At 39.1% G+C, this 72,089-nt stretch overlaps 5 protein-coding genes, 1 long non-coding RNA gene and 1 pseudogene across 7 annotated transcripts; all 7 read right to left on the bottom strand.

Moving 5' to 3' along the window:
* Window positions 1-493: 493 nt before the first annotated feature.
* LOC120553275 lies at window positions 494-1,806 on the bottom strand (annotated as a pseudogene).
* A 7,175-nt stretch (window positions 1,807-8,981) lies between these two features.
* On the bottom strand, window positions 8,982-10,321 carry LOC120553269 (olfactory receptor 52E8-like). The gene has a single exon (XM_039791517.1). It carries the CDS (start codon window positions 10,294-10,296, stop codon window positions 9,331-9,333), a length of 966 nt encoding a protein of 321 aa, XP_039647451.1. The 5' UTR covers window positions 10,297-10,321; the 3' UTR covers window positions 8,982-9,330.
* A 12,709-nt stretch (window positions 10,322-23,030) lies between these two features.
* On the bottom strand, window positions 23,031-23,996 carry LOC120553280 (olfactory receptor 52E8-like). Its single transcript, XM_039791536.1, has one exon. It carries the CDS (start codon window positions 23,994-23,996, stop codon window positions 23,031-23,033), a length of 966 nt encoding a protein of 321 aa, XP_039647470.1.
* A 3,492-nt stretch (window positions 23,997-27,488) lies between these two features.
* Window positions 27,489-28,966, bottom strand: LOC120553286. 2 transcript variants are annotated; one of them, XR_005638152.1, is made up of 4 exons: window positions 28,894-28,966; window positions 28,740-28,801; window positions 28,600-28,669; window positions 27,489-28,522 (listed from the first exon to the last, which is right to left on the bottom strand). It is a non-coding gene; the product is annotated as an uncharacterized LOC120553286 (long non-coding RNA). The 2 variants fall into 2 exon arrangements; XR_005638151.1 differs by having other exon boundaries at window positions 28,600-28,801.
* Window positions 28,967-44,015: 15,049 nt separating this feature from the next.
* Window positions 44,016-45,028, bottom strand: LOC120548843 (olfactory receptor 2AT4-like). The gene has a single exon (XM_039785362.1). The coding sequence runs from the start codon at window positions 44,979-44,981 to the stop codon at window positions 44,016-44,018; it is 966 nt and encodes a 321-aa protein (XP_039641296.1). The 5' UTR covers window positions 44,982-45,028.
* An 8,967-nt stretch (window positions 45,029-53,995) lies between these two features.
* Window positions 53,996-55,117, bottom strand: LOC120548975 (olfactory receptor 2AT4-like). Its single transcript, XM_039785481.1, has one exon. The coding sequence runs from the start codon at window positions 54,956-54,958 to the stop codon at window positions 53,996-53,998; it is 963 nt and encodes a 320-aa protein (XP_039641415.1). The 5' UTR covers window positions 54,959-55,117.
* A 13,837-nt stretch (window positions 55,118-68,954) lies between these two features.
* On the bottom strand, window positions 68,955-69,920 carry LOC120552043 (olfactory receptor 52K1-like). Its single transcript, XM_039789691.1, has one exon. It carries the CDS (start codon window positions 69,918-69,920, stop codon window positions 68,955-68,957), a length of 966 nt encoding a protein of 321 aa, XP_039645625.1.
* Window positions 69,921-72,089: the final 2,169 nt, after the last annotated feature.

Raw genomic sequence — 72,089 nt, 5'->3', positions numbered from 1 at the left:
TTTTTGTTTTTGTGCGCCGGCTTTCAAAAACAAAATCCGCATTTCAGTCCCATCCACAGCAAACCTGAAACGGCACATTGAACTGATTGGATATGAAGATGAAATCTGACGCTAGTTTCAGTGTTAAAACTGATAAAATAATTGCTGCCTGTGGCAATAATTTTGAAAAAAACAATATGTGAAAAAAAAATAGCGCCGTAATGTTTACATGCAGCCGCCATCTTGGATAACAGTCATGAGCAGTCGAAGAACAAGCGTTCAACCAGTAACCAGTAGCATAGCTCAAACACGCGTTGCGTTGATTCGACTGCTCGCGACTGTTATCTGTATGTGGGCAGATAATTAACTCGCTATTCTTACCTATCTTTATAATCTATCTTTGTAATAAACTGTCTGTACAGTATTTTATAATATTTAGAAAAATTGAAAAACATTTTATTTATGAGTATCTTAGAAAGAAACAATACAAATGAAAATATAAAAGTAGAAAACAATAAACAATAAATAAAACATTAAGAACATCAGGCTGGTAATAAAAAAGCCTTCCAGTACAAGTGAGTTTTAAGACGGGGTATGAAGTGATTCTGATCTGGCTCCTTGCCAAGAAGAAAAGCCTCAGTAAACTTCTAACATAGCATTTTTGTTGGAACAATCAGGAGACCCCTGCTTGAGGATCTCAGGCTGCGTTGGGCTCATAGAGGATTTCAATCTGTATAATTACTGTAGGAGCATGCAGTACTTTAATAGTGAAAAGCAAAGTATCAAAATTGATTCTAAAGCTCACAGGGAAGTGACATATTTGAAGCAGCAAAAGTAACTAATCACTTGATTGATGATGTATTTTATCCAGTTGTTGTACTGCTATTAATTTTCCTAGTAACTAATTTCTTTTTCAAGTGTTCTTTGATATCCTTGGTTTTGAAACAGTATATTAATGGGTTAATAGCAGCAGGTAAAATACTGTACAGCATTACAACAACTATGCGAACTGGGACACTGAATGTAAATCCCACAAAATTTGCCAGGTACACGAAGCATCTTGGCATGTAATAGAGAAATGTGATGAGAATCTGTGGCGAGCAGGTAGACAGAGCCAACATGCGACTGCTATTAGAACTGGTCATTCTCATAACTGCAACAATGATGACAAAATAAGAGAAGATGATAAAAGCCAGAGGCAACATCAAACTGAACATGGCCATACCAAATGCAACTACCTGAACTTGTTGCATTCTCACATCCAAGCACTGTTATTGCTATATGGTCACAAAAGCAATGTGTAATTATGTTTGAATTACAGTAAGGCAATCTCAGAGCATCTACAACTATACCCACCATCCATGACATTGGCAAAATCCATGATATTCCACAAAGCACAGAAACAGTGTTGTTTGTGAAAAGAGCTGTGTAACGCAGTGGAGCACAAATTGCAATAAAGCGATCAAGGGCCATCACCATCAGGATGAAAGAATGAGACGCCCCCAAAAAATGAACAAAGTACATTTGTACAAAGCATCCATAAAATGAAATAGTACTGTCATCAAACCAATATTTTGATATAATCTTTGGCAGAGTAACAGTCCCAAACATTAAGTCAGTTAGTGCCAAGTGGCAAAATATCAGATATGTGGGTTTGTGAAGAGACCTCTCACATCTAACAAACACTAAAATAAAAATATTTCCTACAGCTATAGCCAAGAAGAGAACCAAAAGCAGGGCTGACGCAGGTCCATAATACTCCTGTGAAAGTCCAGGAAATCCCAGGATGAAGAAATTTGTAATCCTTGTTACATTAGTGTAGAACATAATCACTTGAATTAACAGTAACAACCTATCAAAAGAAAACACATACATTAAAATAGTTTTTAGATGTGACAAGGAAAATCTGAAATAACATTGGCGCATTAACAATAGACCTAAATACTTTAAATCTAACAATTATACAAACAAAAGTGTTAGTCATTACAGTGTAATTTCAAGTTTTCTGTGGAGGATCTAAAGTGTAAATCTTACCTTGTAAAGGTTACAATAGATCTGCTTCCGTGGAAGTACTGCCACATCTCACTGTAGTGCCACCTAATATGTGATTAGCATCTTGTTTGAAACAAATATCAATGTTTACTTTCATAAACAAGTAGATCCCAAATGGTCATGTTCTCTAATGAGTTCCACCCATCTGTGTTAACATGACACACAAAGAGTAGAGTAAATATTATTCAGTTTCCAATTAGTGGCTTTCAGCCATGAAAAATATGCAGCTGCAATACAGTATATTGTGGAGCAGGTTGCATGACGATATATTTTAGACAATTCAGTTCTTTCAAAACCTTTACTCAGTTGTATGGGTTACAAATCTAAACTAGTATTGCTTACAAGTAAGGCTTTGTAAGCAGTCATAAAAACACTGATGATAAAAGTAAAAGCTTGTTTAAACATTTGATTTGTTAACGTTTTGGAAAGAATAAAATGGCCCTTAGTTTGCATTGAGTCTGGATTGCACCACTGGGAAATTATAGACTCACCAGTTTGTAATTATAATCACCAAATTACCAAATTCATCCATGAATTTTATCAATGTTGCATTCAAATGATGCATTAAAAAATCAAAAGAAAAAAGAGGATGGCGTTTGCCAATTAATAGTTTTTGCCTTTTCAAAATAGTCTATTATAGTGAGTGCTGGTGAAAAACTAGTTCATACATTTGTTACTTCAAGTTCTGGACTATTGTAATTCCTTACTATGTTGCTCAAATAATTCCCTTAAGACTCTCCAGCTGATCCAGAATGCTGCAGCACTTGTGCTGACAAGAACAAGAAAAGAGAATATATATTTCTCCATTGTTACTCTGCATGCATTGGCTTCCTGTAAAATCCAGGATTGAATTTAAAATCCTTTTGCTGACCTACAAAGCTCTTAATGGTAAAGCACCATTATATCTTAAAGAGCTCATATTACCTTTGTCCCACTAGAGCACTGCACTCCCAGAATGCAGTCTCTAAAAGTAGAATGGGAGCCAGAGCCAGGTGGCAGACACTGTCACCACATTTAAGAGTCAATTTAAAACTCTCCTCTTTGATAAAGCTTATAGTTAGGGAGTGAGGAGTTGCAGTGTTTGCCTGGACCGGCAGGGGAGGGTGTATAGCTTCAGACAAGGCACCCTTTCTCTTCTCTGCTTCTCTTCATAGTCGTCAGATTCATCTATCAACCCTTATAGAGCTGGCAGAGGTTTGCCTTTGACTAGCTCTTAATTATGCTGTTATAGTTTTAGACTGCTGGGGTCTTCCTTTGACACACTGAGCTCCTCTCTCCTCTCTCTTTCCATCTGTGTGCATCCATGTCCCAGAAATGCTTGTTACTAACTTAGCTCTGGGGAGCTTATTCCCCGGAGCCCTTATGTTTTCTCGCCCCCCAGCTTTCCTTGGATTAGGGTGGCAACTAAATCATTGTTGCAGCTGTAGCCGTGGTCCTGCTCGGTGCCCTGCTACACCCTGCTACACCCTGCTAAGCCCTGCTATGCCCTGCAGGGCCCTGCTACACCCTGCTATGCCATAAACATTTAATTGAATTAGCATGAGGAGTCACAGTAACATAAAGTAGAGAAGACAAATGTAAGAAAAAAAAGTGTGGAGTTAGTGGTTCAACGATTATAGTTCCTTAAACTTGAATACGTTACAGGGAATAACAGGTAGAACTTAAGCGAATTATGTAATGCCTGTGTTATATATTTCTCTGGTGAGTAGTAATGCTAACATTAGTTACCTATTAGCCATGCACTGCTAACATACATAGCAACATAATGTGAGATAAGTCAAAACGTTTTTTGTACTGAGAAGTTCCTCTAGTGGTCCCCTAATATTGTATCTGAAGTTTCTTTCCCAAAATTCAGCCTTGGTGCAGAATTACAGCCACTAGAGCCAGTCCCACAATGAGCTTTCCTTAGGATGTGCCATTTCTGTGTCTGTAGCTATTGAGGAGGAGAGAGGGGGGGCAAGGTGGAGGGTGGGGGTGTGGCCTTGACCAACTGCCACTTTGCCAAGGGGGTAAGCTTCGCTTCTGAACGCGAACCTCCAATGGCGTCATTTTGTTGCTACAAAGGTATCACCTCTTGTTAGCATTCCACTGACTTTACGTCACTTGACTGCGAATAACTTTACATCTGAAGCATTTAAAGACTCTATTTGTCCATTGTTTAATTCTAAAGAAACACGACAATGTATAAAAGGCTCCATTACCTTGTACCTCACGTTATGGCTCCGTAGCAGACGTTTTTGTAAAAATACGTAACGATTGTGTCATAACTAAGTGACTTACTGTCGCACAGTAGAGGAATTACCGTACAATACAGGAGAAGCTTGCGCGAGGCAGTTTCGACTTACATTAGCTGATTTTAGGTTTAATTACGAATGTTAACTAGCATGTTAGTTAGCAATAATTAGCCTGTGCTTATGTTATCTCTTTACATATACCTACACTCTCCGTCTCTGTAAGATTGGAAATGATTGAGATTTCTCTTGGCACAACACTAAACAACAAGACTTTCGGCAGACACGTTGCTCACGTCACATTTACGTTGTCTCTGTCAGTTGGAGGCTGCGCAGTAAAGGAAGAGATCACCGGAAAAGTGCTTCTAATATCCTTCACTGGTCTCCGTCCAGAGCAACGGGGTCTATTGGTCCATTAATATATATGTCAATGCACTTTGCTCGTTTGAAAGCCATGATGTCTCTCTCTCATGGGTGGGCCAAATTCTCTGGGCGGGCAAAGCAGAGAAAGGGGAGGTAACCTTGCGCCTTATGACCTCATAAGGAGAAGATTCCAGATCGGCCCATCTGAGCTTTCATTTTCTCAAAGGCAGAGCAGGATACCCAGGGCTCGGTTTACACCTATCACCATTTCTAGCCACTGGGGGACCATAGGCAGGCTGGGGGAACTCACATTAATGTTAAAAAACCTCATAAAGTGACATTTTCATGCCATGGGACCTTTAAAGTTGTGACCATTATTTTATTATAATTATTCATGTGACAGTCATCGTTACTGTTATATTGCTGTATGAAAACTGCTGTTCATATTGTTGTTAGAAGTTTGGTGAATATATTATGGCAGTTGAAATAATTAGAAAAGGCTGATTAAGTCGCAAATGTGTTTTAAATGAATTTTGTTACTAAAGACAATACATAAAATGCTGTACGTGTGTTTCTATAGTGGACCAATGCACCTTAAATTATTTTAGTTGATTCATTTGTTTGTATTCTTTAACAGTAAAGGATCATTTTTGTTCCTCTTCCATGTGCATTGTATATGGCATTCTTAGCACACAATTTGTGTTGTCCAGTAAACAGACTATAATTTAGGATTGTCCAGTTTTAAGAACATATCGTAATTGTACAATCCTCCCAAATTATAGACTTAGTTCACTGAACCAGTAACTATATAGTGTAGACAATCCATGTAACAGGGGGAGGACACCTCAATGGATTTTGACCTTATATTTTGCTGGGGGGGGAATAACTAATGAATATTCTGTTATGTTCATGTTTATAGTGTGCATGGAATTTATCACTTAATTATCTTTTTTTTTATACACTTTATTTTCATTTTCTTTTCTTGCAGAGATAGAGGGCAGTACAAAAGAGATCAGTACAGCAAAAATTACAATGCAAACAGCATTAACAATGACCCTTCATCTCCCCCATAAACAGCAAACTACAACATAATAGTAATAGTGGTGGTATTATTAAGTATTACATTAATTTGTAAAAAAAGAAAGAGGAAAAACAAAAAAAAACAAGAGAAATAAGTTAACAAAATAAGTATATAAATTAATAAATCATAAGAATGATTTTAGTTGTCAGTTCCAGAGATGGACATGCTATGTACACAAGTTATGTTCAAGGGCTAAAGTATTAACCTTGAAAAGGCAGTTTACCTGGCTGAGTAGGGTCTCAAATGTGAGTAAGCTTCAAGTATGGGCATCGTCTCTGAGAGATCCATCGTGAAAAAAGGTTACAAAATCTCCCCAGCATCGGTCAAAAAGAAATGGCTTCTTGAGGTTAAACATGATCTTTTCTGAAGGCATGTATGATGACAGCTCTTTGAGCCACATGGATAACCCAGGCAGTGTTGTGCCTGAACGCGTTCATTGAACGATAGTTCACGAACTCGTTCATATTTTGGGGCGAACGTGAACTGAACGTAGCCTACTGTATTACTGCCTGATGAACGTTACTGTGAACTCATTCATTCTGGCAGAGGTGGAAAATGTTATGTGTGAGTGGAAGGTAGAGGACCCAAATGCAGGTAGAACAGGCAAGCAGGCAGGAGAAGGTTCAGACTGAGGATTTATTAACAAAAGGCTGGGAACAAACCAATCAAAAGGGATCCAAAGGGCAAACAGCAAACACAAGGAGTCCAAAACTGAGGCAAAAGGCAAAAAGCAAAGTCACAAATCCAAAAGATCTCCAGAGACAAGGACAACAAAAAAAACCACAAGGAAGATTCCAAAAACATACCGACAGGATAGATACTGGGTAAAAACAGACTGACGGGGCAAAGACAAAATGATCTAACAAGAGACAAAGGGAACACAGAGGCTAAATACATGAGGTAACGAGTAAACCAGGAACAGGTGGGACAACAGGTGAAACACATCAGGGCGGGGCAGGACAATCAACCAAGGCGGGAAAACACAGGAAGTCAATGGACAAGACAAGACAGAAAACCAGACATCAAAATAAAACAGGAACCAGAAATAATCACCAACGAACAGGAATACACAATACAAACAAGAATACACAGTTAAAACAGGATAAACAGAAACACACAATGAACAGGGGAATAAGGAACAGAAATATACAAAATAAAGATACAAAACAGCAACAGAAATGTCCACAACCACAACAGAAAAAGTACTAAGGTATTGTACTCAAGTAAAAGTACCAATACTTTGATGAAATATTACTCAAGCACAAGTAAAAATACCTATCTGAAAAATTACTCAAGTTAAAGTAATAAGTAGTTCATTTAAAATGTACTTTAAGTAAAAGTTACTTAGTTACATTAAAAAAAAAACTGTAAAATGGGTCAGGGGGATCTCTCCCATGTAGTGAAAATAGGACAAGGGGTCATAAAGCCAAAACTATTTTGTTTTTAATTAAAGAAACATCTATACAAATGTATAAACATCTATACAAATGTATATATATGTAATAACAACATAACACATGTCACACATGACATTTTAGACCCTTAGAAATGTATAACGTGCAATTTTAGTTCAGACTATCCCATAAAACGTTTTTAAACAATCAACTGAAAGTGATAGTACCATACATAGTTAGTTCTGAGGGCCATCCCTTTCTTCACAAACATAAACAACAGTTATAATGCAAATCAAGGCCAAATCACGTGTTTTGACTCCATAAATGGGTTAGTCCCTAATGTTCACAGCCCAGACTAGCAGCTAGCTTCTACACACCTAAGTAGCCCGTATGAATTAATTTAGCCAGTCTCCAACATAGGCTACGTTGTCCTACGGAAGGGGTGGGCAATTCATTTTCCCAAGGGGCCACATGAGAATCAGGTACTGTTGTGGAGGGCCGAACCAATAGGCTAAACTCAATTCTGCTCAATATTAATTTATTATTAATTTTCAGGTGGCACGTTCTCTGGGCATATTAGCGCAGCAGAGTCCACCAAACACTATTTAATAAACTCCCCTTCAGAAAATGGCTTACTGTTTTTGTGGGCTATCACAAAGCTGGTCTTGACTGCTGCATCCCTGGATGCCTTGTTGCTTTTGCAGCGTAACTAGCAAAACTTCAGATGTCGGTGCCCGCTCTGCAACAGTCATTTTTGAGCGATAACAGCTGATTTACGTCCATGCTAACGTCTCCCGCTCAGTTCGCCGCTCGCCGACACATCCCTGTGTCCGACCGGGTCCGACCAATACATCCATGGGTCCGACACGTTGCAGTTCTTCATCTACTTCTTTTTAATTGCGACTTGCAACCAGAGATGAAGAAGCTGCAAGAAGAAGCTGGTCTGGTGTAGTCATTCCGGGCGCAATTTCTTTTCTTCCTTTCTTTTTTTTTTTTTTTACTCAGTAACGGATGGGATTTGACATGTAGCGAAATACAATCCTTCACTCAAAACGTAATCAAGTACATTTTAAAATACCGATTTTAAAAACTACTTGAAAAATACACAACAAAACTACCCAATACAGTAACGTGAGTAAATATATTTTGTTACTTTCCACCTCTGCATTCTGGTGCCTGTGAACGGCACGCTCTCTCAGTTTAACGTCGTTCAATAGAGTGCCAGATTTCTATAGAGCCTTCCAGGTGAAAACCTGGCTAAAACACACCGTAAACAGGCCTTCATATGTAGCGGAAAAAACAGCATAGAGGCAACGAAGCAGCAAGGAGGCGTCGTATGATCATTTAACCGAGTTTTATGACGAGGATGGGAAAAATCTTACATTTCTGTGCAAACTTTGCCCGCCGGCTTTCAAAAACAAAATCCGCATTTCAGTCCCATCCACAGCAAACCTGAAACGGCACATTGAACTGATTGGATATGAAGATGAAATCTGACGCATAGTTTCAGTGTTAAAACTGATAAAATAATTGCTGCCTGTGGCAATAATTTTGAAAAATAACATATGGAAAAAAAGAACTAACAGCGTTAATGTTTACATGCAGCCGCCATCTTGGATAACAGTCATGAGCAGTCGAAAGACGAACGTTCAACCAGTAACCAGTAGCATAGCTCAAACACAGCGTTCGTGATTCGACTGCTCATGACTGTTATCCAAGATGGTGGCTGCATGTAAACATTAACACTACTGTCTTTATAATCTATCTTTGTAATAAACTGTCTGTACAGTATTTTATAATATTTAGAAAAATTGAAAAACATTTTATTTATGAGTATCTTAGAAAGAAACAATACAAATGAAAATATAAAAGTAGAAAACAATAAACAATAAATAAAACATTAAGAACATCAGGCTGGTAATAAAAAAGCCTTCCAGTACAAGTGAGTTTTAAGACGGGGTATGAAGTGATTCTGATCTGGCTCCTTGCCAAGAAGAAAAGCCTCAGTAAACTTCTAACATAGCATTTTTGTTGGAACAATCAGGAGACCCCTGCTTGAGGATCTCAGGCTGCGTTGGGCTCATAGAGGATTTCAATCTGTATAATTACTGTAGGAGCATGCAGTACTTTAATAGTGAAAAGCAAAGTATCAAAATTGATTCTAAAGCTCACAGGGAAGTGACATATTTGAAGCAGCAAAAGTAACTAATCACTTGATTGATGATGTATTTTATCCAGTTGTTGTACTGCTATTAATTTTCCTAGTAACTAATTTCTTTTTCAAGTGTTCTTTGATATCCTTGGTTTTGAAACAGTATATTAATGGGTTAATAGCAGCAGGTAAAATACTGTACAGCATTACAACAACTATGCGAACTGGGACACTGAATGTAAATCCCACAAAATTTGCCAGGTACACGAAGCATCTTGGCATGTAATAGAGAAATGTGATGAGAATCTGTGGCGAGCAGGTAGACAGAGCCAACATGCGACTGCTATTAGAACTGGTCATTCTCATAACTGCAACAATGATGACAAAATAAGAGAAGATGATAAAAGCCAGAGGCAACATCAAACTGAACATGGCCATACCAAATGCAACTACCTGAACTTCTCGTACATTCTCACATCCAAGCACTGTTATTGCTATATGGTCACAAAAGCAATGTGTAATTATGTTTGAATTACAGTAAGGCAATCTCAGAGCATCTACAACTATACCCACCATCCATGACATTGGCAAAATCCATGATATTCCACAAAGCACAGAAACAGTGTTGTTTGTGAAAAGAGCTGTGTAACGCAGTGGAGCACAAATTGCAATAAAGCGATCAAGGGCCATCACCATCAGGATGAAAGAATGAGACGCCCCCAAAAAATGAACAAAGTACATTTGTACAAAGCATCCATAAAATGAAATGATGCTGTCATCAAACCAATATTTTGATATAATCTTTGGCAGAGTAACAGTCCCAAACATTAAGTCAGTTAGTGCCAAGTGGCAAAATATCAGATATGTGGGTTTGTGAAGAGACCTCTCACATCTAACAAACACTAAAATAAAAATATTTCCTACAGCTATAGCCAAGAAGAGAACCAAAAGCAGGGCTGACGCAGCTCCATAATACTCCTGTGAAAGTCCAGGAAATCCCAGGATGAAGAAATTTGTAATCCTTGTTACATTAGTGTAGAACATAATCACTTGAATTAACAGTAACAACCTATCAAAAGAAAACACATACATTAAAATAGTTTTTAGATGTGACAAGGAAAATCTGAAATAACATTGGCGCATTAACAATAGACCTAAATACTTTAAATCTAACAATTATACAAACAAAAGTGTTAGTCATTACAGTGTAATTTCAAGTTTTCTGTGGAGGATCTAAAGTGTAAATCTTACCTTGTAAAGGTTACAATAGATCTGCCTCCGTGGAAGTACTGCCACATCTCACTGTAGTGCCACCTAATATGTGATTAGCATCTTGTTTGAAACAAATATCAATGTTTACTTTCATAAACAAGTAGATCCCAAATGGTCATGTTCTCTAATGAGTTCCACCCATCTGTGTTAACATGACACACAAAGAGTAGAGTAAATATTATTCAGTTTCCAATCAGTGGCTTTCAGCCATGAAAAATATGCAGCTGCAATACAGTATATTGTGGAGCAGGTTGCATGACGATATATTTTAGACAATTCAGTTCTTTCAAAACCTTTACTCAGTTGTATGGGTTACAAATCTAAACTAGTATTGCTTACAAGTAAGGCTTTGTAAGCAGTCATAAAAACACTGATGATAAAAGTAAAAGCTTGTTTAAACATTTGATTTGTTAACGTTTTGGAAAGAATAAAATGGCCCTTAGTTTGCATTGAGTCTGGAGTGCACCACTGGGAAATTATAGACTCACCAGTTTGTAATTATAATCACCAAATTACCAAATTCATCCATGAATTTTATCAATGTTGCATTCAAATGATGCATTAAAAAATCAAAAGAAAAAAGAGGATGGCGTTTGCCAATTAATAGTTTTTGCCTTTTCAAAATAGTCTATTATAGTGAGTGCTGGTGAAAAACTAGTTCATACATTTGTTACTTCAAGTTCTGGACTATTGTAATTCCTTACTATGTTGCTCAAATAATTCCCTTAAGACTCTCCAGCTGATCCAGAATGCTGCAGCACTTGTGCTGACAAGAACTAAGAAAAGAGATCATATTTCTCCAGTATTAGCTTCTCTGCATTGGCTTCCTGTAAAATCCAGGATTGAATTTAAAATCCTTTTGCTGACCTACAAAGCTCTTAATGGTAAAGCACCATTATATCTTAAAGAGCTCATATTACCTTTGTCCCACTAGAGCACTGCACTCCCAGAATGCAGTCTCTAAAAGTAGAATGGGAGCCAGAGCCAGGTGGCAGACACTGTCACCACATTTAAGAGTCAATTTAAAACTCTCCTCTTTGATAAAGCTTATAGTTAGGGAGTGAGGAGTTGCAGTGTTTGCCTGGACCGGCAGGGGAGGGTGTATAGCTTCAGACAAGGCACCCTTTCTCTTCTCTGCTTCTCTTCATAGTCGTCAGATTCATCTATCAACCCTTATAGAGCTGGCAGAGGTTTGCCTTTGACTAGCTCTTAATTATGCTGTTATAGTTTTAGACTGCTGGGGTCTTCCTTTGACACACTGAGCTCCTCTCTCCTCTCTCTTTCCATCTGTGTGCATCCATGTCCCAGAAATGCTTGTTACTAACTTAGCTCTGGGGAGCTTATTCCCCGGAGCCCTTATGTTTTCTCGCCCCCCAGCTTTCCTTGGATTAGGGTGGCAACTAAATCATTGTTGCAGCTGTAGCCGTGGTCCTGCTCGGTGCCCTGCTACACCCTGCTACACCCTGCTATGCCATAAACATTTAATTGAATTAGCATGAGGAGTCACAGTAACATAAAGTAGAGAAGACAAATGTAAGAAAAAAAAGTGTGGAGTTAGTGGTTCAACGATTATAGTTCCTTAAACTTGAATACGTTACAGGGAATAACAGGTAGAACTTAAGCGAATTATGTAATGCCTGTGTTATATATTTCTCTGGTGAGTAGTAATGCTAACATTAGTTACCTATTAGCCATGCACTGCTAACATACATAGCAACATAATGTGAGATAAGTCAAAACGTTTTTTGTACTGAGAAGTTCCTCTAGTGGTCCCCTAATATTGTATCTGAAGTTTCTTTCCCAAAATTCAGCCTTGGTGCAGAATTACAGCCACTAGAGCCAGTCCCACAATGAGCTTTCCTTAGGATGTGCCATTTCTGTGTCTGTAGCTATTGAGGAGGAGAGAGGGGGGGCAAGGTGGAGGGTGGGGGTGTGGCCTTGACCAACTGCCACTTTGCCAAGGGGGTAAGCTTCGCTTCTGAACGCGAACCTCCAATGGCGTCATTTTGTTGCTACAAAGGTATCACCTCTTGTTAGCATTCCACTGACTTTACGTCACTTGACTGCGAATAACTTTACATCTGAAGCATTTAAAGACTCTATTTGTCCATTGTTTAATTCTAAAGAAACACGACAATGTATAAAAGGCTCCATTACCTTGTACCTCACGTTATGGCTCCGTAGCAGACGTTTTTTGTAAAAATACGCTAACGATTGTGTCATAACTAAGTGACTTACTGTCGCACAGTAGAGGAATTACCGTACAGTACAGGAGAAGCTCGCAGGCAGTTTCGACTTACATTAGCTGTTTAGGTTTAATTACGAATGTTAACTAGCATGTTAGTTAGCAATAATTAGCCTGTGCTTATGTTATCTCTTTACATATACCTACACTCTCCGTCTCTGTAAGATTGGAAATGATTGAGATTTCTCTTGGCACAGCTACAAGAAGACTTACAACTTTCAGACACGTTGCTCACGTCACATTTACGTTGTCTCTGTCAGTTGGAGGCTGCGCAGTAAAGGAAGAGATCACCGGAAAAGTGCTTCTAATATCCTTCACTGGTCTCCGTCCAGAGCAACGGGGTCTATTGGTCCATTAATATATATGTCAATGCACTTTGCTCGTTTGAAAGCCATGATGTCTCTCTCTCATGGGTGGGCCAAATTCTCTGGGCGGGCAAAGCAGAGAAAGGGGAGGTAACCTTGCGCCTTATGACCTCATAAGGAGAAGATTCCAGATCGGCCCATTTGAGCTTTCATTTTCTCAAAGGCAGAGCAGGATACCCAGGGCTCGGTTTACACCTATCACCATTTCTAGCCACTGGGGGACCATAGGCAGGCTGGGGGAACTCACATTAATGTTAAAAAACCTCATAAAGTGACATTTTCATGCCATGGGACCTTTAAAGTTGTGATCATTATTTTATTATAATTATTCATGTGACAGTCATCGTTACTGTTATATTGCTGTATGAAAACTGCTGTTCATATTGTTGTTAGAAGTTTGATGAATATATTACGGCAGTTGAAATAATTAGAAAAGGCTGATGAAGTCCCAAATGTGTTTTAAATGAATCCTGTTACTAAAGACAATACATAAAATGCTGTACGTGTGTTTCTATAGTGGACCAATGCACCTTAAATTATTTTAGTTGATTCATTTGTTTGTATTCTTTAACAGTAAAGGATCATTTTTGTTCCTCTTCCATGTGCATTGTATATGGCATTCTTAGCACACAATTTGTGTTGTCCAGTAAACGGACTATAATTTAGGATTGTCCAGTTTTAAGAACATATCGTAATTGTACAATCCTCCCAAATTATAGACTTAGTTCACTGAACCAGTAACTATATAGTGTAGACAATCCATGTAACGGGGGAGGACACCTCAATGGATTTTGACCTTATATTTTGCTGGGGGGGGAAATAACTGATGAATATACTGTTATGTTCATGTTTATAGTGTGCATGGAATTTATCACTTAATTATCTTTTTTTTATACACTTTATTTTCATTTTCTTTTCTTGCAGAGATAGAGGGCAGTACAAAAGAGATCAGTACAGCAAAAATTACAATGCAAACAGCATTAACAATGACCCTTCATCATCTCCCCCCTAAACAGCAAACTACAACATAATAGTAATAGTGTAGTATTAAGTATTACATTAATTTGAAAAAAAAGAAAGAGGAAAAACAAAAAAAACAAATAAGTTAAAATAAGTATATATTATGAGCCATCTATTCCTCTAGCTCTGAGTAGTGATGACTTCATGAGCTTCTTCAATGATAAAATTATAACAATTAGAGATAAAATTAATCACCTTTTGCCCTCAACTTCTAACAGTTCATCTTTAAATACAGGACCGCTAGAACGAACGACTAATCCGGACATATACTTAGACTGCTTTTATCCTATAGACCTTCAACAATTAATGTTAAAGATATCCTCAGCTAAGCCATCTACCTGTCTCTTGGACCCCATCCCAACGAGGCTACTCAAAGAAGCGTTACCCGTGGTAAACACTTCACTACTAGATATGATCAATATGTCCTTATTAACAGGTTATGTACCGCAGTCATTTAAAATAGCTGTGATAAAACCTCTTCTGAAAAAACCGACCCTGGATCCTGAGGTCTTAGCAAACTATAGACCTATATCTAACCTTCCCTTTCTATCCAAGATCCTTGAGAAGGTGGTTGCTTTTTCCATCTTCGTAACATTGCCAAAATCAGGAATATCCTGTCTCAGAATGATGCTGAAAAACTAGTCCATGCATTCGTTACTTCTAGACTAGATTACTGCAATTCCTTATTATCAGGTTGCCCAAATAAGTCCCTTAAGGCTCTCCAGCTGATCCAGAATGCTGCAGCACGTGTTCTGACGAGAACTAAGAGAAGAGATCATATTTCTCCTGTATTAGCTTCTCTGCATTGGCTTCCTGTGAAGTCTAGGATCGAATTTAAAATCCTCCTCCTGACTTACAAAGCTCTAAATGGTCAAGCACCATCATACCTAGAAGAGCTCTTAGTACCTTATTGTCCCACTAGGGCACTGCGCTCCCGGAATGCGGGGCTACTCGTGGTTCCTAGAGTCTCTGGAAGTAGACTGGGGGCCAGGGCCTTCAGCTATCAGGCTCCGCTTCTGTGGAACCAGCTTCCAGTCTGGGTTCGAGGGGCAGACACCGTCGCCACATTCAAGAGTAAACTGAAAACCCTCCTCTTTGACAAAGCTTATAGTTAGGGAGTGAGGAGTTGCAGCGTCCACCTAACCCGGCCCACCTGCTTCTCGTAGTTAGTTATGCTGTTACAATTCTAGACTGCAGGGGATGCTGTTTCCTTCCTATGACACACTGAGCTGCTCTCTCTTCTCTACTTGTTACTTCTGTATGCATCCTGTCCCAGAATTGCTTGTTACTAATCTAGCTCTGGGGAGTTTACTCCCCGGAGTCCTTATGTTTCTTCTTCGCAGAGCTATGCTCTGTGATTCTCTGCAACTCCCGGCCGCATCCTGCTGCATCCTGCTGCATCCTGCTGCATCCGCTGCATCCTGCTGCATCCGCCGCATCCACCCATGCTCTGCAGCGCCACGTTACATCCCGCAACGCCCTGCTGTGATGTTCCTATGCACAGAGTAGTCTGGATCCGGTATAGGGGACTGCACTACTCAGTATGACACGATGTGCCCTGCTATGACATGAACTTCCACGATAACCTTCGACGTCACTGTGACCTTTAATGTGACTATTATCGCCACTGTTCATCACACCCTCAACCGCCCCGCAGACACCGCCTACCAAGAGTCTGGGTCTGCCGAGGTTTCTTCCTAAAAGGGAGTTTTTCCTTGCCACTGTCGCGATAGCCACTGCTAATGCTTGCTCTTGATGGAATTACTGTAATTGTTGGGGTTTTGGAAATTACAGAGTGTGGTCTAGACCTACTCTATCTGTAAAGTGTCTCGAGATAACTTTTGTTATGATTTGATACTATAAATAAAATTGAATTGAATTGAATTAATGAATCATAAGAATGATATTAGTTGTCAGTTCCAGAGATGGACATGCTATTTACACACGTTATGTTCAAGGGCTAAAGTATTAACCTTGAAAAGGCAGTTTACCTGGCTGAGTAGGGTCTCAAATGTGAGTAAGCTTCAAGTATGGGCATCGTCTCTGAGAGGTCTATCGTGAAAAAAGGTTACAAAATCTCCACAGCATCGGTCAAAAAGAAATGGCTTCTTGAGGTTAAACATGATCTTTTCTGAAGGCATGTATGATGACAGCTCTTTGAGCCACATGGATAACCCAGGCAGTGTTGTGCCTGAACGCGTTCATTGAACGATAGTTCACGAACTCGTTCATATTTTGGGGCGAACGTGAACTGAACGTAGCCTACTGTTTTACTGCCTGATGAACGTTACTGTGAACTCGTTCATTCTGGCAGAGGTGGAAAATGTTATGTGTGAGTGGAAGGTAGAGGACCCAAATGCAGGTAGAAAAGGCAAGCAGGCAGGAGAAGGTTCAGACTGAGGATTTATTAACAAAAGGCTGGGAACAAACCAATCAAAAGGGATCCAAAGGGCAAACAGCAAACACAAGGAGTCCAAAACTGAGGCAAAAGGCAAAAGGCAAAGTCACAAATCCAAAAGATCTCCAGAGACAAGGACAACAAAAAAAACCACAAGGAAGATTCCAAAAACATACCAACAGGATAGATACTGGGTACAAACAGACTGACGGGGCAAAGACAAAATGATCTAACAAGAGACAAAGGGAACACAGAGGCTAAACACATGAGGTAACGAGTAAACCAGGAACAGGTGGGACAACAGGTGAAACACATCAGGGCGGGGCAGGACAATCAACCAAGGCGGGAAAACACAGGAAGTCAATGGACAAGACAAGACAGAAAACCAGACATCAAAATAAAACAGGAACCAGAAATAATCACCAACGAACAGGAATACACAATACAAACAAGAATACACAGTTAAAACAGGATAAACAGAAACACAAAATGAACAGGGGAATAAGGAACAGAAATATACACAACAGAGAACAGAAATACAAAATAAAGATACAAAACAGCAACAGAAATGTCCACAACCACAACAGAAAAAGTACTAAAATATTGTACTCAAGTAAAAGTACCAATACTTTGATGAAATATTACTCAAGCACAAGTAAAAATACCTATCTGAAAAATTACTCAAGTTAAAGTAATAAGTAGTTCATTTAAAATGTACTTTAAGTAAAAGTTACTTAGTTACATTAAAAAAAACTGTAAAAAGGGTCAGGGGGATCTCTCCCATGTAGTGAAAATAGGACAAGGGGTCATAAAGCCAAAACTATTTTGTTTTTAATTAAAGAAACATCTATACAAATGTATAAACATCTATAAAAATGTATACATATGTAATAACAACATAACATGTCACACATGACATTTAAGACCCTTAGAAATGTATAACGTGCAATTTTAGTTCAGACTATCCCATAAAACGTTTTTAAACAATCAACTGAAAGTGATAGTACCATACATTGTTATTTCTGAGGGCCATCCCTTTCTTCACAAACATAAACAACAGTTATAATGCAAATCAAGGCCAAATCACGTGTTTTGACTCCATAAATGGGTTAGTCACTAATGTTCACAGCCCAGCCTAGCTTCTACACACCTAAGTAGCCCGTATGAGCTAATTAGATGTAGTATGTAGTATGAATTAATTTAGCCAGTCTCCAACATAGGCTACGTTGTCCTACAGAAGGGGTGGGCAATTCATTTTCCCAAGGGGCCACATGAGAATCAGGTACTGTTGTGGAGGGCCGAACCAATAGGCTAAACTCAATTCTGCTCAATATTAATTTATTATTAATTTTCAGGTGGCACGTTCTCTGGGCATATTAGCGCAGCAGAGTCCACCAAACACTATTTAATAAACTCCCCTTCAGAAAATGGCTTACTGTTTTTGTGGGCTATCACAAAGCTGGTCTTGACTGCTGCATCCCTGGATGCCTTGTTGCTTTTGCAGCGTAACTAGCAAAACTTCAGATGTCGGTGCCCGCTCTGCATCAGTCATTTTTGAGCGATAACAGCTGATTTACGTCCATGCTAACGTCTCCCGCTCAGTTCGCCGCTCGCCGACACATCCCTGTGTCCGACCGGGTCCGACCAATACATCCAGGGGCGCCGTATAGGGGGGAAAAGTTAGGACGATTCCAAGGGCCCATGACTGACAGGGGCCCAAAAAAATAGGTAAAAACTAATATAAAATTATTAAACCATCATCATTCAAGTATATATATTTCAAATATAATAATAAAATTAATGATCTCTTTGTTTTACTTGTTTTTGGCAGTAAAAGTTAAATATCCCCATTGACCAAAAAGTAAACATCCATATTGACCGACCACCCCCCTGTATCTGCATGAAATGGTTTGGTCCTGCCTTAGCGCACTCAGCGACGGTGTTTAGTTGCAGTCAGTAGATGCGCCAGAACTACAGTGACCACAATGTTGCCAAGTAACGTTATATCAAAATCTAGTTTTCAAAAAAGGAAAGAGAGAAAAGAGAGGAAAAACAAAGGAAAGGGTGTCAAACTGTAACCCAGTTTTTCACCAAGAAAGGTGGGTAGCCTCTAGTCTGTGAGTGGTATTAACCTGTTGGCTTAATGTCCATAGTGAAATAAGCAAGCTAGCTACAGACTAGGCTAGTGTTAGCCTACATTTAATCACCATTTAATCAGTGCAGGGAAACGTTTAGCAAGATTTTCATATTCAATCATTGTCCCTGCCCCTTTTAGCAGACTTAACAGATGAGTCAGCAGCACCCCAGTCTCCCCCTAACTGTGCCCCTCCCTGTCCCAGTGAAGAAGGTGAGCAACATTGTGTTCAATGACATGCCAGTTAGCATCACTGCAGGGAGTCTGTGGGGATTTCTCTCTTGCTCTTTTTACCATTACAAAAAAAGAAAATGAAATATTTGTTAATGACAAAAATTCAAACACATTAATAATTATTTTATCACATAATGATCATTCTGAAATAAAATTAAAAAAACAACAACCTACTGTCTGTACTGGATGCTGGACAGTTGGAAACAGTGAGTAGCTTACCTGAGCCTGCATGTAAGATACAGACAATATATATTATCTGTGATCTACGTTGCAAGCATGGTTACTAGACATTTGTTGTTTTGTTGTATTAAGTTACTAGCTAGCTAGCTAGTAAAGCTTTTTTAAGTTAGCATTTAACGTTAGCTATACTGCAAACGTTATCTAAAAGCCACCGGCTACCTTACTGAGCTAATAATTTACCATGGGAATCATGTATTCTTCGTGAGGCCTTACTCAATGGAGCTGTATTAATTATCGTCTTCTCTCTGTAGAGACCTGCAGGACCCGATCAGAGCTACGATGCTCTCCCAGGTAACCTAAAGGTTAGTAACGTAGCTATATTATGGTCTATTAGGAAAAATTATTATCCAGCTAACTACTAATTGTTGTAGTTGCTATTGGCCTGATAATACACAATGCTAGGGTATTGGTTAAGTTGTACAATGTAGAAGCTGTGAATGTAATATATATAGGGTTCGACACATACATTAGATAATGTTCCATCTGTACACACTGTTCTTTCTTTGCACTACCTTAAGATGGCAGATAACGGACGTATTTTTTTATATTTTTTTATATATTTTTAGCGCTGTAAATGTCAACAATATTTAGAATTAATGCATAGTGTTACTACTGTCCAAACTATGTACTTTAACTAACACACCAGGCCCTTGACAAATACTTTGCTTAATGATCCTTATGGTTTGATGTGATGTGCATGTGTCCTGGTGGCTGGCCATATCTTACTTTACACATGTAGTCAACGTGGAGGTAGGAATCTAGAAAGTGTGATCAATAATATTCCAGAAATAAGTGTTCCAGTAGTGTTCAGAAAGCTAGAAAAAAATTTCTAGAGTGCAGGCTTTATTACAATTATTTATTATTGAGCTAATTTCAAACACGTTTTTATCATCCAATAAGGTACTTCAAGCTTTACAATAAGAAGTCAAGGAAGTGAAGGACTACAGCCACATCCCAGCCCTTCAGAGAACTGTCCTGCAGAAAAGGCTGTCGTCCAGACTGGAGCGGTGGGCCATCAGTGAGCTCAGGAGACCAGATGATCCCAGGCATCCAGGAGTTGTGTGTGATATTCCTGCACCACCCTCAGAAGTGTTGTTGCAGACACAAGTCAGCAGAGAAATACAGCTTGCCTTAGGTGAAACTGAATATGTGAAATATATACATAACCCAATTACTCAGTATGTTTGTGTATTGTTGGTGATGAAAAACTGACCCTGACCTGTGATGTACTGCAAATAATGACTGACACTGAGTTCCAGCTTCTTCTACCACCGGAGCCCCAGCTAAATATGTTCAAATATCCATTATGTATGTGAAGTTTTATATTGGACTAAAAATAAAGCATTATAATAGTCTCAACCTTATTTCCTGTTTTATATAATGAACCAAACAGACAAGGGTGAATGTAAAAAATGTTTTTATATATTATGTGCATTTTTAAATATAATTACAGTAAGACAATGTAAACACAAATTAAATTACAGGACAGTATACTGTAATAGGGTATATACTGCCATACAGTGGACTAAGAAACTACAAGTACACCAATGAAAACTTAAGAAAAAAGGTAATTGTAAGTGTTAACTGAGTATCTGAGCAAAATATGATCAATACATACACTATTGGTCTATACCCTGGCTGTTTGAAGCCTTCGCACACAGTGTTTCCTCCACAGAGAGACTAAAGGCTCCTCTCCCTCTACTGCTCCACGTCCTGGTTGGACTGCCTGCTGCCTGATGTTAGCTGTGATAGAAAATTATAACAAAGTTTCTTACACAAATCAAATGGTAACAAAGTTCTTACTGATAACTGAGGCTTCCAAGGTTGTGTGATTTACAATTAAAATAACTTGCTTTTAAGTAGCCATTAGCAAATGTGTAGGCTTTAAAAACACTATGAACATTTTCCTTATGCTGACCTGCTTGCAAATGCAACAGAAGACATGTAATTAGAGTTAGAATAGCCAGTCTTTGTCATAACTAGGAAAGTACAGAGGAGCACAAAACTATAAAGATGAACCAGTTAAGCAGTGCTAACACTGCATTTGTACTGTACAGTATGTGTCAACCTCTAGATATAATACATTACATTCACAGCTTCTACATTGTACAACTTAACCAATACCCTAGCATTGTGTATAATCAGGCCAATAGCAACCACAACAATTAGTAGTTAGCTGGATAATAATTTTTCCTAATAGACTATAATATAGCTACGTTACTAACCTAAGGTTACTGGGAGAGCATCGTAGCTCTGCTCGGGTCCTGCAGGTCTCTACAGAGAGAAGACGATAATTAATACAGCTCCATTGAGTAAGGCCTCACGAAGAATACATGATTCCCATGGTAAATTATTAGCTCAGTAAGGTAGCCGGTGGCTAGCTACACGTTTTAGATAACGTTAGCAGTAGCCTATAGCTAATGTTAAATGCTAACTTAAAAAAGCTTTACTAGCTAGCTAGCTAGTCACTTAACACAACGAAACAACAAATGTCTAGTAACCATGCTTGCAACGTAGATCACAGATAATATATATATTAATAATACTTACACTTTATTAATCTTGTAGGAATCCCCTGTGGAGTGGCTTGTGTGTCCTCCAGACCAGACTCTGAGTCTCTAACGTTAGTTTACCTGCACTGAGGGTGAGCTGTCACTCAAACTTTCCCCTTAACTCTCATTAGCCAATGGGGACGCACCCCTGTAAGACCCGCCCGCAAAATTACGAATCCCACTATGGCCACGCCAAGACCCGCTCTACGAAGCAGCTTGATTGGTTAGGGTTAGGCATTTCACCTCGAGTGGTTAAGGTTAGGGTTAGGGGATTGGTCAGGGGATAGGACCTGTACGTGTAAGCATGGACGCCTGGCCAATAGTAGTGTGTGACTGCAATTGAAGGGCGGGTCTTGGCGTGGCCATAGTGGGATTCGTAATATCGCGACCCGCCCACGCGAGATGTTGTGTCAGAATCGCAAGCAAAAAGTCAGGGAGCGCAAACGAGAAAGCTGGGAGCATGACTGCAAACGTGATGGAGAGAGCAAAAGACTGATCATTGAGAAAGAAGCAGAGGGAACTGTAAACAAAAGGACATAATATCAAACAAATAAAAGACCAATAGTTTACAACTACACAAATGTTTTGTTTGCAAGTTTTAAGTTTTACCTTTGAGGTGACAGTTTTTTTGCTTGAGTTAGTGTTTTTTGTTTGATACTTGAGAAGTTTTGCTTGAAATTAAAGTCACAAAACTAATCCCATACCATCTTGGATAACAGTCATGAGCAGTCGAAAGACGAATGCCGTGCAACCAGTAACCAGTAGCATAGCTCAAACACAGCGTTCGTGATTCGACTGCTAATGACTGTTATCCAAGATGGCGGCTGCATGTAAACATTAACGCTACTGTCTTTATAATCTATCTTTGTAATAAACTGTCTGTACAGTATTTTATAATATTTAGAAAAATTGAAAAACATTTTATTGATGAGTACCTTAGAAAGAAACAATACAAATGTGCAAACAAAGTATGAGTTAACAAGACATGAAAATATAAAAGTAGAAAACAATAAACAATAAATAAAACATTAAGAACATCAGGCTGGTTATAAAAAAGCCTTCCAGTACAAGTGAGTTTTAAGACGTGGTATGAAGTGATTCTGATCTGGCTCCTTGCCAAGAAGAAAAGAGAGAGACCCCTGCTTGAGGATCTCAGGCTGCGTTGGGCTCATAGAGGATTTCAATCTGTATAATTACTGTAGGAGCATGCAGTACTTTAATAGTGAAAAGCAAAGTATCAAAATTGATTCTAAAGCTCACAGGGAAGTGACATATTTGAAGCAACAAAAGTAACTAATCACTTGATTGATGATGTATTTTATCCAGTTGTTGTACTGCTATTAATTTTCCTAGTAACTAATTTCTTTTTCAAGTGTTCTTTGATATCCTTGGTTTTGAAACAGTATATTAATGGGTTAATAGCAGCAGGTAAAATACTGTACAGCATTACAACAACTATGCGAACTGGGACACTGAATGTAAATCCCACAAAATTTGCCAGGTACACAAAACATCTTGGCATGTAATAGAGAAATGTGATGAGAATCTGTGGCAAGCAGGTAGACAGAGCCAACATGCGACTGCTATTAGAACTGGTCATTCTCATAACTGCAACAATGATGACAAAATAAGAGAAGATGACAAAACCCAGAGGCAACATCAAACTGAACATGGCCATACCAAATGCAACTACCTGAACTTCTCGTACGTTCTCACATCCAAGCACTGTTATTGCTATATGGTCACAAAAGCAATGTGTAATTATGTTTGAATTACAGTATGGCAATCTCAGAGCATCTACAACTACACCCACTATCCCTGACATTGGCAAAATCCATGATATTCCACAAAGCACAGAAACAGTGTTGTTTGTGAAAAGAGCTGTGTAACGCAGTGGAACACAAATTGCAATAAAGCGATCAAGGGCCATCACCATCAGGATGAAAGAATGAGACGCCCCCAAAAAATGAACAAAGTACATTTGTACAAAGCATCCATAAAATGAAATAGTACTGTCATCAAACCAATATTTTGATATAATCTTTGGCAGAGTAACAGTCCCAAACGTTAAGTCAGTTAGTGCCAAGTGGCAAAATATCAGATATGTGGGTTTGTGAAGAGACCTCTCACATCTAACAAACACTAAAATAAAAATATTTCCTACAGCTATAGCCAAGAAGAGAACCAAAAGCAGGGCTGACACAGGTCCATAATACTCCTGTGAAAGTCCAGGAAATCCCAGGATGAAGAAATTTGTAATCCTTGTTACATTAGTGTAGAACATAATCACTTGAATTAACAGTAACAACCTATCAAAAGAAAACACATACATTAAAATAGTTTTTAGATGTGACAAGTTAAGGAAAATCTGAAATAACATCGGAGCATTAACAATAGACCTAAATACTTCAAATCTAACAATTATGCAAACAAAAGTGTTAGTCACTACAGTGTAATTTCATGTTTTCTGTGGAGGATCTAAAGTGTAAATCTTACCTTGTAAAAGTTACAATAGATCTGCCTCCGTGGAAGTACTGCCACATCTCACTGTAGTGACACCAAATATGTGATTAGCATCTTGTTTGAAACGAATATCAATGTTTACTTTCATAAACAAGTAGATCCCAAATGGTCATGTTCTCTAATGAGTTCCACCCATCTGTGTTAACATGACACATAAAGAGTAGAGTAAATATTATTCAGTTTCCAATAAGTGGCTTTCAGCCATGAAAAATATGCAGCTGCAATACAGTATATTGTGGAGCAGGTTGCATCACGATATATTTTAAGGTGTTGACACACAGGGCCGATTATCGGCCGTTGGACAGTCTGGCGAGGTCAGTGACTTGAATCTGTTCGGTGTGTCCCGTGCCGTCGTCAGTCTGGGGGGCTGTCGGCGTTCATTTTGGCCGACCTGACATGTTCAGTTGCCAGCAGGGCAGTCGGGACTCACCCGGAAATGGCGAGTGGAATGAGGTGACTAGAGTCTCTCAAAATCTGACGAAAATCTTTTAAACTGACCTTTGTTGAGCTGAAATGAAGACAGATTCAATAACTGCATGGCCTATTTCTTGCTTAAAATGTTTTCAGATACATGTCTCAGTGAACTATTGTAGTACAATATGAGATCGTATTCTGAACGGCCGCCATGACAGTCTGGCTTTGAATTTCCAGAGAAAACAAACCCATGTGACGCATTCGTCCAATAAGCTGCCAGTTTTCATTTCTTGGGCAACAATACAGATTAGTGCCGCCTGCTGTTATAGAGACGTATTACATCTCGTTTCGTCTCGTCTTTTTGGTGTGTTCTGTTCTCTGTCAAGGGTCGGCCGTCTGGTCAGTGTGTAAGCAGCTTTAGACAATTCAGTTCTTTCAAAACCTTTACTCAGTTGTATGGGTTACAAATCTAAACTAGTATTGCTTACAAGTAAGGCTTTGTAAGCAGTCATAAAAACACTGATGATAAAAGTAAAAGCTTGTTTAAACATTTGATTTGTTAATGTTTTGGAAAGAATAAAATGGCCCTTAGTTTGCATTGAGTCTGGAGTGCACCACTGGGAAATTATAGACTCACCAGTTTGTAATTATAATCACCAAATTACCAAATTCATCCATGAAGTTTATCAATGTTGCACTCAAATGATGCATTAAAAAAATCAAAAGAAAAAAAGAGGATGGAGTTTGCCAATTAATAGTTTTTGCCTTTTCAAAATAGTCTATTATAGTTAGTGCTGGCGCTGCAGAGGAAAAATAACTACTTTAACAGCAAAGCAGAGCGATGCTGAAAAACTAGTTCATGCATTTGTTACTTCAAGTTCTGGACTATTGTAATTCCTTACTATGTTGCTCAAATAATTCCCTTAAGACTCTCCAGCTGATCCAGAATGCTGCAGCACTTGTGCTGACAAGAACTAAGAAAAGAGATCATTTTTCTCTGGCATTAGCTTCTCTGCATTGGCTTCCTGTAAAATAAAGAATTGAATTTAAAATCCTTCTCCTGATCTACAAAGCTCTTAATGGTAAAGCACCATTATATCTTAAAGAGCTCATAGTACCTTTGTCCCACTAGAGCACTGCACTCCCAGAATGCAGTTACTTGTAGTTTTTAGAGTCTCTAAAAGTAGAATGGGAGCCAGAGCCAGGTGGCAGACACCGTCACCACATTTAAGAGTCAATTTAAAGGGGTCATAGAATGATTATATAGGGTATTTTACGCTGTTCCTTAAGGTCTCCTAATGGGGTATGTAACATTAGCCTCGTGAGACCGTCCTGATCTCGCTGATCAGTCTGGCATCTTGAGATAGAGAAAATTTGGAGCCGTTCGCCAAACGACCGGGACAATCAGCGTTGGTTTTGAGGCGGGTTTAGGTGGTGATAGACAGATGGTTTATCCAATCAGCTAACCAGTATTTTCAGCCAGTGGTAGCCCTAATTCTGTTAGCTGCTCGCTAATGCTTTTTTCTCTTGGATCATTCTTTTGGAATATGGACTGGGAACCTGAAAGGGTGCCTTTTATTTGTAAATTCTCGTTACACAAACGGCAAATATCCTTTACCGACATGTTGCTTGCTTGCTGAGCTAACGAGCTATGCTTTGCCTGCAGCAGCAGAGGCTTGTGGTTGTATTTTCATACGCTTCTTTGATCTGATTGGTTGATTTGGCCCGTCTATCACCAACATAGGTGATAGACAGATGGTCTATCCAATCAGCTAACCAGTATTTTCGCCCCTTCCCAAAAGTTCTCCAACGGAAAGTTCCCAGATGGATATGCCGAGCAAATGCGAAGCAATCCATCTGGTGGAGTCAGGTTAATGTAACATTGGTTGGGCTGAAAATTGCCCGAATGCTATTTTATTAGGCTCTTAACTACCCTGTGAATATGGCTCTATTTGGAACAAGAGCTTTTCTTCCAAATATGGTATGCTCATGAATATTTAGAATGAGCTGCGCGCTGATTGGTTTGAGCAAACTACATAGAAACACATGGGAGACTCGACAGCAGGTCTCATATTTCAGACACTGCAAAGTTATACATTGTTTGTCGGGCTATTTCGTTATTAAATTCATTTCTGAGACTTTTGTAAGCGAGAAATCAACTATATAAAGCTCAAATATGGGCCGTTTTACAAAAATGTATGGCTAATTGCAAATTTTGTAAGACTGTGTGTCGGAGTTCAGTGGCCGGTGCTGTTACTCACATACACCGGACATTTAGCAGGAAGAGAGGAGTTGCAGGCCCTGGAGCTCTGTCAGAGCAGCCGCGTTTGGTAGTCCATTAGCCCAAAAAACGGTGACTTTGCGCGGGTATGGAGTGCTGTGGGCTGCAAGCCGTGACAGAGCTCTACCTCACAGCAGGCCGGGGTCTGTGAAGGAAGGCAGGCCAGGCAGCGAGGCAGCACCGGCCGCTGAACTCCGACACACATTAGCCATCCATTTTCGTAAAACGGCCCCTATTTGAGCTTTACATAGTTGATTTCTCACATAAAAAAGTTTCAGAAGTGAATTTTGTAATGGATTAGCAGAGATCTGCGTGACCTAGATTCAGAAGACTGTTGTGTAGCCTGTGTAAATGTTGGGGCGTGACCATTCTCTTAATACACATGTGGCAATGCGAATGGGATAGATGACACTCAGGGATTTTAAGATTTCCGACAACGCCACTTGGGATAGGCCCAAGACCTTTAGAGCACACAGGTTCGTTCCACTCGATAAGCAAAACACGTGGTTCCCAGTTTACAAAAATACTTTATTTTAATAAAATGTATATAGATATATATTACCATAAAATTTTGCATGCATCACAAATAAGAAAAAGAAAAACCTAATCAGGGGCTGAGGCCTACTGGTGGGAAGAGCAGGTGAAGGGGAAGGAGAATTAATAAAAGGAAACACGGCACACAAGAAAGACCACCACCACCCACGTCACCAGCACCACCACCAGCCTGCAGCCACTGGAAAGGACAAACAAAAGGAGGTTACAACAGAATTAAACCCAAAAATGTACAACAAAACCTACAACATAAAACAGGAAATAATTCCCAAAATCAGCTTAACAAAACAATTTACTTAGTCCAAACAATAAAGTAAAGAAACCAATTTACTTAATTCAAACAATAATAATGTAAAGAAAACAAAACAATTTACTTAATTCAAATGATAAAGTAAACAAAACAAAGTAATACAAACTAAAAGGATTAACTCCTCAGTCATTCGGCTAAAATTAAAGAACTAAACAGGTTAAAAGTCTGGTGTCGGCAATCCACCATGCAAGCCAACTGTAGTCCAAAGTCCAGCAACCAAGTAGCCAAGCAGTAGACACACTGTAATTCACGGCAGAAACAAAGCCGTATATTTAGCAGCAGAGAGTAGGCTGTGTAGTTAGCAACCGAGACACAGCAGCAGACAAAGCCGCGTAGGTTAAACAGCAGCAGAGACAAAACTGTACATTTAGCAGCAGAGACAAAGCTGCTGAGAAAGCAGCGGCAGACAAAGCAGCACGTTTAGCAGTAGACAAAACAGCACGTTTAGCAGTAGACAAAGCAGCACGTTTAGCAGTAGACAAAACAGCACGTTTAGCAGTAGACAAAGCAGCACGTTTAGCAGTAGACAAAGCAGCACGTTTAGCAGTAGACAAAGCAGCACGTTTAGCAGTAGACAAAGCAGCACGTTTAGCAGTAGACAAAACAGCATGTTTAGCAGTAGACAAAGCAGCACGTTTAGCAGTAGACAAAGCAGCAGCGGCCCCAATCAGCTGGTGGTGGAGTCACGTGAATCACCACCTGTAGACTTCGGCCAGCTGATGAGCATTCCCTGTCAATAAACATAAAATTAGCATGGCTAAGCTACATTAATCAAGGCTTTTGGGGGCTAGATTTAATGTGGCATACCTGTTTTCAAAGTCAAACCTGCACACGGAGAGGGAGGGAGAGAAAGACCCACACGGCAGCAGACATCTACCTGTGACCACACTAGCATCAGCTACAGGATAGCATTTGGTTTAACACAGAGAGAGAGACTGGACACTTACCACCGCTTGAGAGAACCAAGGAATAAAACGGAGCACGGCACATGGAGCACTTGGTCGCTGCTCTGCAGTGAAAACACGCAGGCTTTAAACATGAGGACGCAGTGATAAAAAGACGAAACGAAGCAATAGCCACAGCAGTAGCGCGGAGCATTACCTGCACAGCCAAACACCTGACCCGGAAATGATGCAGCAGTGGGAGCGCGAGAAGGAAGGCCACACTTATGTACTGCCGCCCTAGTGGTCAGCAGGCGCAATTAACTGCAGCAAGACAACCTTATTTCTATGCTGCTACACACACATGGGCGTGACAAAGGTACAGGTCTTGGGAGGTTGACGTCAACTTCCAGCTTTGTTGAGATTCGCCCGTTTTCAGCGGCAGTTTCAAAATATGAGATTTTCATAGTAAAGGGGTGTCAATGGGATTTTGAGCTTCTATGTATGTCCTATTTACCCACCATAGTTGTCGTTATTCAACTATGACAGGGTAAAATCGGTTTTGCATTCGATCACCCCTTTAAAACTCTCTGCTGCAGACACGGCACCCCTTCTCTTCTCTGCTTCTCTTCATAGTCGTCAGATTCATCTATCAAGCCTTATAGAGCTGGCTCAGGTTTGCCTTGGACCAGCTCTTAGCTATGCTGTTATAGTTTTAGACTGCCGGGGTCTTCCTTTGACACACTGAGCTGCTCTCTCTTTCCATCTGTGTGCACTCATGTCCCAGAAATGCTTGTTACTAACTTAGCTCTAAGGAGCCCTTGTGTTATTTCACCCCAGTTTTCCTTGGATTATGGTGTCACCTAAATCATTGTTGCAGCATTGTTGTAGCCCTGCTATGCCCTGCTACATCCTGCTACGCCCTGCTACATCCTGCTACGCACTGCTACGCCCTGTATGCCCTGCAACGCCCTGCAGTGCCCTGCTACATCCTGCTACGCCCTGCTACAGCCGGCTACGTCCTGTTACGCACTGCTACACCCTGTATGCCCTGCTACGCCCTGCAGCGCCCTGCTACGAGTCACAGTAACATAAAGTAGAGAAGACAAATGTAAGAAAAAAAAGTGTGGAGTTAGTGGTTCAACAATTATAGTTCCTTAAACTTGAATACGTTACAGGGAATAACAGGTAGAACTTGCGCGAATTATGTAATGCCTGTGTTATATTTTCTCTGGTGAGTAGTAATGCTAACGTTAGTTACCTATTAGCCATGCACTGCTAGCATACATAGTAACATAATGTGAGATAAGTCAAAATGTTTTCTGTACTGAGAAGTTCCTCTGGAAAGAGTTCATGATGTTTGTTTTTTAGCATTTCATGACATGTGAAAGGAAAAGTGGACTGTTTGTTGAAGACATCGTAGATGGACATACAGCAGATGAGCATATGACCAGCAACCGGTAGCCGGTTTTAGTAATGTAGCCTTTGGTTAAGTGCATATATCACACTGTTGTGTGCCAAGGGATGCTTGAATAAAGTTCAGTTTAAGCTGATATTAAGAATATTAATATAGGATAAATTTATCAAATCAAGTGCAAAGTAGTTAATTCATGTATGACACTGCATGTTTTTCAAATCCACACAGAGCTTTTCTTTCTAGCTAGCTAGATATATTGTGTGTGTGTGTGTGTGTGTGTGTGTGTGTGTGTGTGTGTGTAGGTGTGTTTGTTTGTGTGTGTAAGTCCGGTTTGTATTACAAATTAAAATATGTCTAGTACACGGATATGTAAGCACAACTGATGTGCTAAAGTCAAGATTGCAATAGGTCCTCAGTCATTAATTAGTCTCAAATTTAAATCCGTGACATAGTTGATTAAGCCGGGATTTCCCAGTTTTCCTGGCTTAATTTAGCCTTGACTTGGTTTCACAAAAGCAGAGGCACCTAAGTTACCATGGAGATTTATTCTGTACAGCTACTGTACGTACACACCGCCGCCGACTTGAGCTGCAAAGTAGCTCTGGCCACCCTGTCAAGGACGCTTGTCAGAAAGTACGGGGAAGCTTTTTGACGCTTTGGCTGCTCTGACATAGCAGCATTCTTCCATCATGTTCAACACACGATTGAAAAAGCACAAACAGCCACTGCAAGGCCAATACATTGAAAGTAGAAACCTTTTATAAATTACATATATAAGGACAGAATTTGTATTGGTTGTTGGTCGCAGCGGTGTCTGTTAGCAGTTAACTCGCTCGTTAGACGCTGAACCGCAGCAGAATGCAGGCAGAGCAAGCAGCCGCCAGCTGTTGATCCGTGCTGGACTTCACCGTGAGCGGACTGTTTAGAGACAATGTGACCGGCAGGTAACGTTAACTGGTCCCTATATGCAAACAACGTCATATCATAAATGATAGGGAACCCAGCAACGGCGATTATGAGTTTTTCCTCCTTTTTCTCGGAACTAATGTTTTGGTAGGAACGAAAGTTTACATCATATGTTTCTCTGGGATCAGCCAGCGCGAAGGACGTCTATATTCCGATTGGTTGCTGGCGTTTGCCGCTGCTTGCCTCTGAATCGCGTCATAGCTCATTACCATAAAGTTGACATACTTTCAACTTTCTGATTGATGCTCTGGTGCTCCTTGCAGCTGAGAGAAGCCAGCTTCCATTGAAAATGAATGACTTCCAGTAACTTTAGAAGCTCAAGTCGGCGGCGGTGTGTACATACAGCTAGTCTGCTCCTTGATTTATTAATCCTGGAGCCTTTTCTGTTCATTCAGCAGTGGTTTTATCCTATTGCATTAAAATACAACAGGTGCATGTTGCTGTTCAGTTAAGCACTGTTATTATTTAAAGTTGTGACCATTATTTTTTATAATTATGCATGTGACAGTCATCGTAACTCTTATATTGCTGTATGAAAACTGCTGTTCATATTGTTGTTTGGTTGTTTGGTGAATATATTATGGCAGTTGTTGAGATAATTAGAAATGGCTAATGAAGTTGCAAATGTGTTTTAAATGAATTCTGTTACTAAGGGCAAAACATAAAATCCTGTACATGTGTGTTTCTATAGTGGACCAATGCACCTTAAATTATTCTCTCTAATCTTATCTTTTTTTTCATACACTTTATTTATTTAATTTTCTTTTCTTGCAGAGATAGAGGGCAGTACAAAAGAGATCAGTACAGCAAAAAGTACAATGCAACAGCATTAACAATGACCCTCCATCATCCCCATACCTCCCCCCCCCCCCAAACAGCAAACTACAACATAATAGTAATAGTAGTGGTGGTTAAGTATTACATTAATTTGAAAAAAAGAAAAGAAAAAAATAAGAAGAAAAAAAGAAAGAAAAGAGAAAGAAAATAAGTTAACTAAATAATAAGTATATAAATTAATAAATCATAAAAATGATATTAGTTGTCAGTTCCAGAGATGTACATGCTATGTCAGGGTATACAGAAATCCTGGAGGTAAATTCAATATCATTTAATACCATTTTTAATACCTTCTCAATATTTTTTAAAACCAACATGCCATTGAGTTGCAGGTTTATACGTCAACACGTTTCTAACCATTAAACTGAGTTTGAGATTTATAAAACTACACCCTCTAGGCCAATAGAACAATGCAGATAGGGAAAGTCAACAGAATAGATTAAGACTCCGGGCCCCACCCTTTTCTCCATCTACATGCTCCCCCTTGGCAAAGTAATTAGCAGACATGGTATATCATTCCACTGTTATGCTGACGACACACAGCTTTACCTCAGGACAACCCCCACTTTTTCTGCTCCCCTGCCAACATCCACACTGACTACCTGCCTGGAAGAGATAGAGGCGTGGATGAAGCTCAACTTTCTTCAGCTAAATAGTTCCAAAACAGAAGCCATCTTAGTTGGCACACCACATCAGCTCTGCCTTTCCACCATCACCAGTATCACTTTCTCTGGCCAAAACATCTCCCTTTCCACATCTGTCACAAACCTGGGTGTTAAAATGGACCCTGAACTCACCTTTGACACCCACATCAAACACCTCTGTAAGACATCATTCTACCACCGTAAGAACATTGCCAAACTACTTCCGACACTCACCCTGGAAGATGCAGAGAAGCTTGTCCATGCCTTTATCTCCTCCAGGCTGGACTACTGTAATGCACTCCTCATCGGGATCTCTGGCAAGAGCATCCAGAGATTACAATACATCCAGAACAGCGCTGCCAGGATCCTGATGAGGGTGTGCAAGCACGATGTTGAAGATAAAAAAAAAAAAAAAAATTTTTTTTTTTTTTTAAATTTTTTTTTTTTTAAAAATGTAAATTTTTTTTTGGCTTAGTGAAGGAATGTTTCAATACTGATTAAGCCTAATCAGCATTGGTCTGGTTCACATCTACTCAAGTTTCTAAAGAATCGATTAGGTCATGGCTGTTATTTAGCATGAATGTAGATGCTCTAGAAGACTTATTGTTTAAACAACTTTTGGGGAGCCACTCCCTGCGGGGCCAGACTTAATTAGAACAAAGGAAATGCAAACTCTGTAAACTTGAACAGAATCGGCACTACCATGTTAAACGACCTTTGTCTGTGAACTGGAGTAAACCTGAAATCAGAGGTGTGTCTTTAACCTGGGACAGTTTCCATTCAGGGAAACGCCCACAATTCCAAAGGAATATATTTCGGAACCTGAGAATGTCTCAGGACTGATTGATGTAATTCCTGAAGAGGAGGCATGTCAACTCAGTCCGCTGTCAGCTGCAGTGTATCATTTGTTTTTGTCATGTCGTTTTCATCGTGTTGTTTTATTAAACCTTTTGCTTAACTTTCAATTCGACCCCAGCCTCTCCTTCCTCCTCAGAAATCAAACGATCACGTCTTTTAGAGTATTTCTTACAACGATCACATCACCTCCATCCTGAAATATCTTCACTGGCTCCCTATCCCATTCAGAATAGAATATAAGGTCTCCCTCCTCACCCACCAGTGCCTTCATGGACATGCCCCCCTTTACCTACAGGAACTCCTCACCCGCCAGACCTCCTCATGCACCCTCTGGTCTGCATCCACAAACACCCTCCTAGTCCCCAGAACCAAGCACTGCAGCATGGGTGATAGGGCCTTTTCATCTGTTGCTCCGAGGCTGTGGAACACCCTCCTTGAACACCTGAGGGCCCCACAATCTACAGATGTTTTTAAACGAAACCTCAAAACATATCTTTTCAAGAAAGCTTTTTACTAAATGTATTTTATAGGTTTTCCTCCTAACTATTTTTATTAACCTTCATATTTATATTTTCTTAAGTGCATTATTGTATGCTTTGTAGCACTGTACTAAATGTATTTTATAGGTTTTCCTCCTAACTTTTTATTAACCTTGATATTTATATTTTCCTAAGTGCATTATTATATGCTTTGTAGCACTTTGAGATTGCTGAAATGTAAAGTGCAATACAAATAAAATGTATTATTATTATTAAGACTCACTGACTTTGGAAACATCTTGCAACCCTAACCCATCTTGCATTTATTTCACCTTTAGAATAAAATTATTAGATGAAATAAAATGATACATTAAAGCAGTTTAAAGAAACAAGCATGCACTGATGCCATTATAACCACTTACAACTACGTGAACCTTCTTCTGTATGTACAAACACCCAAATGAGTACAAATGGAAAATATTCCATAAGGCAAGTGAAATACAAGAAAACAGACATACATACAGACAAGCAAACAAGCATTCACCGTTTGAACTTGTGATGCCATTATAACCATTTGAAACTAAGTGAACCTGTGATCTCATGGTATATTTTTTTTTTTTTTCCCCCCAGGGGCGTATTTCTTTCAGTTTATTTTTTTTTTTTTTTTTGCGTGTTTTTTTTTTCTCGAAACCAACATGAAAAAAAAAAAAAAAAACGTAGCTAGTAATGTTCACTCAGCGTTTTGTTTTGTTGTTAAACCGTGTTTAAAATGAGCGGTGACGTCAAATCACCGGTTTCAGGTAACGGCACCGTCTATTTGCTGGATGGTTTTAAGGTAACGGTTGGTAGCTAACATTAGCAGATAAACCCATTGACAGTGACATTATTGTTCATATGTTGGCACAATCAATGTTTCTGATTGTAGTAGTAGTGGTCATAGTGACTGAGAGTGTGATGTACGATGCTAAAAAGAATCTACACGCTGTTTCCAGGTAATGTTACTTTTTGACGTTCAACACCCCCACTGCTGAAAACAATTCTAGAGGAAACCCTGTCAACCATCACAGCATCTACATAGAGAGCTAGGAGTACATAGTATATTTTTTCAGAACTTGTTCAAATAAATTATTTAGGTAAAAGCAATGACACTTCCACACTGTTAAGAGAATGCACAAAACCACCTTGCACACTGAGACCGCTACCTTAATCAATCTGAATAACCTATCCACTTCTACTGTCCCTATGCAATATTTTCTTACCAGCTGAGATGCCACCTGCCAACTGCTTGTCCTGGAGGAATGTTTGCACTATACTCTTCATCTGTGTGATGCACCACTCAGGATCTCTGTTAATGTTTGTGGGATACAAACAACTTTTAAACAAAGAAGAGCTCCTGGCTAACAGTGGTCTTTGGAATCGGCTTTGGCCGCGACTCAGGAAGAGTTGGAGTTCAGCTTTTCTTTGAGAAAAGAACAAAGAACGGCACTGAAGTAATTCTTAAAAAAGCAAGATGTGAGTGAGATGAGTTTTGCTGACCGGATACGGCAAAAGTTTAATCTATCAACTAGCTCCGCTATCTTCTTCGTTACTCTGCTTGGTTGTTGCGTGAGGAGGGAATTTGAAAGACAACCGTTTATCCCGCCCCACGGATTAAGCCCTGCCAATGGTGTGTTCCCAGACCCAAAATCTTGATGTGGGTCTGGCTTGTCAGGCTAAGATAGGCTATCACCCGATGTGGGATAGGATATAATATCACACAAACTTTACAAGATCAACTTAAATAGACATAATAAAACAAATGGACAACTCATAGTTTGCAAAAAAAATACACCTCGTAAAATGGCGATTAATACCTTTTAATGGCCTTAATTTTTACTAATTTGATTTGCTACCTTTTAATACTTTTTAAAACCAGGCGGACACCCTGTATGTACACACGTTATGTTCAAAGGCTAAAGTATTAACCATAATAAGGCTGCAGTGCACCTGGCTGAGTAGGGTCTCAAACGTGAGTAAGCTTCAAGTATGGGCATCGTCTCTGAGAGAAGAGCTATCGTGTAAAAAGGTTACAAAATCTCTCCAGCATCTGTCAAAAAGAAATGGCTTCTTCTTGAAGTTAAACATGATCTTTTCTGAAGGAATGTATGATGACAGCTCTTTGAGCCACATGGATAACCCAGGGGGCTCCTCACTTTTCCAGCAAATGGCTATACGTGTATTAGCTGCAATAAGGGCTAGTCTGACAAAGTGTGTATAGCCCCTCAAGTCGATTGGCAAAACTGAGTTGTCCCCCAGCAGTATCAGCCTTGGGTTGGTTGGGATCTCCATCCCCACTACTTTTTTAACGATGTCCAGAACAGATAGCCAATAATTCTCCAGGCACTTACATGTCCAAAACATATGTATAAGAGATCCTGTTTCAACTTTACACCTAGGGCAGTGTTCTGAATAGTTACTACTTATCTTCTGGAGGCGTTCAGGTGTATAATAAACTCTGTGAATAAGGTTGAACTGTAGTAGTTTGTGTCTACTATTATAAGAGAATGATTGAGAGCTACCACAAATCAAGTTCCAATAAGCATCCTCGAAAGCCTCACCAATGTCCATTTCCCATTTAACCCTTGCACTGATAGCTTTATTTTCCATAAGGGACATGAGCCTCTTATAGACAAAAGACAGAAAACCCTTAAGATCGTGTTTTTCCTGTATCATAATGTCTATATGAAAATCTTCCAGGTTGACAAGTTTCCCTCTCTGCTGCACTCTGATATAGTTCCTGACTTGCAAGAACTAAAAAAGTGACTAGAAGGAAGCCCGTAGGAGGATTTCAGTTGTTCAAAGGACTTCAAGTGATCTTGCTCATATAGGTGCCCAAATGTACAAATACCTCTGTTGTACCAGTCCTTTGTAATTACATCTCTCAAAAACTCTGGTAGAGCAGGGTTAAGGTGGAATGGGGTAGGTCTATATGTTTTCCGGACACTTTGATGCTTTATTCTAATATCATGCCATATTTTGGTTGTATGTTTGATCACCAGGTTCAGTTTTCAAACTATGGTAAGAGGGGATAAATGGAATACTTGACATTGCTTCAGTTGTACAGGATTGTTCAATTTGTTTCCATGCTGGAGGGTGTTCTAGGTTTTTGGTCCAAGTCCAAATAGCTTTAGATTGGGCAGCCATCTAGTTTAATTGAAAATCAGGTAGGTTAAGTCCGCCTTGTTCAGTGGGGCGAGAGAGTTTTAAGCTTGACTCTTGGAGCTTTACCATTCCACAGAAATCTAGAGACATGGCTGTCCAATTTTTTAAAGAAGGCTTTTGGAACTGGTGTTGGGTGTGCTTGAAATAGGTAAAGAAATTTTGGTAGGATATTCATTTTTATGCTGTTTACTCGTCCAGTTAGGAAAAGAGGTAGGGACTTCCATCTTTCCAAGTTCACTTCTACTTTTATAAGCCGGGGGCCATAATTGAGAGGGAAGACTATCTCTTGGTAATTGTTGGGCCGCAGCATTAAGAGGTAATATCATACTTTTGTTTATGTTTATTTTGTAGCCACAGCAATATTCCTCTAATAAATTACTGAGGGTGGCGAGTGACGATGCTACGTTGGTCAGGTACAGCAAGATATCACCGGCGTAAAGAGAAATGACATGCTTTTCCTGCTCCACCACTAAGCCCTCAATAGTAGAGTGTGCTCTATTGCCATAGAGAAAAGCAGAGGGGACAACGGGCAGCCCTGACGTGTCCCTCGTGACAGAGGAAAGAGAGGCGATATATAAGCATTTGTCTGGATCCTTGCTGATGGATTGAGATAGAGTATCTGAATCATTTTAATTAAATTTGGACCAATGTTAATTTTTTTCAAGACTGTGAAAAGAAAGGGCCACTCCAGGCAATCAAATGCCTTTTCGGCATCTAATGAGAGGGCCACTACAGGGGTGTTGATGTCCTTAGCGCAGTGAGTTATATCAACAAATCTATGCATGTTGTCAGAGGAAAAGCGATTTTTAATGAAACCGGTCTGATCCTTATTTATAAGACCAGGCAATACATTTTCCAATCTAGTGGCTATAACGTTATTTTATATTTTATATTCTGATGATAAGATGGCAATGGATCTATGGGATCTGCACTATTTTGGGTCCTTGCCTGGCTTCAGCAAGACTATGATCAGGGCTTGTTCTAATGTTTTGGGTAGCTGGTTAATCTCAATTGCATGTCTGAGCATGTCCATCAGGGGGGTAATAAGGTCAGATGCAAAAAATTCTCAAAAAAATAAGAATAGAATGACTAAGAGAGGCAGATTACAGAGTGATGCCTGCTCGGGCTAGAACTCTCCCCAACCGGATCGGGCTGTACTGGCCTGCCTCTATCATATAGATTTACCTATATGATAGGTAAATCTGATGACTATAAAGAGAAGCAGAGAAAAGAAGGGGTGCTGTGTCTGCAGATATACACCCTTCCCCGCCGGGCTAGGCGTACACTGCAACTCCTCACTCCTTAACTATAAGCTTTATCAAAGAGGAGAGTTTAAAGTTTAGTCTTAAATGTGGTGACGGTGTCTGCCCCCCGAACCCAGATTGGGAGCTGGTTCCACAGGAGATGAGCCTGGTAGCTGAAGGCTCTGGCTCCCATTCTACTTTTAGAGACTCTAGGAACGACAAGTAACTCTGCATTCTGGGAGCGCAGTGCTCTAGTGGGACAATAAGGTACTAAGAGCTCCTCAAGATATGAAGGTGCTTGACCATTTAGAGCTTTGTAGGTCAGGAGAAGGATTTTAAAGTCAATCCTGGATTTTACAGGAAGCCAATGCAGAGAAGCTAATACAGGAGAAATGTGATCTCTTTTCTTAGTTTTTGTCAGAACACTTGCTGCAGCATTCTGGATCAGCTAGAGAGTCTTAACGGTTTTATTTGAGCATCCTGATAATAGGGAATTACAATAGTCCAGCCTGGAAGTAACGAATGCATGGACTAGTTTTTCAGCATTGTTTTGAGATAGGATGTTCCTAATTTTATGTTATGAAGGTGAAAAAAAGCTGTTCTAGAGGTTTGTTTTATGTGGGCGTTAAAGGATATATCCTGATCAAAAATAACTAGATTTCTAACAGTAGTGCTGGAGGCCAGGACAATACCATCCAGAGTAATTATATCTTTGGATAATGAGGTTCGGAGGTGTTTAGGGCCCAGCACAACAACTTCAGTTTTGTTTAACTTTAACATCAGAAAATTGTAGGCCATCCATGATTTTATATCTTTAACGCATACTTGAAGTTTAGCTAATTGACTGGTTTCGTCTGGCTTGATTGATAAGTATAATTGGGTGTCATCCGCATAACAGTGAAAGTTAATTGAGTGTTTCCTAATAATATTACCAAGAGGAAGCATATATATGGAGAATAGAATTGGTCCAAGCACTGAGCCTTGTGGAACGCCATGGGTAACTTTAACGTACCTGGAGGATTTATTGTTAACATTAACAAATTGAGATTGGTCAGAGAAATACGATTTAAACCAGCTTAGAGCAATTCCTTTAATGTCAACTAAATGTTCCAATCTCTGTAACAGGATGGTATGGTTAATAGCATCAAATGCAGCAATAAGATCTAATAAGACAAGTACGGAAACAAGTCCTTTGTCTGCAGCAGTTAGAAGGTCGTTAGTAATTTTCACCAGTGCCGTCTCTGTGCTATGATGTTTTCTAAATCCTGACTGAAAGTCCTCAAATAAGCTATTGCTATGTAGAAAATCACATAACTGATTGGCAACTACCTTCTCAAGGATCTTAGATATAGGTCTATAGTTGCCTAAGACCTCACGATTTAGGGTGGGTTTTTTCAGAATAGGTTTTATCACAGCTACTTTAAATGACTGCGGTACATAACCTGTTAATAGAGACATATTGATTATATGTAGTAACGAAGTGTTAACCACGGGTAACGCTTCTTTAAGTAGCCTCGTTGGGATGGGGTCTAAGAGACAGGTAGATGGCTTTGCTGGAGAGACCTTTAACATTAATTGTAGAGGGTTTATAGGATAATAGCAGTTTAAGTATATGTCAGGTCTAGTCGTTCTTTCTAGCAGTCTGTCATTTAAAGGTGAACCGTTAGAGGTTGAGGGCAAGAGTTGATGAATAGTATCTCTAATTGTTTTTATTTTGTCATTAAGCTCATGAAGTCATCACTACTCAGAGCTATCAGAATAGAAGGCTCAGTAGAGCTGTGGCTATCTGTCAGCCTGGCTACAGTGCTGAAAATAAACCTTGGGTTGTTCTTATTTTCTTCTATCAGTGATGAATAATAGTCTGATCTGGCCTTTCTTAGAGCCTTCCTGTAGGTTTTCAGACTGTCTTGCCAATCTAAACGAGATTCTTCCAGTTTGGTGGAACGCCATTAACTTTCAAGTTTCCGCGAGATTTGCCTGAATTTACGAGTTTGGGAGTTATACCAAGGTTCTAGTTTCTTTTGCTTCATCGTCTTCTTTTTGAGGGGAGCAACAGAGTCTAAAGTAGTCCACAGGCAGGCCGTAGCACCATCTACCCAATTATCAATTTGAGAGGTCCTCTGTTTTATTAAAGAACGTTAATGAGTTTAGTGCTGTTGGAATAGCTTCCTTAAATTTAGCTATACCACTGTCAGATAGGCATCTAGTGTAGAAGCTTTTATCTAATTTTGTATAATCGGGTATTAAGAATTCGAAAGTTATTAAGAAGTGGTCTGATAATAAACGATTTTGCGGGATTACTATTACATCTTCAATTTTGATGCCATTTGCAAGCAAAAGGTCGAGGGTGTGGTAAAAACAGTGCGTGGCCTCATGCACACTCCGATTGAAACCAATTGAATCTAGTAGTGAGTTGAAAGCAATACTAAGGTTATTGCTTTCAATGTCCACATGGATATTAAAATCATCTACAATAAGTACTTTGTCTGATTTAAGGACTACACATTATAAAAAAACTGAGAATTCCGATAACAATTCAGAGAATGGACCTGGTACTCGGTAGACAACAACAAATATAATTGGCTGTATGGATGTTGAAGATTAAGAACAAGGCTTTCAAACGAGTTATAATTGAGTTTAGGTTTAGGATTAATTAACAGGCTTGAATCAAATATGGCCGCAACTCCCCCTCCTCGGCCAGAGGCTCTAGAAATTTGAGTATTAATATGACTGGGAGGAGTCGCTTCATTTAGACTAACATATTCTTCATGGCCCAGCCATGTTTCAGTAATACAGAATAGATCAATTTGATTATCGGATATCAATTTTTTTTACTAGTACTGCTTTAGAAGACAGCGATCTGATATTTAGTAGTCCACATCTGATTTTCCTATCCTGTTCTTGAGTAGCCTACTTTAAATAAAACTGTTTAATTCACACTCCTGTACGGTGGCCGGGAAGTGCAATGCAACATTACAAAGAATGAAACACTTTTACATTTTGGAAAACAAAATAACATTTTGGAAAACAAATTTACATTTTGGAAAACAAAATAACATTTTAGCAAACAAATTTACATTTTGGAAAACAAAATAACATTTTAGAAAACAAATTTACATTTTAGAAAACAAATTTACATTTTGGAAAACAAAATAACATTTTAGAAAACAAATTTACATTTTGGAAAACAAAATAACATTTTAGAAAACAAATTTACATTTTGGAAAACAAAATAACATTTTCGAAAACAAATTTACATTTTAGAAAACAAATTTACATTTTGGAAAACAAAATAACATTTTCGAAAACAAATTTACATTTTCGAAAACAAATTAACAAGATGCAAAACACTTTTACCAGTCCCGAAACAAATTTACAAATGACAGATTCTTCACGGAAAGGGAATGTACCACATACCGGAAGTGATGAGGTTTTTGTATACATGTAGCTTAACTACGGCAGTTATGGATCGAATGCGTCAATAGAGCCGCCATCTTGGAACAGGGGAGGCACTGCCTTATATACTGTCTATGGGCCGTCCTTAATGCATCAGCGTCAATGTAGGCAAAGGTCTAACGGAAATAAAATCACTATAAATCGTCAAAATCTCATGCGATGTTCTAGTTTTTTTAAACAAAAAGCCAAAGAGACTAATTAATGTGTTAATACAAAGAATATTTATTATAATCAGTTCAGAGATGTAAGTACAAACGGAAAACTTCACCCTTCTGAACTAAGAGGTTCTGCTTCAAAGTGAAGTTTAAACAGACTGAAATGTCCAGGCTCACTCCCCCACTAATGATTCATTTATTTCTGCATGTATTTATTTATTTAACGAGACTTTTAAGTCGTGTTTCGTCATCCACAGTCCGAGTCCCGCCAGACTCCCTTTAGGAAACCTGTGATTTAAACTTCAGCAGGTTGTGACAGTCCGCTCCGTTCAGTCCTGGATCTGATTCTCCCGGGCTTCCCTTCCCTCCAGCGCGCACGCAATACGGCCTGGGTCTCCAGCTGCGTGGTGTCGGTTTTGGCTCCCAGGAATGGGCAGTGAGCTCCAGGTCCTGCAGCTGCAGACGGACTCAGCTGCCCCCGCTGTTAGCTTCGATCCGGCGCCGCTGTCGATCACGTTCCTGTGTTTCCGTCAGGTCCGCGTCATATAAAAACTCCAAACACCGACCACACGTAAAGTCACCATAAACTTCATTCCGCCATATACTCACTCACAACAACACAAATTGACTGCGCCCACCACCACCACATCACTCCCCGTTATGTGGTACATTCCCTTTCCGTGAAGAATCTGTCATTTGTAAATTTGTTTCGACGCTGGTAAAAGTGTTTTGCATCTTGTTAATTTGTTTTCTAAAATGTAAATTTGTTTTCGAAAATGTAAATTTGTTTTCTAAAATGTTATTTTGTTTTCCAAAATGTAAATTTGTTTTCTAAAATGTAAATTTGTTTTCGAAAATGTTATTTTGTTTTCCAAAATGTAAATTTGTTTTCTAAAATGTTATTTTGTTTTCCAAAATGTAAATTTGTTTTCTAAAATGTTATTTTGTTTTCCAAAATGTAAATTTGTTTTCCAAAATGTAAATTTGTTTTCTAAAATGTAAATTTGTTTTCTAAAATGTTATTTTGTTTTCCAAAATGTAAATTTGTTTTCTAAAATGTTATTTTGTTTTCCAAAATGTAAATTTGTTTTCCAAAATGTTATTTTGTTTTCCAAAATGTAAATTTGTTTTCCAAAATGTAAATTTGTTTTCCAAAATGTAAAAGTGTTTCATTCTTTGTAATGTTGCATTGCACTTCCCGGCCACCGTACTCCTGGCTCTGCGTCTGTCTGCATTTGGGTTCTGGTTATCATTCAAACGTAACAGGGACATTGACCAGGTTCTGAACAGGCAGTAAAAATATGTTTTACTTAAACCAATTTTTTAAATTTTGTTTTTGGTGATGATGCTTAAATGTATAAAACCCATGTAAAGACAACCATATTTAAAGTTCATGTCATACTAATTCATAATCATATGTCACTAGCTGTTCTATATGTCCAGTCTTGTCTGTTTCTTGAGTGACCTGTGCATTATTTCAGACATGAATATTCAGGATGCTGTTTTTGGATCAGTTTCAAGGATCAGACAAGTTATGTTTAAGTGTTATGTGTCCTTGTGGAGTGTGAATAGACACAAACGTGATTTATGCTAATAGAAAATGTGTTTATTTTATAATATTTAGAAAAATTGAAATACATTTTATTTATGAGTACCTTAGAAAGAAACAATACAAATGTGCAAACAAAGTATGAGTTAACAAGACATGAAAATATAAAAGTAGAAAACAGAATAAAACAATAAATAAAACATTAAGAATATTAGGCTGGTAATAAAAAAGTCTTCCAGTACAAGTGAGTTTTAAGATGTGGTATGAAGTGATTCTGATCTGGCTCCTTGCCAAGAAGAAAAGCCTCAGTAAACTTCTAACAGCATTTTTGTTGGAACAATCAGGAGACCCCTGCTTGAGGATCTCAGGCTGCGTTGGGCTCCTAGAGGATTTCATTATTCATAATTACTGTAGGAGCATGCAGTACTTTAATAGTGAAAAGCAAAGTATCAAAATTGATTCTAAAGCTCACAGGGAAGTGACGTATTTGAAGCAGCAAAAGTAACTAATCACTTGATTGATGATGTATTTTTATTTCAGCCAGTTGTTGTGCTGCTATTAATTTTCCTGGTAACTAATTTCTTTTTCAAGTGTTCTTTGATATCCTTGGTTTTGAAACAGTATATTAATGGGTTAATAGCAGCAGGTAAAATACTGTACAGCATTACAACAACTATGCGAACTGGGACACTGAATGTAAATCCTACAAAATTTGCCAGGTACACGAAGCATCTTGGCATGTAATAGAGAAATGTGATGAGAATCTGTGGCGAGCAGGTAGACAGAGCCAACATGCGACTGCTATTAGAACTGGTCATTCTCATAACTGCAACAATGATGACAAAATAAGAGAAGATGACAAAACCCAGAGGCAATATCAAAAAGAACATGGCCCCACCAAATGCAACTACCTGAACTTCTCGTACGTTCTCACATCCAAGCACTGTTATTGCTATATGGTCACAAAAGCAATGTATAATTATGTTTGAATTACAGTAAGGCAATCTCAGAGTATCTACAACTATACCCACCATCCATGACATTGGCAAAATCCATGATATTCCACAAAGCACAGAAACAGTGTTGTTTGTGAAAAGAGCTGTGTAACGCAGTGGAGCACAAATTGCAATAAAGCGATCAAGGGCCATCACCATCAGGATGAAAGAATGAGATGCCCCTAAAAAATGAACAAAGTACATTTGTACAAAGCATCCATAAAATGAAATAATGCTGTCATCAAACCAATATTTTGATATAATCTTTGGCAGAGTAACAGTCCCAAACATTAAGTCAGTTAGTGCCAAGTGGCAAAATATCAGATATGTGGGTTTGTGAAGAGACCTCTCACATTTAACAAACATTAAAATAAAAATATTTCCTACTGCTATAGCCAAGAAGAGAATCAAAAGCAGGGCTGACACAGGTCCATAATATTCCTGTGAAAGTCCAGGAAATCCCAGGATGAAGAAATTTGTAATCCTTGTTACATTAGTGTAGAACATAATCACTTGAATTAACAGTAACAACCTATCAAAAGAAAACACATACATTAAAATAGTTATTAGATGTGACAAGTTAAGGAAAATCTGAAATAACATCGGAGCATTAACAATAGACCTAATTACTTTAAATCTAACAATTATGCAAACAAAAGTGTTAGTCACTACAGTGTAATTTAATGTTTTCTGTGGAGGATCTAAAGTGTAAATCTTACCTTGTAAAGGTTACAATAGATATGCCTCCGTGGAAGTACTGCCACATCTCACTGTAGTGCCACCTAATATGTGATTAGCATCTTGCTTGAAATGAATATCAATGCTTACTTTCATAAACGAGTAGATCCCAAATAGTCATGTTCTCTAATGAGTTCCACCCATCTGTGTTAACATGACACATGAAGAGTAGAGTAAATATTATTCAGTTTCCAATCAGTGGCTTTCAGCCATGAAAAATATGCAGCTGCCACTTATTGTGGAGCAGGTTGTATAAAGATATATTTTACAAGACAACTCAGTTCTTTCAAAAGTTTTACTCAGCTGTCTGGTTTGCAAAACACAATATTAACATTGATTAAAATTTTTGAAATGTATTAATTGGCCCTTTAGTCTAGTAGCCAGCCCATAGAGCCACATTGTGAACCCGGAAATGTTGAGTACACCAAAGTTTTATTGCAGAAATGTGAAGTATGGGTCCCCAGCATACAGAAACGGCCGGATGCTAATTTTTATATGTTGAGCAATTTGCATAATTAGCACAATTAGCATTATTAGCTCAATCGTCCATTTTGACCACATATTTTGCACTGTGTGATCAGTTTCTACAATTTTGGAGTGGTTTAAGAGGTTTTAGAGGATGCTGAATTCAATTATGACACTTTCAGACTTCAAAATGGTAACTCTATAACAAATTTGGATAAATTTAGACATTTTTCATTAATTTCGGACAAAATTTTAGGTTATTTTCATGGTAAACACAATAATCTCACATTTCTGAATCACAAGATGTCAATGTTGATAACCAAAATTTGTTTACATTTCTTGAGGTCCGGTCATGTTTTTATGCAAATAATCTATTGCAGCTAGTTGTTGTAGTTGTAATAAGTATGTTGTAAAGCAAGGGAGCGTAGTCTAGTTTTAAAGTACTTGAAACATTTAAAAATGTATGGAAAACTAACTTAATCATAAAGGGAGTAGTTTCACCAACTAGCATGTTCAAGCATGTCTATTGAACTCATAGCCCTATCGAACAAGCTAATCACAAACAACTGAAACGTTAAGGAGCGAGAATTTTTGGTACAACATAATTTAAGTTGTGCGCTCGGCAGTAGAGCTAACTAACATTACACTAGCCAGTATTAAAAGCCTGGATTGCTAGTCCAGGACGGCTACTTTACCAACGCCTCTCTAAACAAGTTTTGACATTGTTATGCCAAGTCAACATGATGCCATACTTTATTCTCTAAATTTCTATTTTAATCTCAACATGTTGAAATAAATTCCGCCATGTCAAGATTTAAGTTGGAATGATATTTCAATTTGAGTGTCGAAGTGTTGACTTTCAAGTCATGTTGACTTTCATGTCGAAATTCACCCTGCAAATATTTGTTTCTAATATTACCTTAATATTCGTAAAACAGTCAGTCAAGGGATTTAATGTTGACATTAATTATGTTTTCACATTAAGATAAAAAGTGGACAGAGTTATGACAGTATTGTTCAATACATTGTGAATTTCTAGTCTGATCCATTTTGTGGGTGAATCTTGTGTTCTAAAATTAGTTACCATTATTTTAAAATTCTTCTTCTTTTTTAAAATTCAAACTTCTTGTGGTTTGATAAGGAAAGGATTAAAAACAGTCGATATTCAGTGTTATTACTGCTTTCTCAAGTTGTTGTGGAGGATTATTTAACCATTCGACTCTAGAGTTAAGCACTTTCAAAACAAAGAGAGATGGTTTGATCAGGTCAAAATGTCGGGAAAGAAGTGTCTGTTTGCACCATGCAGTGGCAAAGATGACGACTTTAAAATATCTGGGTCCAAAGGAATCGCTACTCTGCTAATTAAGAGCGAGGAGCTCGGAGACACAGCCATACATGAGACTTTGTCAAACATAATTGCTACTGATGGTGCTTCATCAGCTTCTGTGCTATGTCACAAATCTTGCTACAGCTCATATACTTCTTGCTCTAGAAACATGAGCAAACGCAAGTCAGACTCATGTCAGAGTCAGCCGGAAAGCGAATCATTCGCTCTCAACTCTCTGCCTTTTGAGTATTCAAAACAGTGCTTGTTCTGTGGTCTTATTTGTGAAGAAAAAGACTCTAAAAATCCTAACAGGTGGAATCCAGTTAAAAAATGTCAGTCTTTAGATAGGCCAGACCTTCCATCTTTCAAAGATGTGATTTTTTCTAAATGTGATGAACGGCAGGATGATTGGGCAGAAGTTGTGAAGCTACGGGTGAATGGTATCATGGACCTATCTGCAGCTGATGCTCAGTATCACTCCAAGTGTTACAATGCTTTCAGGAAGGTACCTATTGACTCAAGTGCAACTGCTAGTAAACAAATTGACAGCTGCCTAGCTTCGGTCATAGACCACATGAGTGCAAACAAATCAGTGACTTGGACTGTCTCCGAATTACATGATATTTTTGTAGCTAATTCTGGGAGTTTGTGCCGGAAGCAAATGCTAGCCAACCTGTGTGATTATTACGGTGATGCCATTATTGTACTGAGAGTTGAAGGATGCCAGACGATTGTTGGTAAATTGGTAAATCACTCAAATTAGTAGGACAAACTGGCCTCTCCAATGACGATGATGATGATGTCAACAAGGTTGTCAGAAAAGTGCGGGCAGAGGTCCAGAATATTCCCTTGCCTCGTGAATACGACCTTGGCAGCTTTAAGCATGAAAGGGTAATTCAAGATACAAGTCCAACTCTCCTTAGATTTGTCTCCAGTCTTGTGTCCAGGGAAGAAACCGTGACCAAGCCAGCACTCACAATTGCTCAATGCATCCAGCAGCACATCAGTAAAAGCTGGAATCAGACAACTTTGGGGCTAGCTGTAAAACTTCATCATAAGCATGGTAGTTCAGAACTGGTTCGGAACCTAAAATGAGCATGGTCTTGTTGTAACATATGAGGAGGTCCTCCAGTTTCGGAAGTCAGCTGCCAAATATGCCTCAGATGATGCAGATAAGTACCTGTGGGTATTAGGACTGGAGAGGTGCATTGATGCTATATGCTGCAACATACTTACACAACACCAAGAACACAAAGAGATGGATGAAGGGTCTGGAGAAGATGATGACAGAACGGACGAGGATAGTGAAGATAATTTTTGTTAATTAATTGTGAGGCATAGCAGTTTGCCTGAAGGTGGCGTGTGTTTTTTGTGGTGCGGAGGTGAGGCCCTCTTGGTTAGCCTTGCGTATGGCGGGCTGACTCGGGTTGCCCAGATTCAGTTTTAACTCTTGCGTCTGGCGGAGTTTTAACTGGATCCACATTGGATCTTGCAACTTGTGGACCAACCTGGACAGCCCTTCTGCCATTCGGGCGTTGCCCTAGCGACTTGCGGGTTCTGTCTTTTATGGCATGTATATAGTGAATATTTGTACATAGTTCGTTGATCACACAAGGTGATAGGCTTAGATGATGTCATGTCATTGGGTGTCTTAATGAGCTACCCCATTAATATGTATCATACATTTGCAGGATCCAAATTATGTCAAATACCCGAATTGCTTTTTCCTCCAGAAATGCATAACATTCAGCAAAGATAAGAAAGATTCATCTTTTATCCAAAAAGCAATTTTGAATATTCAAAAGTGTCAGGAGGGGATTCAGCTTCACTACACCCTGAAAACAATGCATCAACATTCACAAGAGCACTCATTATTCTGAAATGTAAGATTATTGTGTTTACCATAAAAATAACCTAAAATGATGCCTGAAAGTAATCAGGATTTGCCTAAATAAATCAAAATATGTAATAAAATTAGCTCTTTCAAATCTGAAAATGCCAGAAATGAAATGAATGAAAACCTATAAAACCACTCACATATTGTAGAAATTGGCCATACAGTGCAAAATATGTGGTCAAAATGGACGATTAAGCTAATAATACTAATTATGCTGATTATGCAAATTGCTCAACATATGCAAATTAGCATCCAGCAGTTTTAGTATACTGGGGACCCATACTTCACATTTCTGCAATTAAACTTTGGTGTACTCAACATTTCCGGGTTCACCTAGTTGGCTACTACTTAGAAAAAAGGGATTGAAATATGCCAATTAATAGTTTTTGCCTTTTCAAAATAGTCTATTATAGTGAGTTTATTGCAGTAGCTATTTTTACTCCAGCAGAGGGCAGTGCTGGTGCAGAGGAAAGATAACTACTTCAACAGCGAAGCAGAGCAGTCAGCACAGCAGCATAAAATAGAGAAGACACATGTTAGAAAAAAGTTTGATTTATTGGTTCAACGTTTATAGTACCTAAGCTAGAATATGTTACAGGGAGTAACAGGTAGAACTTCCGCGAAAGATGTAATGCCTGTGTTATATTTTGTCTGGTGAGTAGCTACTAATGCTAATGTTCGCTAAATATTAGCCATGCAGTGCTAGCATACATAGCAACATAATGGTGAGAAAAGACAAAATGTTTTCTGTACTGAGAAGTTCCTCTGGAAAGAGTTCATGTTCATCTTTTTTATTTATATTCATTGTATTTTGATCTAACAGGTTTCTTGCTATGAATTAAATTATATCAATTGAAGCAATACATGGAAAAACTGTAGGGAAAACAGTGGCCATGTTGCTGTGTAATAATATAATGATGTAATATAAAGTTTATATATTATTTATTTGCCAAGTGCATATTTACACACACACATGAAGAATGTATCCTCTGCATAGGAGCAGTGGGCAGCCATAGTCTGTCGCCCAGGGACCAACTCCACTTGTAATGCCAGTAGCGTTACCTACATTAAGGCCAATGCAGGAGTTAGCATGTATGCCTTTATGGTGGGAGGAAACTGGAGCTCCCGGAGGAAACCCACACAAACACGAGAGAACATGCAAACTCCACACAGAAAGGCCCTGCCTGAACCCAGGACTCAGCAGTGCCTACTTGCTCTGAGGCAGCAATGCACTGAGCCATTATTAATATGCTAATACCAGAGTTGTACATGTTCAGCAGCATTCTTCTTCTACATCCATGAGAAATCTTATATACATTTATCTTTTGTGGATTTTTGAGAGATATTAGTGCCAGGTTTGCAGCGTTTTTATTTGATATAGACTAATGTTGGTCTGTTTATGTGTTTTTTTGGGGTTTTTTTTAGCATTTCATGACATGTGAAAGGAAAAGTGGACTGTTCGTTGAAGACCTCGTAGATGGACATACAGCAGATGAGCATCTGACCAGCAACCAGATCAACTCCACATCTCGTCCTCATTTCATCAAAGATAAGCACTGAGATTTCACCACACCATTTAAAGAAAAAATAAACACAAGATGAAGCTAATGATGAAGGTGTTGCTGAGGGGTCCTATTATTTTAGTTTATAATTAACTAAAGAGGTGCATAGATTTTAACAAACAAATGTGCAATTAAATAAATTGCCACACTCCAGAAACTTGACCTTTCAGGTCACCTGGGAATCTTGGGCCCAGGGGCAGTAATTGGTTTTAGGCCTCATTCAGACTTCCTGCGTCTACCCCCACACGGTCTGGCAAAAATGCACATCCATTCATTTTGAAAGGGGGTAGTGCATTTAGGGCGGAGTTTGCCCTAAGTGGGCAGCGGGCTTGCAACGAAAAGTTGAGACCTACTCAACTTTTGGAAAAACGCAACCCCACGTCACGCTGCAGTGGCCAATAATGTAACCGAAGATCAGACTTGTCAGTGTGTTTTGAGCTATGGTTTGAGGCGGTGTAAGAATCCTGTACAGTAAACAGGAAACATCACTGCCTCTATGTATGTATGATGGTACAAAACGAAACACAAGCACTGGACTGCCTCAGAGTTTGTGTAATAGCTGGATGTCTTGCTCGTCTCTTTCTCTCTCTACTGTGAAATAAAGCTGTCTTCAAGTGCAGTCGGAAACGTCAAGGTCTATAAACGATCTGACGGAAAACAGTAATTCTTGGGTCTACTAAAAAAAGTCTACTTGGGCTACGTTGGGGGGTTATATAACACAACAAAACGTCACACAAATGGGCCGTTTGTTAAGTGAAACTCCCACCACCACATAACCCTGCGGAAAATCACTGGATCGCTTTTTTCGGTCTGAATGCAGCTTAATGTAGCATTTGGTGGTGATTGTGCACATATCACACTGTTGCGTGCAAGGGATTGCTTGAATAAAGTTACTTAGATCAGTTATCTTCACTTACAAAATGTTAACACTGTTGTCTTTGTGGAAAGCCTGAGAAGCAATGATTAGCTGATTAGCATCAGGTGTGGAGCATCACTTACTATTAGGCATAAACCTAATCACAATGTTTGTTTACCTTAAACTTCTGAGTAGAAAACTCCTGTGTCCCGTACAAAGAATTTAGCAGCACTGAGCAAACAGGAACAACGCAATATACTCTCATCTCATTCATCTAAAATGCATTATGCTTTCATACATCAATAGGTTGGAGACCTAATTTACGTTTTGGGCCACAGACTAAAGAAAATGACACCACCCAAACTAGCAGTCAGGCCGACCAGCATTGAGATGTTGCTGTTTGTAACACTAGATTTGATTTATCAGAGACGCTAGCAAAGCAACACAGTACAGAAAGTTAGCACAGCAGAAACGTCAGATAGGTAAGACCACTGTGTTTAACTATATGGGCTATTTTAAACGTTACAGTTATGGCTGAAAATTAAAACAGAAATAAACAAGTTTGGAGATTTCACGTCAAATCAATTATATTAAATCACTTGTCATTGTCTGCCATTAGAATTGATTTTTGTGTTAGCATGACGTCACAGTGATTTGGTCTATTCCAAAAGAAACCTAACCCCAAATCTGTGTACAGTAAATCCACACCTGATTCTAATCAGTCCTTTACAGTTAGATATTTGTCTGCGTTATTCAGGCTTTTGACAATGGTATTTTTGCTTGTAAACTTTTGCAGTTTATTCTGGAGAGTATTACTGCTGTTGGTAAAGACTATAATTCCAGTGGCATTTGTAGTTCCCAGTTAATTAACCCCCCAAAATGAATGCAAAATACACCCCTGTACAGTATGTGAGTAAAAGACTTATTATTGGAGTTATGGTGTCCAGATGGCCGGTGTGGGCGTCGGCCATCTGGACAATTTTGGTCCCAATGTAGAAGTGCCAATTACTTGGCTTAACATCTTTATTAGCAACATTTTGTGGCAATGCAGCAAATAAAAAAAGGGCAAAAACCATCAAAGAGGCAGTCACGAAACTTTACAGTTTATAGTTGACTCGAAAATGGATTTGGCTTTGTGGCTGGTGTGATCCCATCACAAGATGTTCTCTAGTTCATACATTTTTTATTTTGTTTACTGTATTACACTGCTTTTATGTCAAATTGCTTTCTAGCAGCTATTTGTAACCTGCTTTGGCATACTTGGCATATAGTTTTACTTTATATTGTGTAATCTCAATTTGGACATGGTGTAAACAAGTCACATAAAGATTAAATAAGTGAAAACGGTCAGCCTTGTACTTACTGTAGAATGTATGAACTAAGAACCCAGAGGCTGTGTGTATTATGGAATATCCCTGATTTATTTGCCTGCCTACTTAGGAGTTATCTATTTTTTCTTACCATTATACATTCCTGACAGTTCACTGGGTTATACGGGATATGACTGTAAAACAAAAACATAAAAGATGAGCTGCTGGTGTAAGAAATCATTGTAGCATGTATAACATTGTCTCGCCTACAATGCGTCTATTATGCAATTAGCCTACTTAGACAAGTCTTGCTGGGTTTAAATACTTCTGGATCATATAATAATAGAAAGGCAATAGGGTTAAACTAGTCTTAACGAACAAATAATGCAAATTACATTAGTTCATGCTATTATTGCCTTCATAGAAGAGAGGAGCCACTGCTTAGAATATATTTTTAAACATTAAATGACAGAAATAATAATGCCATAATCATATTTTTATTGAGGTGGTAGCACAAGACAAAGATACATAAAGTCAAGTGATTAATAACGTTTACAACAAAGGTTAGGCCCTCATGTAATTTTAATCACTAGCTCAAACATGGTTTATAATTATCTGGGCATTAATAACTAAAGTTATCTTCATTAAACAACCAAAAGCTAAGCCATGCTCAAATTTGTGTATACACATTGAAACACTATTTTTAGCAGTGATCAGTAAATTTATTAATTTTATAGTGCGTAGTTTCTGTCTCCCCCATGAGGAATTCTAAGTAATGACAACAAAACGTCGCTGCATCCACATGACACCATCTTCTAAACATAGCTATACTGAGAAATCCAGAGAGAGTTATGTGGAGCGGATAGTCTTATTTAGCTTTGTAGCAACTCATTTGGCAATGGCTTGAATGTAACAGACGTTCATTAATATCAAAATGTTACACCTTAAAGCTTTAAGGGTAGTGTACCAACAGCAAAAATGGGTAAAGATCATATTTTTAAATCTCATATTTTGCCAATCAAGCCTAGCATCAGGGAGATGCTTTTCTGTGCTTACAATGAGAATAAAATACCAAAAAATGCAAACAATACAACATGGCTCTTACAAGTGCATTAGATGGAACTTGATATTAGATAGCAATATGCCATGTTTCCTGCGCACTAAAGATGCAGAAAAGTAAAAGACGACCAATACAGACATTTCGAGAAATGAATGACGAGGGAATGATGAGGGAAAAGCAACAATTAAATGTGGAGATTAAAAGTGTAAAGCCCAAAATGTGAAGGTGGGATTGGTCTTTAATGTCACAAATGTGTCTGGAACGGATAAATCCTGCTGTTGGTGTGCCTCATCTGTCAACTTTACATTAATATGAAAGTTTTATCTTTATTCCAATTTTAGTTTTCTTCAGCCTCTTCATCAACATCTGCTTAATGTCTTGAGTCTTGAAACAATATATGATCGGATTAACAGCAGCAGGAAAAATACTGTACAACAGTATTAATAAAATACGAACATCTAAACTGAAGGAAAATCCAACAGTATTAGCTACATAAACAAAACACCTGGGAAGGTAAAAAAGACAAGTGATAAATATTTGGGGGGTACAAGTTAATAATGTTTTTTTGCGGCCTGAAGCATTGGACATTTTCAAAATAACCACAATGATGGAAACATAGGAAAACAAGATTATTGCAAGAGGAAGCAAGAGACAAAACATGGCAACACAGAGACTAGTGACCTGTACAATTTTAACATTCTCACCACATGCCTGACTTGTTATAGGTATGTGGTCACAGTAGCACTGAGCAATAACATTTGATTTACAGAAAGGTAAAGTTATGGTATGGAGTACAACAGCTACCATCAAAGGCAGAGGTATAAACCAAGCAAAACCACAAAGCACTGATATGATGTTTGTGATTAGAGCAGGGTAACGCAGTGGAATACATATCGCAATAAATCGATCAAGAGCCATTACCAACAAGATGAAAGAAGTAACTGATCCTAAATAGTGAACAAAGAACATCTGTGTAAAGCATGCATAAAAAGAAATAATGCTATCACCCAACCAATATTGTGATATGATCTTTGGGAGAGTCACAGTTCCAAAGGTTAAGTCATTAAGTGCCAGGTGACAAAAGACCAGATATGTTGGTTTTTGCAGGGACTTCTCATAGAAAACAAATGCTAAAATGAAAATATTTCCTATTGTAATAGCTAGGTAGATGAAAAAAAGCAGAGCTGACACAGGTCCATAATATTGTGGTGAAAGACCAGGGAATCCGAGGATGAGGAAGCTTCTCACGGTTGTAAAATTGGTGATCATAACTTGAGTTTACAATAAGTATCTATCAGAACCAAGACATGAAATAAAGACCTGCAAGGCAAATGCACTGATTAGACCTTTAGAATATTAATTGCAGAATATACCACCAACATACCATTTAATTTAACAGAGATATCCAACCCCCACTATTAAAAAGGATGCCCTGCAGTATATCTGAAAATCACTTTTATTTTCATTAGAGTCATTAAAAAAATATATCTAATGACTCGGATGCTCTCCCATGTCTAAATATGACTCTTCCTTTTGAGATTGGAGTTCAGTATTGTAAAAACCCCATTACAATGTCTGGAAGACAGGTTATATCCGCCTTTTATCAAGTTTGACCTAGCCTATCCTATCCTCAAAGGATCATAATGTGAATCAAAGAGCCATTATGTTTTCTTTTTTCCAGTTCAACTTGAGAAACACATTGGAACAATGCAGACACACTACTGTAACTTCTGATCTTCTACTTTTTTGAGGGGGGAAAAGAGATACAAATAAAATCAGTGTTGAGAAAAAAATAAGAAAACAAATTCGACCAATTAGGCATACAGTGGCTTGCATAAGTTTACACACCCATGCTAAAGTTGACTAAAAAGAGGAATAAAAAAAACATCTTTTGGAAATTGATCTTAATGCCTTAATTTTAAAAAATTTGGAAAAATCTATCTAATCTTTCTTTGTGAATGAATAATGTATCGTAAATAAATAAATGTTCTTCCTTAAAATACAGAGGCATAAGTATACACACCCCTAAGTTAAATTCCCATAGAGGCAGGCAGATTTTTAAAGGCCAGTTATTTCATGGATCCAGGATACTATGCATCCTGATAAAGTTCCCTTGGCCTTTGGAATTAAAATAGCCCCACATCATCACATACCATTCACTATACCTAGAGATTGGCATGGTTTTTATTTCAGTTAGCATAATAGCTGGTTTGATTTGCATTGAGAGTGGATCTTATGGAAAGTACCCCATGCCACTGTAGGTATGGTGAAAGGTATGTGATGATGTAAAAATCTGCCTGCCTCTATGGGAATTTAACATAGGGGTGTGTATACTTATGCAAGTACTTATGTACCATTTATTTACGATACATTATTCATTCACGAAGAAAATTGGTGTCCTTAAAAGGTTGGATTTTTCCTATTTTTTTAATTAAGGCATTAAGATCAATTTCCAAAAGATGTTTTTTATTCCTCTTTTTAGTCAACTTTAACATGTGTGTGTAAACTTATGCAAGCCACTATATATATATCAGTCTGACACTCTGAAGGCCCGTTCACATTGTACGCGCAAACGACAGCGCTGCGCTATGAAACCCATTATTGTCAATGGCTTGCGCGCGCAAGAACTGGTCTGCCGCTGAGCAAAGCGCAGCGCAAGTGGCATCTTGCGGCTGGCCACTCTTGCGCGTGCCGCGGTCAAAGTTCAACATGGTTCAACTTTGACCGCGGCAAAAAAACAGAAAAAAAGTAAACACCGAATAAACGTGGATCGACAAACGGAACATGGACGAGAGGTTGATTTGGGCCGTCAGCGATCTCCCAGAGCTGTACGACACAGTTCGAGGTTGTATAGAGATCTCGGACGCAAAACTATGCTGTGGTGCATATTTCCACAATAATAGGCATGCCAGATATGTAGCTTATTGTAGCCTCCTAATTTAAATCATTCAGTTTTGTTTTAGCCATGTGAAATCAACATGGACATGTCTTCAATAAAAACAGTGAGTGCATTTCTTAAAACAATTGGTGTAAACGGCACCGCATAGTGACTGACCTGCAAAAGCGTGTATTTAGATTGAAATCTTTTGTGTCCAAAGCAAGTATTTATACCCATGATCCAATCAAACTTACAAGTCCTTACGCCATTGTTTATACCAATATAGTGAAACTGCTTTGTGTTGTTGTCCATATTTAACAGTTCACTCTGTAAGTATAGTGTAATGATTAATGCACATGAAAGGGAGCACTATTCCCTATGGGACACATTATTGTCATCTCTGATCTGAGAAATGTGCCAAAGCAACTGAGAAGAAGTATGCTGTTGTGAGCTGCGAAAACCAAATACCAGGTTGATATACAGCTCCATACAGGTATTTGTAGGTTTATATGAAGTAAAATATGTTTGGACTGATTGACACAAGTCATGTTCGTTTTCATTGTAATTCACATATAGGTATATGGCCGTTACACAGAATAACTACCCATTTCCAAGTGTGTAAGCTCCAGTTTTGGAGGAATTAATTGCACATATGCATTAAACTGTGTTTTCCAGAGTATGAATGAATGATGATGAATGTATGAATTCAGGCTCATGGCTTAGCTTTATTATACCCAACTGCAATAACTGCAGACGTCTCGTATGTAAACATGCAATGACACCCAGTGTTGACATGCAACATTTTATTTAGAAATGAAAACCCATTCATAACCCATCCGCAAAATCGTAGGCCCGACTCTCGTCAGCAGATTGTCTGCTCCCTGTTGAGCCAAAATTACCCCTGGAACCGGTCACAGCGAAATCGGAGCTCCTACAGTCGGAATTCCCCCAAGTGCTCTCTGGACCTGAGGGTCGCGTGCCCCCACACCTTTCTTGCTGCTGCTGCTGCTGCTGCTGCTGCGAGTGCCTTCCTCTGTCTTCTCCTCACACCCAGGGCAAGTGCCAATTTTGGTTCAAAGACAGAAACATCTTCGCCCCCAAATGTCTACTGTGTATCCTACATAATGTTGCGTACTGCTCGTCTGATGTAAACACCGGACATAGACGTGACGTGCATTCAAATATTGGCGCATGTATGACGTAAATTTGCGCTGAGCCCGGCGGCAAGCACAACAAATATATTTGGGAATAGGACAACCTAGCGGCGAGCGCAGCGCATGCCGCGTACAATGTGAACGGGCCCTAAGGCTGAAAACTGGAACATGAAAACCGCAGTCACGCGGGTCCCGTGAAATATGACTGCTACAGTTTATTGGAAAATAGCGTTGGGCACACTGACTTTGATGAATTTACTGTTTATCAGACCCCAGATGAGACAAGAAGCTAACGTTAGCGAACGCTGTGGTCCCTCTGCCTCTGACGCCCCGCTGGCTGCTGTAGCAGTGTTGCCAGATCTCGCGAGACAAATAAGCAACCAGGCCTGTGAAAACGAGCGACTTTTTCTACGGAGCCCCCCCTAGGTTCCGGGAAGAGAAAAATAAATAAACTGTGTGCACGGTTTTACAATCCGTGGGTACAGATTGTCAATCTTACATCCATGTGGACAGATTGGTAAACTGTGCACAGTTTTGCAAAACTGTACACACGGTAGTTTATTTATTTTTCTCCCCCCTGAGCTTCAGGACAATGACCACAAGAGAGAGTTAAACCACCTTTTAACATTATTTAACATTAGAAAACTGATGGGATATCAAATATAGACTGATGTACCAAGTACATTATATACACAGTAACCTCTGATAATTAAAAGAATGGCGGGTTGAATCCATTCTTTTACTCCTTTCTCTTTCTCCCAGTCTTTGTTATATTTCTTCCCGTATTTCGCCCACTTTGCCCCGGGCATTTGTTCCTCCAAAAACTCTCCTACAGTCCAGTCACCATCAGTCGCGACTGCACGTATTTTCATTTAAACATCACTCACTGACGTTTTCCTAAACAGAAAAAAACTGATTGACCTGCTCTGCCTCTGATTGGCTAGTACTCGTTCTACTCCATCTGGGTCAGAGCCAATTAGAAGCAGGATGTGGGTGGGAAAAAACTCTGCTGTCTCCTGTGTGTATGGGGAAAGGGGAGGGACAGAGGGAACAGGCAAGACTGCTTGACAACTTACTATGGAGCTGGGAACAAGCCCAAATAAGCAACTACACTTTAGAAACAAGCCCAAAAAAACGTGACCCGCAACTACCAATATTTGTAAGCGACTTTACAGAAAAACAAGCCCATATTATACTTATACTTATGCTTATATTAAGCGGACTTGGCAACACTGCGCTGTAGGCAGGGGCGCCATATAGAGAGCCGAAGTCACGCCCCTTCCGGTGCGTGCGTGCGTGTGTGTGTGTGTGTGTATATATATATATATATATATATATACACACACACACACAGCTAAATTAAAAAATCTGCTGTTTTCATTGCTTTGAGAGGAGGATGTTCATTTATTTTGATTGAAAAGTTAATATATATTTCTTTTTTTAAATCTTTCATTATTATAATAATAATTTTGTTAAGATACATTGAGACTGTAAAAGATGGCCTTCAGCACATTTTTTAACGTTGTTTTTAATCTTGCATCAAATAGTGAACTGCATACTAGACTTGCATGCATGTAAAAATCACCAGCAGTAAATTCAATTTTATTTATAGTATCAAATCATAACAAGAGTTATCTCAAGACACTTTACAGATAGAGTAGGTCTAGACCACACTAAGTATTGTGCTAGTACTAGTATTGAACTACAAGAAGCAAAACAGTTGCAAGCCTTTAATTAGAGTTATGTAAAGCTTTTGATGGGACAATTAGGTCCTAGAGATGTGACAACAGCTGCACAGAGGGGGCCCAATTAGATTTTTTTGTCATGGGCCCAAAATTCCTGCCGGCGCCCCTGGCTGTAGGACACTCTGTATTTAAAAAAAAAAAAAAAAAAGAGAGAGAGACGCTGTATTCCTCCGACACGCTATATTCTGTATTAACGTTATTGTTTAAAACGCTTTCCAGGTTAGTGGGGATGCATACCGCTCAAAACCAACATTAAAAATGTAGTAATCTTCCATTTAGTTTTGTTGCTAAACTCTACTCTAACTGTAAAATGAGCGGTGACGTTAAATCATCCGTTTCAGGTAACGGCACTCTAGGGTACCGTCTATTTGCTGGATCCTTCCGAGGTAACCGTTGGTAGCAGATAAGCCAGTTGACAGCCACGGTATTGTTCATATTTATGCACAATGACACATAAAGCAAACTTTCTAAAAAAAAAAAAAAAGGAACAACACACCGTTTTCAGGTAACGATACTGTTGATGTTCAAACAGGCCTGTGTGTGGGTTTTGAGAAATATCTTTATACTGCAAGGCTATATTTATTTTATTTTTATTTGTTTTATATATATATATATATATATACATATATATATATTTTTGTTATTTATATATTATTTTATTGCCATTACCTGTTTTCATACATACAGAAGTTTAGTTTGCTAAATATATCAAATTGTTTTGTTGGATATTGGATGTGAAAAGAAGTCTCTCTCTCGCTCTCTCTCTCTCTCTCTCTCTCTGAGTAATTTTAAAACCACTCTCAGGGCTCCAGACTAACTTTTTTCACTAGGAGCACAGTGGCCCCCAACTGTAAATCTTAGGGGCACAACCACAAAATTTAGGGGCACACACCATAAATCAACATGCTAACCAAACATTCACATTTATACTAATTTCCACTGTATTACTAATAAACACTTTGATAATAGATGCAGAAATTACAATGTGCTGTTTCAAATTTAGTTTCACATTTTATTTTGCACTTTTGAAGATGCAACATAGAAGGTAAACCTACAGCACCATCGCTGTCATGACAGTACAAATATTAAAAAAATATACCAGCTCTAGTATCCAGTCTACAATTACAATGAATTCAACTTAAAATTAAACATGCATTGTTTAGGCTACTAAACTATATAATAATAAACCCCTCCCTCTCTCCTCCCAAACCTGCCCTACAACCTTGAATTGAATGATTATTAATTTCTTACTCACTGTAACTTTTATTCTTGTATTTATATTATTCTTTTTTAGCCTGTTTTATTTTCATCATGACCGCTTTTAATTGCTCTTTAATTAATGTAAAGCACTTTGAATTGCCTTATTGCTGAGAGGTGCTGTAGAAATCAAGCTGCCTTCAGCCTGTCAGTCAGTCCCCAGGGCAGACAAACCAACGTTGTGCCTGCTTGACTCAGAGGAAGTGTAACGTCAACAGCCCCGCGACCTCTTTCGCCTCGATATTAATATAATATCGCAGCAAACGCTGTCTGTGTGAAGTTTTGAAAAAAATGTAACCACACTTGCAACCACTTTATCGGCATTTCCGTGACTAACTGTGACTTCAACAAAACTGCAGAGCCGACGAGTCTGCTTCGTCCGCACCTTTGCACGTGTGTGTGTGTGCGCGCCGGAGCTCCGCTCTCTGTCACTATGCAGAGAGGACCATGGATATATTAGGAGAGGACAGATAAGCTTTGTGCTTACACGCTCTCAGGTACCGAAATTTCCACGTTTAACATTTTAAAAAGGGGGCAAATTTACTGGTCACACATGTGCGACTGGATGTAAAATTTAGTCGCACACTCTAAAATTTTGGTCGCAAAATGCGACCATTTGGTCGCAGTCTGGAGCCCTGACTCTTAATATAAACGGTGGCAGAGATGTGAAGAAGAGGGCTTGCCTTGTTGAGTTTTTAAAACTTAAAGGAGGAAATATTGCAATGTTGCAGGAAATGCACAGCGACACTTTAAATGAGACTGACTGGAGGAGGGAATGGGATGGGGAGGTGGTGCTAAGTCACCTTAGCAGCATCAGCGGAGAAGTACCACTCCTATTTGCAAGAAACTTTTTACCAAAGTTCCACACTGTAGACGAAAGAATAAAGGGCCGACTCTTAGTAGTCAGAGCCCAGTATGAACTTTTTTAATCTGGTTTTTATAAATGTATACACTCCAAACTCAGGACCTGCTAGAGTTCTTTTTTTAAATGAACTCAGTACGGTTTTAAGTGAGTGTGAACCAGAGGAGTTTTTATTTTTGGGAGGGGATTTTAACTGTACACATGATGATGTTTTAGATCGGAACCATAACGAACCACATGCGGCTTCTAAACAAGCCATGCAGCGGCTGATGGAGACACATAGTCTCTCAGACGTCTGGAGAGACCGCCATGCACTGCAGAGGCAGTATACGTGGGTCCACAGCAGAGACAATCGGTTGACTATGGCTAGACTAGACAGGTTTTATTGTTTTAAGCACCATTTTAATGTTTTTAAAGGGTGTAGTATATTGCCTGTCGGTTTTTCTGATCATTCATATATCTATATCCCAGATCTGCATATTGGCATTTTAACACAGCTTTGCTTTTAGATGCACATTTTAGGGATGTTTTTATTTTTTTCTGGAAAGGTTTTAGAGACAGAAGGAGAGATTTTAGTTCGTTGAGGCAGTGGTGGGACATTGGGAAGGTTGAAATCAGGCAGCTTTGTCAGCAGTACACTCTCAATGTTTCTCGAGACATTGCCAAGTCTATGAACGATCTGGAGATAACTATAGTGGACATGCAGAGTTCTGCAGAGTCCACAGGAAATCGAGGCTGTATTGAAGACCTCAAGTCTAAAAAAGCCATCTTGGCAGACCTGCTGGGCATGAGAGCACAGGGGGCACTGATCCGGTCCCGTTTTCAGACTGTTGCTTTAATGGACTCTCCAACTAAGTTATTTTTTAGTTTGGAGAAGAAGAATGGCCAGAGCCGGATTCATGCTCTGAGATCAGAAGGAGGACAGCCATTAACGACAGCTTCACAGATCCGAGAGAGAGCTGTGGACTTCTACTCTGACCTCTACAGCACAGAGTACAGAGAGGACAACGAGGCTTTCACCAGGTTCTGCAGTGACCTGCCCACGGTTTCTGGGGACGACAATGGGGAGCTGGAGGGGCCCCTGACGGAGGAAGAGGTTTCTAGAGCTCTACAAAGCATGCAGGGGGGAAAGGCCCCTGGGATTGATGGTCTCCCTCCAGAATTTTACAAAACTTTCTGGGACATAATGAAAACTGACATTTTAGATGTTTTTACGGAAAGTTTTGATGGTTGTTCCCTTCCGCAGAGTTGCAGGAGGGCGGTGCTGACTCTCCTCCCAGAGAAAGGGGACCTACAGGACATTAAGAACTGGAGGCCGGTCTCTCTGCTGTGTGCAGATTACAAGATGCTGTCTAAAGTCCTGGCATCCGTGCTGAAGCTGGTGTTGGACCGTGTCATTCATAGGACCCAAACATACTGTGTGCCCGGCAGGTCCATTGTTGACAATGTGTCACTAATTCGGGATATTTTGACAGTCTCTGGTTCATTGGGCGTAGACCCTGGTCTGGTTTCTTTGGACCAGGAAAAGGCGTTTGACCGGGTTGAGCACCGTTACCTGTGGAAAGTTCTGGAGAGGTTCGGCCTCAGCCCTGGTTTCATCGCCAAGATAAAGGTAATGTACGAGAACATTGAGAGTGTGCTGAAGATTAATGGTGGGTTGTGTAAACCCTTCAAGGTAAACCGGGGGATAAGACAAGGCTGCTCAATGTCTGGAATGTTATACGCCTTATCCATTGAACCCATGCTGCATAATGTCCGCTCTGGCATCAATGGCCTGTTTTTACCTGGTTTTACTGCACCTTTTACTGTATCGGCCTACGCAGACGACATCATAGTTTTTACTAAAAACCAACAAGATGTAGATAGTTTAGGTCAGGGGTCGGCAACCTTTTTGATATGAAGTGCCCTTTTCAAAATTTCTTGTTTATTAGTGTGCCATGTTAACATTACGTTTTATTATGACATCACATCAAAATGTAATATCCAGGGAATCTGTAATTTTATTCCATAGCAACATTTGATAACATTTATTTCTCATAATCAGGATCTTGTAATTATTATTATTATTATTGTATATTATTATTATGATTATGGAAACATGGTTTTAGTATGCAGTCCTGATTGGTGGAAAATGGGCTGACAAAAATATCACTGTCAAAGAGCCTGAAGCGAAAAGTTGTGGAAAAGCCCTGCTTTAATGATGAATGGACTGATAATGAAACGATGCTGTGGCAAAATAATAATAACACAACCAGCATCATTATCGAGAATGAAGAACACGAACATAACGATTGCGTCATTCACGTGCATATTAAGTAGTGGTATTTGTTTTGGTCTTAAAATGCATCCATATTTACCGCTCCAGCGGAGAGGATGGTTTCTTCAGACAGCTTAAGTTTATAAGAATTTGTCCAAATTTCAAGATTCCCTGCAAACTAAGATAAACAGACTACAAACCGACAGCTTTTGTTTTAGCTTGTTTTGTAAAAATGTGCTATTTGCAGAGTATAGAGCTGTGTTTGCGTAAAACAGCGCGGTGGACAAGAATGTACTGAGCAGACAGAGCAGATTGAAATATCGCTTTCTACATGTTTATGTCGGTCTACACAGGTGAGTGCATTGATAAGTATTGACTTTTAACTCACAAAGGTTTAATTGTAGCCTCCTTACAGTAACAAGACTAGCGTTAGTTCATCTGCCCCAGCGGCCGTTGGTAATCCTCTTTGTATTGTTCCCAGTCAGAGATATGAGTCAAACTACCGTAAATAACAGGTCGCGCACAGGCGCCGATTGACGTTTTCCTCCGTGGGTGCTCACACGCGCACACCCTTTCAAAAAAAAAAAAGTTGTCAAAAATGTTTGCATTTCAGAACCTTAGGAAATGGACGAAACACCCTGACGAACACATAAAAGCCGTAAAGTAGGCTATCTTTCAACTCAGGACAGCGCCACTTCTCACAGATACAGATAGGATTGGAGATGATAAGTTTAATCAGCTTCGTGGGAAATTATAAATCAATGCCACCGCCATGACCAATCACACTATGACAGACGCTCCACTTAGCACCACCTGCAATGTTTAATATAAAATTAATGTAAAAATGAACTGGCAGTCTGGCACACGTGGGTGCTCAGTATTTTCCGTGGGTGCTCGAGCTCCGGAGCACCCACGGTATCGGCACCTATGAGGTCGCACAACTGTGAACGTTGTAATTTGGCATGCGGATGAGAGAGTGCTTCAGCATTTCAACCATGATTTCAACACATCAATAACTCTCTTGCACACATATTGCCAGCGTGCCATTGGTTAAGGTCCCGCGTGCCCATGGTGGCACGCGTGCCTAAGGTTGCCGACCCCTGGTTTAGGTCGTATTGTGGAGACGTTTCACAGTATTTCTGCTGCCAAAGTAAACTGGGCAAAAAGTGAAGCCCTGGCAGTGGGGAGCTGGGCTGGAGGCCTCCAACAGCTTCCTGGTGGGTTGACCTGGAAGAGGGGGGGTTAAAGTACCTGGGGGTTTATCTGGGGGACCAGAGAACCATGGATAGGAACTGGGAAGGAGTCATTGAAACGGTGGAGGGGACGTTGGGAAAATGGAGGTGGCTGCTTCCCCACGTGTCGTACAGAGGAAGGGTGCTAATCATAAATACCTTGGTGGCATCCAGCCTCTGGCACAAGTTAAAATGTATGGAGCCCCCAGCTGGTCTTTTAAAAACAATACAGTCGATCATTTTAAAGTTTTTTTGGGACATGATGCACTGGGTTCCCAAATGTGTTTTATATCTGCCAAAAGAGGAGGGAGGGCAGGGTTTGGCGGACTTGGAGAGCCGGACTGCTGCTTTTAGATTACAGTTTATACAAAGGTTTTTATATGAAAATGATGATGTCGTCTGGAGGCCCGTAGCCAGCACCATTTTGAGGGGGGTTGCAGGTCTGGGTCTTGATGCCTCGTTGTTTTTAGTAGACTGTGGTTTTATCTCGTTGTGTAAATTGCCTTCTTTTTATCAAGGACTTTTTAAAGCATGGACACGTTTTAAATGGACCAGATTAGAACCTGCAGCATCTCCGTTCTGGCTCCTGGAGGAGCCTCTGGTGTGGGGGGCCTGGCTGGATCTAAAGGATGGCAGCAGACCGGGACTCACGGAGAGGCTGATGAGGGCTGGAGTGACCACGTTGCGGGGAATCGCGGAGGCTGCGGGTCCTGGTTTCCTGAGCACCGAGGCAGTGGCCTCTCTGCTGGGCCTGAGGTCGGCCCGCCACACCAGAACCATCCTGAACGAGTGGATGAACAGACTGGACAGTGGAGAGACAGAGATGCTGCGGGACTATTTTAATGGGACAGAAATTCCCGTTTCTGGAGACCCCTTTCCAGACCTTGGTTTTTTAATTAACAACACTGACTCACTAGGACAACATACACCACATGGTGCTGATTTTCATATGCAGACTGGGAAAGGTCTGTATAGGAACTGTGTTCTGGCCACCCACAATAAGAAGCTGAGTGAGAGGAAGGAAATGGTGTGGAAGGACAGACTGCTGAAAAACAGGAAACCAGTGTGGAGAGTCTTGTATAAGCCTCCCCTGAACAAGAGGTCTGGAGACCTGCAGTGGAGGATCCTCCACGGGGATCTGGCCGTGAATGTGTTTCTGTCCAAGATTAATCCCACCATGTCCTCCACGTGTCCTTTCTGTCTCCACCCTGAGACCATCAGTCACTGCTATCTGGACTGTTACAGGCTGAAACCTCTTTTTAACATTTTAAAAACTGTGTTTTTAGATTGTGGAGAGGTTTTTAGTGAGACTGCTTTTATTTTGGGTGCTGGCTACAGAAAGAAAAATGCGAATAAGTGGCAAATGTTGAATTTCATTGTGGGTCAGGCCAAACTGTCAATTTATAAAAGTCGGAAAAACCAGATAGAAAACGTGTGTGGACTAGAGCTGACAAAGCTGTACGTGGCTCTGGTGAAGGCCAGAGTGAGAGTGGACTTCAGGTTCCATTCTCTGATGAAAGACATACAGCAGTTCTTAGACCAGTGGTGTTTCACCACAGCTCTGTGCAGGACGATGAGCTCATCTTTCATTCTGTGTTTTTATGAGATTATTTATTTATTTATTACATGTGGTTTTAATTTTGTTTTGTGCATCTAAGAACAATATGATGTTCTGGTAGAGAAAGAAATGTCTTTCTGAAAAATAAAGGTTTTGTAAAAACCTCTCTCTCTCTCTCTGTCTCTCTGTCTCTCTCTCTCTCTCTCTCTCTCTCTCTCTCCTACAGACACTGCCACATGTGATGTGTGCAACAAAAGTAATTCGCCACTGTGGTAACACCACCAATTTGCATAAACACATTAAAGCATTAAGTTGGCCGAGAGACAACTCCGAGCTGCAAAAAAAGTTGAGGGGGGGAGAACCCCAAACCAGACCCCCAACACAGAGGACAGCTCCGCTCATTGTAAGATCAATGATAAGTTAAAGTCCAATAAGTACTTTATCAAACCGTATGAATGTGTGTGTGGCCAGGATAGGATATTAACTGAAAATGTAAAGATCAACAAACCACTGACAGTGACATGTATGTTCATATTTGATTAATTCAATAAATTATAATTTTTTGTCTTAAATCCAGTCATTTTCATATTATACCAACATTTGCAGCATCCTGAGCCTTTTTGGTAAGGTTCCTAGGAAATCTCAGCCAGAGTTATTCATTGATAGTAATAATTATTTTCCCCAAAACAAGTTTCCTTTCTATTTTTAAAGAACTATATTAAAAAAAAAAAAAAAAACTTGCTTCATTTTGACTTCTATTGTAGCGGCCTCCCAGAAAAACTTCCCTGCACTGACTGCAGCAGACGCGGAGAACCCCACAGTGCACAGAACGTTCCCTAAAGGTTTCAACATTAAACCAACTTTCCATTTTAACCAAAACAAACTGAGCAGCTGTTGTTCCGTTTGACGTATGGACAATTCTCCTAAAAACTAATTTGTTAAGAAAATAATCCACCCTGTTCATCCTCTCACAAACCTTGGCCTAACTCCAACCCAGTCTCACGGCAGTTCGTGTAACTCAGAACTCTCTTTTCCCCCATTGTCTTAGTTTGTTCAAAATTGCACAAGGAACACTTTGGTACAAAATGACACCTCTGATAAGTTGAACATTTACCTAATTAGGTGAGATGAATATTTTGAATGTATTTTGGAGAGTTCAGGGCTGTGTAGTAATAAGACCAGTTGACAGTTATTTAAAAGAAAACTAAAACAGATCTAGCCTATACCAACAAAACCGAGGTAGGTTAAGAAAAGAAAGGTGGGGTCCATTGTGTGTTGATGGTTTTAGGTTTCGATTATAGCACAATAGGCTGATACTCTTCAGACGTGCAGGCAGAGTGATGTAATTTTATCGTCAGACACAATTTAGACATTATATTGCTAAATCTGAATCTTGTTCGCATCCCTTAGATGTTCATTGTAATACAGCCGAGTTGTTTTGATTTGAGATTTTTATTTTTAACTGTACTTCTCTCCCCCCCCCCACCAAAAAAAAAATATAAAAACTTAAAAAAGAAAAAGAAAAACAAGGGCAGAGAAACCGTCAACTCCCTCAACTGTAGACATGTGCCGAGAGAACGAGAGGGAGAGAGAAAAAAAACAAACATATTGTCTATTAGTTTCTCAGTGGTTGTGTTCTAAATCCCAGACGTCGTATTGTGGATGAAACACTGAACTGCAGGATGTAAAGTGTGTTAACCTCTGTGACCACCAGCAGCGAAAAGAAGCTATAGTGTTACCAATAATATACACGTACAACTTCTCTTTTAAATATCACTCGTTGAAATATATGAAAATGTGAAAGAAAATTTTTATAAACAAACATTGCATTAAATCCAGATAATGAAAAAAATAAACAGGTCAAGCGAGGTCATGAATCCACAGGCTTAAACAACAGACTTTCCCATAACTTACAGACAAAAAAAAAACACACACACACACCAAGAAATAAAATGAACAATAAAAGTAACCAGACAATCCACTACACAAGAAATGCATGAAACACAATCAGTAAAAGTAAAACAAAAGTAAGACACAATGATATTTTATGTATTACATTTTAGTTGTATTTGACACATGGCTGTTGTCACTTTCTCACATATACTTTTTAAATTTAGTACAGAATTTTGATCAGGTCTTTGACAGAACATTTAAACAAATGTTTTCTAGCAGAACTGTGAAATAAACAAGCCTTCCACCATAAAGAGAACATGTAGCATAAGCTTTTGATATCAAGTACTCTAGAGTGAAAGTGGTTTAGATGGACAAACATTTTTCATTTGTTATTTGATATACATAGATATGGTAAGAATCATATTTAGACTATGCATTACTATGAAGCTTCATTCCAACTTTAGCATTTTTCAATCTCTTCATCAAAATATCTTTGATATATTTTGTTTTGAAGCAATATATGATTGGATTAACAGCACAAGGAAGAAGACTGTACAACAATACCAATAAAATGCGGATGTCCAAACTGAAAGAGAATCCTGTATAATGAGCTAGATAAACAAAACATCTTGGCACGTAATAAAGGCAAGAAATGAGTAACTGTGGTGTACAAGTTGAGAAGGTTTTGTATCGTCCTTCTGCGTTTCCTATTCTTAAAGCAACTACAAAGATGGAAATAAAGGAAAAAAGTATAAATGAAAGTGGAAGCAAGAGACTAAACATTGCAAGGATGAGAGCAACAGTCTGAACATATTTTACATCTCCACCACATGCCAGGTTTGTAACTGAAGTATGGTCACAATAACATTGCACAATATTAGATTTACAATAAGGCAAGGTTAGGGCATGATATATAACCCCCATCATCCTAAGAAATGTACCAATCCATGACAATCCGCAAGCCATAGATACAATGTTATTTGTAAGTAGAACATGATATTTTAATGGAAAACAAACTGCAATAAAACGATCAAGGGCCATAATAAGGAGAAGGAGAGATTGAATTGCTCCCAAGGAATGAACAAAAAACATCTGAGTGAAGCAGGCACCAAAAGATATTATCTTGTCATCCCACCAATATCTGGATATCATTTTTGGTAAGGTCACTGTCCCAAATAACAAATCATTCATTGCCATATGACAGAAGATCAGATATGTTGGCTTATGAAGATGCTTCTCAACTCCAACAAAAACTAAAATAAAAATATTTCCAACAAGAATAGCCATGTAGGTAAAGAAAAGAAGAGTAGATACAGGTCCATAATACATTGGGTCAAGTCCTGGGAATCCAAATATTAAGAAGTCTTTGACTGCTGTTTTGTTCGTAACAATCATAATTTGTTGAAATGTTGTAGAAAATTTTCTCTAAAAAGAAATTTGCAAGTTTCTTGTAGGTATATCATTCAGATAGTACTGTAGACTTTATGATATATATCACGCACACAGAAGTATGGACCCACAGATACACAACTGAGGTACGTAGAATGCCAAAAGTTTAACAGACTGAATAAACTTACAAGCACAGTGTCCAAATCAGCAGGCAAAAGGGAAATCCAAAATACAGGCAGTGGTCAAAATCCAGGGAAACAACAAAACTCAGAATACAGAAGACTAGGGAAACGCTTGAAGGCTGAACACAAAGGAAGCAGACCATCTTGCACTAGGGTAAGGGGAAGACTGAACTTAAATACACAAGACAGGGGAGATTGTGGGCATTTCTCAATACCAAGAATGCAAACTACGGACTTGTGTTCTTGGGGAGAACGTTCTTGCTGGTTGTTCTTGGAAGAATTAACTCGCAAGTTCACAAGCACAGAAAACGCTGTTAACAGTTTGAGACAATGTGTTCTTCCTGTTATTGCTCAACACCCCCAGCACAGAGGCTACCTGCAGGGCTCCAAAATACCAGCTAGAAATAAAAACCACAACAATATAACCACTTTGTATTAAAACAATCTCTGGACAAGAAAACCTCATAATGCTACAACTATTGCAATAATATTGAAAAATAAAACTAATTGAGCTTTAATTTTATTGTTGATGGTTTAGTTCAAACAACCCCTTATTCAAAAGAGTGGAATGTGATTCCTACTATTATTAGCGTATAAGTTTAAGTCAGTTTAAATTAAACAAATAAATAGGCATATGCACTGGTGTGTCCTATGTGTTCCTATTAGTGTTATGTGGAATTATCATTTCTATATTATTGTAGTGCACTGTATATGCCCAGGGAGATGGAAATTAGAAAGGTTATTATTATTATTATTATTATAAAGGTTGGTGTCTCCCCTTTAGTCTACATAACATGTCATAGCATGTTACCACTTTATGTACAACTGTTCATTTATCATAAAGACTCTAGTAAATCAGAAAACAAATACACCAAAAATATGAACTAAATACAAAATATAATGTAGGCTATAGCCTATGGCATAATTTAAACAAGTCTCCCGAAAAGAAACGGGTATATCTCATAGACTAATAATATACAGTCTATCTATGGTATATCTCTCCTCTGCCTGCTGTGTGTGTGTGTGTGTGTGTGTGTGCTTGTTGAGTTTAACTCCGAAAAGACAGTTAACCACATGTGTTGTGATATTTAAACAAACAATCCGAAACGGCGAAATAAAAGCCTCTTATTTACGGGACCGGTCTAAAAGACCTCCGTCTTACAGCGGGATCTCCGAGTGTGACTGTCCGAGCGCCGAGCAAGCGGCCCCGGCAGGCGCAAGCTGGCGGCCGCGTCATTTTATGGAGCTCCGAAAACTCCGAAAACTTTGGAGCAAATTGTCAATTCAGCAAAGATTTTCGCAAGACTGCCTATATTCGAAATCTAAACCGTTCATTTCTCGCCTAAAATGTTCTCAGAAGTGAATTTAGTGATGAATAACAATAATAAAACGTTTTTGGGCTGTCTATGTTCTGGAAATCTAACCATCATTGAATGCCGAAATGAATGTTGGGATACAGGTGCTGCGAAGTTCATACAAGTTAGCAATCGATGTATCCTCGGTAAATGGGCGTGTCAAGAATACAGCCGGGAATTTTAACTGTTCTTGGCGAAATGCGAACTTGTGTATTGGGACCATTAACATATATATATAATGGACCAATAGATCCCGTTGCTCTGGACGGAGACCAGTGAAGGCTATTAGAAGCACTTTTGCGGTGATACCTTGCTTTACTGCGCAGCCTCCAACTGACGGAGACAACGTAAATGTGACGTGAGCAACGTGTCTGAAAGTTGTAAGTCTTCTGGTAGCTGTGCCAAGAGAAATCTCAATCATTCCCAATCTTACAGAGACGGAGCGTGTAGGTATATGTAAGGAGATAACATAAGCACAGGCTAATTATTGCTAACTAACATGCTAGTTAACATTAGCAATTAAACCTAAACAGCTAATGTAATTCGAAACTGCCTGCGAGCTTCTCCTGTACTATACGGTAATTCCTCTACTGCGCGACAGTAAGTCCCTTGGTTATGACACAATCGTTAGCCTATTT

This window comes from Perca fluviatilis, chromosome 2 (genome assembly GCF_010015445.1).
Source record: "Perca fluviatilis chromosome 2, GENO_Pfluv_1.0, whole genome shotgun sequence".
NCBI lineage: Eukaryota > Metazoa > Chordata > Actinopteri > Perciformes > Percidae > Perca > Perca fluviatilis.
The sequence above is the reverse complement of the archived record's forward strand: the minus strand, read 5'-3'. Positions and strand labels throughout refer to the sequence as shown.

Coding starts and splice junctions, on each gene's coding strand:
- LOC120553280 (XM_039791536.1), bottom strand. CDS start 23,996: ATGTTCTACACTAATGTAACAAGGATTACAAATTTCTTCATCCTGGGA.
- LOC120548843 (XM_039785362.1), bottom strand. CDS start 44,981: ATGTTCTACACTAATGTAACAAGGATTACAAATTTCTTCATCCTGGGA.
- LOC120548975 (XM_039785481.1), bottom strand. CDS start 54,958: ATGATCACCAATTTTACAACCGTGAGAAGCTTCCTCATCCTCGGATTC.
- LOC120552043 (XM_039789691.1), bottom strand. CDS start 69,920: ATGATTGTTACGAACAAAACAGCAGTCAAAGACTTCTTAATATTTGGA.
- LOC120553269 (XM_039791517.1), bottom strand. CDS start 10,296: ATGTTCTACACTAATGTAACAAGGATTACAAATTTCTTCATCCTGGGA.